Source organism: Amblyomma maculatum, chromosome 8, assembly GCF_055883805.1.
Source record: "Amblyomma maculatum isolate TAMU_Amacu chromosome 8, ASM5588380v1, whole genome shotgun sequence".
In the NCBI taxonomy this organism is placed as follows: domain Eukaryota; kingdom Metazoa; phylum Arthropoda; class Arachnida; order Ixodida; family Ixodidae; genus Amblyomma; species Amblyomma maculatum.
In genome coordinates this window covers 67634968-67695915 of record NC_139351.1, presented here as the reverse complement: position 1 = coordinate 67695915, position 60948 = coordinate 67634968, and the positions used below count along the sequence as shown (strand labels likewise).

Below are 60948 nucleotides of genomic sequence, written 5' to 3'. Positions count from 1 at the left end.
CTTGATCTGAATTTGACCAAATTTCGTGACTAATGAAATTAGACCACGGCCAACTCAGTGGCGACTTGAAATTTAGGTAGGTCATCGTAGTTTGGTCCCTGAACACTCAAAATGGGACTTCGACCAGATTTCACCAGAATTATTGTTCATTTAACACAATTTGGCTAAAGCCAACTAGGTTGGTTTTCCAAATTTAGGTGTGCCGTCACTAAAATCTGGCTCACGGACCCCCAAAATGTGACTGCGTATGAATTCCACGAAAGTTATTGTTCAGTCTAGTTTGACTACATTATCGGAGCTATGGTAAGGGTGAACCCACTCCGCCATAGTTGGAGCACGAACTGTTTGTTTTCTCGCGCTGCGGCGCCTAGGACTAACTATTTAAGGGAGTAATTATTTATTGACATCCACCCAAGCGAGGCCATACGGCTACAAAGGAAAGCTATACAACTTTCCAAATGTGGCCGAAAATAGTGTCCAACCTAATTGTACTGTGGATAACTCACTGCTGCCTTCTACATTTTTTAAAGATTTGGCCCACTAGACTCCATAAATTTGTCTTTGTTCGAATTTGACCAAAATTGATGTCCAACATAACTTTACTAAGGGCTAAATTACTAGTGACTTCCAAATCTAGGTGGCCATGCCGCATAATTTGACATGCTTGCACATACACCGTGCTTGGGGGTTATGGAGCCTGATGAAAAGATAGCTAGAAAGCTTCCTGGGGAAAAGCGATCTCTGCGAGGTATGCACCACAATAGATGCTCGCCTCTACCGACAACGCCATGATTTGCGGCCATTCACAAAGTTAACAAGGTCGCCGCGGAGTTCGTAACTATTTTATCTTACATCATATCCTAGCTACGGGAAATGCAATACTTTTTTTTTTCATCCGAGTTCTGCAGAGGCTTCATACTACCGCAGTTCAGTGTGTGCCACGATTTCGGAACGTTTCTTCCGCGTGCGTACATTAAACATACCGCGTCAGTTTCTGTTACTGTTCCAACGGAGCTTTTAAAAATGAAAAGGCACAACGCGGAATAAAAAAAAAATGAATTCCCTGATGCTGCTTCAGTGCAAACCGAAAATTATTTGTTTCCATCATGTGACCTCCCTCAGCGCCTCGCATATTCGGCGTGAGGGCGGCTCCTCCGGTTGGGTTTCATACCTTGCTCCGATCTGAGTTCTGTGAGCCACAGGATCAAAGCGACCAGTCGAAGACGCAATAAAAGGGTCCCTCAACACTACTGCACCCACCGCCGCTTAGGTGGTGGACGACGGCTGTTGTTGCTGTTGTTGTTGTTCTCCTCTAATTTGATGGCACATACCCACACATGGGGATCGGCCAAGAATTGGGGGCAGAGATATTAAATTTTGAGATGTATAATTACATCGCAAAAAAAAAACATTAAATAGAAATGATTGAGTGAGTGAGTGAGAAGACTTTATTTACACCGACATGGACCTCGGTGCAGGGGCTCAGCCAGGCGGAGAGTCTCCTTGCCGGCTTTCCTGCGCCGTGGCCGCAGAGAAGGTCTTGGAGTAAGCCTCCAACGCCAGGTGTAGGGCGATCTTTTGTTCATCCACATTTGGGCTGCGGATGTAGGACTCCCAGGTAATTTGATCAAGGGGATCAGTTTGTTTAGCTCCCGGAGAATCGGGGCATTGCCAGATTAGGTGATTTGGCTCAGAGGTACGTTGCAGAAATTGCAAGCCTCTGGGTTTCCTATCAACTCATTATGCAGAGTAACATGAGGAAAGAAACGATTGGCCTGAATTTTTCGCCAGGCCCTGCATTCTGAGGGTATTAGGGACCTATCTGGTGGTGGATAGATCTTATGTTTAGTCTGGGAGTCTCAGAGAGCTCCTTGTAGGTAATGAGGGGGTCTTTGTCTCCGGGTAGCGGGGTCTCTATGGCCGCTTGGGTGTATACATCTCGAGCGAGGAGATGGGCAGCCTCATTGCCTGGTAGACCCTCGTGAACTGGAACCCAGGTGACTGAAACCTCCCGGTTTAGCGGGTTAGACTGGCCGCCTGCTTGGAAATTAGGCCTTTGCCGAAGGTCCTAAGAGCCGCCTTATTATCTGAAAGGATAGTTCTGGATTTAGTGCCTGTACATGCTAGCGCTATCACAGCCTCTTCAGCTATTAAAGCGTTACGCGCATTAATAGATCCAATTACTTTCTGGGAGTGGTTCCCATCTGCCACTGCTATGACCGCGGCCCCTTCTAGCCCGCAGGCAGCATCGCAATAGGCTGATTCCTCAGGAGGATCGCTTATTAGTTTGATTTGAATAAATTTTGCTCTATGTTGTCTTCGTTCCTTGTCATGAATCAGGTGCATATTCTTAGGGATCGGTGCAATTTTGAATAGTTTCCGCGTCTCAAGCTCCAGGAGTTCAGCGACATAGGGTGGCTCACCTGACTGAAGCTGCAGTTCTTGGAGTATTTTTCGGCCCACTACAGTGGAGTCGAGCCGCCAAATCTGGGCCTCTCGGACCGCTTTGGCAATCTCTTCGCAGGTATTATGCATTCCCATAGCTAGAAGCTTCTCTGTCGACGAGTTGGGAGGGATGCCTGAAGCCCTTTTGAATGACGTTCTGATCATTTTCTCTAACTTGTCTAATTTACCAGGAGTGAGATTGAGAAAGAAGGTGGCATAGGCTATCCTGCTGATTACAAAGGCACGAAGCAGTTTTATTGGGCAGTGTTCTCTGAGGCCTTTGTTCCTGAAAGAGATTCGCCTGAATATTACCTGGTCGACGTAGGTCTGCAGCGTTTTCAGGATGGTGGTGTTTTTCCTATTCTGCTGTAGGAAATACCCCAGGATCCTAATGGGGCTTGCTAGGGAATAGAGAAGGAAATTTAAATATGAAATGTTGCGGCGCGCGTCTTTCTCTCCATCTTCTTTTTCTTTCTTATCTATTTTCTCTTCTGTTCGCACAAGGCAGCGGAGGTGGCTCAGCTACAGAGCCAGTAGCAGGCCCGTGCATTTTCTTTTCCTTCTTCCTACAGCCGCAAGAACAACAACAAGGAGTAGAACGGTCAGTGAACGTTTAATATTCCCAGGTGGTCGAAATTACTCTGGAGTCTTCTACTATGGCACCCCTTTTTCTCTCTCCTCTTCAACTCTCACATTCCTACCTTTCCCTACGGCGCGGTTCAGGTGTCCACAGAACAAATGTGACAGATACTGCGTCTTTCATTTCCTGTGAACCAATAATTATTATTATTATTAATTATTCCACTTCCTGTGCGGGCTTATGACAACACCATTCTGAACAGCGAAAGTCTGAACCTGACCTTAGGTTAGGTTGGACTTGCACAAACCATAAGGGCATCGCTTACGAAGATGGTAACAACAACAGCGCAGTTGCTGTGCAAACATGTCGCCCTCGCCCATGATGGTGGCAACCGCTGTAACATGTCCCCTTCTCCATAAGAATGCTGGTTCCCAGACTCCCTGCGATAACCTGACCAGATACTGCGCATCGCCAGGAAGGTCTATACCCAGGTTTACGTGGCCCTTCTAACAGAATTTCTACCGCACTTGGGCCTCAGGTAAGCGGGGCAGCTCGTTTAATCTTGCGCCGATCTCTTTCCATATGCGGTAACCTTTGACCTCACTGCGCGAAGAACTGACCGCAGTACCAAACGAGAGATCCCGGGCGTACGATGACGCTGTGTCAATCTTCATTCACCTAACAAAACAAAAAAATGCCCTCCGACACGCCGCTCGTGTGCTGTGTGATGTCAGCAAATTCCCTTTTCCGTGATTTCGTGATTGATTTATTGATTTAAAACTTTTTTGAGTACATGGGAATTCTCAGAGTTGTGGGCGGTCCGCCTATTCCGGCAGCCCAGTGGCCTGCGCCGCAGCGTGGGCTCTGCGAACCAGTCCTCGTTGTTGGTCGGGGTCTTCGCTGTGCAGAATGGCCTCCCACTGTTCCAAATTGGGATTATGAAGTTTATCAATAAAGGAATTTAATTGGCATGCTCACACCATATGAAAAGCCGCAGCTATTTCTCCACAGTGTGGGCACTCTGGTGTGTAAAGTGAGGGGTACCATTGGTGGAGTTTAAATGCTGTAACGAGATATTCCGCGAGATTCCATGAGATTAGTACTTGTCTAGCGTTCCAGCCATCTGCAATGCCCCACTTGAAACTGTGCCAGGGAACGCCACGCTACAGGAGTGATGGTGTACCGTCCAAACACATTTGCCGGAGGACGCGAGTAAGTGTGATGGATTCTGCTCTTTTCCTTTCCTGTAAACCAATTATAATTAATAAATAGCACTGCAACGAACGCTGATCAGAGGCAAACGATGAGAGGCAAATGATAGGAGAGGAAAGTTAGGCTTTCGCCATTCTGCTCTTAAGAGCCATCTAGGAGGCTATCTAATTTTTTATGCCCAGTCCGCTCTTCCTGCCCTTTTGAACAATCCATCTTAAAATCATCTTCAAGGGGATTTGCACGTGCCCTCATTCCCCCGGGACCCCGCCGGGGTGGCGCAGTGGTTACGGCGCTCGACTACTGTTCCCAAGGACGCGGGATCGAATCCCGGCCTCGGCGGCAGCTTTTCGATGGAGGCGAAAAGCAAGGCGCCCGTGTTCTGTGCGATGTCAGTGCACGTTAAAGAACCCCAGGTGGTCGAAATTTCCGGAGTCCTCCACTACGGCGTCTCTCATAGCCTGAGTCACTTTGGGACGTTAAAACCCCACAAACCAAACCAAACCATTCCCCCGGGACATATTCACCCCTCCGTCATAATTTAGTGAGATTGGAGGAGGTCCGCACAGGAGGGTATGAGAACTGGGGCGCCCTCACATCATTGATGATGTTGCGATGGCACTGTGAAGAAGACATAGGGCCCAGCATCTGCCCGAAGTGCTCCACACCGGTTGCAGGCATGGCTATTTTCCCCCTGCTGTAGATTTGTGCAGGAACACCAGCTTCAGCGATATAATTTTTGCAAGCAATACGAGACTAACAGCCACAAATAAGCAAGATTTCCTCAAGTGACGACACGCAGATGCATCATTTTCGTAATATACAACCAACCAAAATTGTGCCTTCTGGCAAGTGCTGTAAATTAAAAAAGAAAGATCCAGAACATCTATCATTTGGTGATGGTGGTGGTGGTAATAACTTTATTAAAACAGAGCAGTTTGGGGCATGCATGCCCCTGGGCCCCCGCACGGCCCCACTACACTCAAACGTTCATGTTTCTGTGGTTCATGACGTCGGCAGCCCAGTCTGTGGCGATCTTCTGCCGAACCGGGTCCTCAGAGTGCAGCAGGGTCTCCCAGTCCTCCCAGGTGGTAAGGTGCTCTAGACCCCGCGGGGGAGGATCCGCCGGGCATTGGAACAGGATGTGGGCGAGGGTGGCGATGGGGTTGTTGCAAAGGGTGCAGGAGGGATTGGTGAGGGTGTGAGCGGAAACAGTTCGTATTCATCAGTTGGTCCTTACACGACCACGTGAATTCTTATCACAGCTTAGATTCTCCGAACATCATGACGACATCAATACCTTGGCTCCTATGTGTAAATGATTCCACTTTCTTCTAAACAACTCTTAAGAAAGGCCGTCTGGTGCACCTGGGCTCTCCGTGTGCGGTAACACCATCATCATCAACAGTGCCACGCGTCATGCTGGGACCCGCACATTCTCCAATGAAGAAGAGGATTCGTTCGGGCGAGCGTATCAGGCTCTTCAGGCTCCCGTCCATTGATTAGAAAAAAAAAAGCCTCTACGAAGGCATTCTACAACGCACTCGCCCGCTTCTCGCACCGAGACATAGCGTGCACCCCCTCAGAAAGCGTGCACTTTGCGGAAAACTGTCATTCACGATCAGCTCCGCTCGGCAGCAGTTTTCCCGTGCAGCCATTACTCGACCCTTGCCGATTACACACCCGTCGAGACCATGTCCCACCGCGCCAGTATCGATGTGGAGGAGGGTCGGCGTGAGCTGCCCCGCGACCTGCTGGTCACTGTGGCTAGCTGCTGGACGGGCTCCCTCTGCATGGGCTGCACGCTAGGCTACTCGTCGCCCGCAAAGTTCAGCCTGGCCCAAACCTTCAAGGACGGACTACACGGCTTCGACATAACCATTAATGACTGGTGAGTGAGGTGTCCGATGAGCGTGTCTCAGCAAGTCTTTGGAAAGGGCAGTACAGGACCGAAACTTTAAAGAACCGCCGCCTGACGACACGTTGCGTTCACGTCTCCTCCCGGAGACGTGAATGAAATGTGCTATGCTTTCAACAAAGATCCTAAAAACGACGCCTTCAACAACGCTGAGCGGAATCCCGTCATCGGCTGCGGGGTCAAGTGGATATTTCACGGATTCTTTGTTTTCGGTACAATGTAGTAAGGTATTCATAAATGAGCCTGTATTTTGTTTCCCTGTAAAATACCTCCAAGGAAGGGTGACCTAAATGCCAACCGTCGCGAAGTTTACCCGAGTGGAGGGTCTGCAATGCTATATAAATCAAGTCCAGAATTTGATCACAGCGCGAATAACGGGTTGGTGTCTCTGCCCGTCACTGAGCAAACAGTGCCAGCAGTCCTAAAAAGCTATATTAACAAAACGTACAAAGATATGTGCGGGGTGGAATTGTAATTGTCGTTTCCTCTTCCCTGAAGACCCTTGTCGCGATTGGGGCATTCAGATATGGCTGACACTTCAGGAGGCCCAGTTGTGTAAAATGGTTCTAAGAATTTAAATCATTTCGGTACCTTTTCACAGTCATTCATTCCATCGTGTGTTCTGAGTTTCTTGAAGAACACTGCGTTTCCTTTACGGTTACTCAGTTCACAAAGCGCGACTGGAGCGAAAGAATCATCTTGTACTGGCATTGTTGTTCGAGTAAAAAACTTTCGATATTAAAGGCAATAACCTAATGCTGGAAAAGCTGAAATATTTTGGTTCTGAACGACATTTTCAATAGTATTCCCGGGGGTATTTTATGAATAGAGTACAGTGCGCTAGGAGTGAGAACAGTTAGAGAAGATTTAGAGCTAAGGCCGGGATTCGATCCCGCGTCCTTGGGCACAGTAGTCGAGCGCCCTAACCCCGGCGCCACTCCGGTGGGGCAGGTAGGAGAGGCGTAATTAAGAATAGCAGTTGAAAGTTTTAGTGATAAGGTGGACCACACCCAACAAAGCACAGTAGTAACTGCGGGGAAATATGAGGGGCCTTTGTTCTGTTGTCGATGTAGGTATAGGTTGCAGATAATGGCAGTCAGAATAGTCTGCACATAGTCCATATGTTGCAGATGCCTGCAAATCACCATATGCTACATTTGGCTTCCACTATAGCCTTAAAAAAACTGTGCGGTAGAGTGGCGGTTGTTATGTGTTGTATTAAATGTATGCGTGCATAATTAAGCGAATTAGGCTATCATGTGCCAAACGCGAAGTTTGATTATCGCCTTCCAAAGGTTCGAAAACGACCTTCGCTTTTGTTATAGAGTGAAAATATCAGCTCTGTGCCACCAGGTACGACCCCCTGCTGACCATTGGCGCCATACTGGGAGCGGCATGCGGCGGCGGAGCGACACAGGCGCTGGGGCGCAAGGCCATGCTCACGGTCATCTCGCTGGGCTTCATGTCGGGATGGACGGTGACGTACATGGCACAGGGCTCCACCTTCCATATCTACTCGGGTCGCCTCCTCACCGGCTACTCTATGGGCCTCATATCGATTCTGTCGCCCGCCTACATAGCCGAGGTGACGCTGCCTCACAACCGCGGGACCATGGTGAGAGAGACCTTGCGCTGGCCTGGCTTATTATGGATGGGAAGTGTAGTTGCGGTGGTAATGACCTTAAATACCATCGCGAGACATCCTTCACATGCCGAGGTCCATTACTAGTTTGCGATTCCATACTGCGGATCTTCACACCGTCTCATTCGACTTAATTGCTTGCCTTAAGGCGCGCATCAGGTTCCCACCAGGACTGGCACACTATAGATAAACTCCAAAAAATAAAAGAAATGGTTCGATTTGGTTTGTGGGGTTTAACGTCCCAAGGCGACTCAGGCTATGAGAGACGCCTTAGTGGAGGACTCCGGAAATTTCGACCTCCTGGGGTTCTTTAACGTGTACTGACATCGCACAGCACACGGGCGCCTTGCTTTTCGCCTCCATCGAAAAGCGGCCGCCGAGGCCGGAATTCGACCCCGCATCCTTGGGAACAGTAGTCGAGCGCCGTAACCACTGCTCCACTCCGGCGGGGTAAAAGAAATGAGAAGACGATATTTGGATAGGGTGGGATGGAACCCCGGTGTGTTAGCATTGCGAGATATATACGCTATGAAGCGACAGCGAATTCAAACTGGAAGACGCGATGGGAAGGCTGCCAAAGTAAAAATAAAACGGAAAAGAACTTGTACGCGCATTACTGCCAACGCAGATTATCTATCGATTACTACAATCACTTTGAAATCGGCACCGCGATTTACGACGGGTGATCCTCCCGCGAATTCTTGTCTCATCCTGCGAACGGGAACGGGGAAATCAGATGTACACTTTTTGACTTTCGTCATTTTATTCGGCTTATGTTGTGTGATGTGCTTATACTTCCTTGTTGCTGGCGGGAAAGACGCACCACCTCCTAAGCCGAGGTCCTCCTAAGCGCTAAGTCACGATGGCTGCTACTCTACAAATGAAACCCCGATATGAAAACCCGCTGCAAGAGTTCGTTGTTTCTATGACAATAACGATCACCGTGCATATTAGCTTGATGTTCGCGTTTATGTAGTCTTACCTGCCGCATATATACCTGGTCTCGCTAAATTTCCCTAAATGTACGGCTGTAGCAGTCCTTGTAGAACACGATTATACCTAGCAACTTATGTGGAGCAATGTTTCAGATGCACGTGCGTGTAACTATTTTAAATAAGTTATAGATGTTGTTAACATAACTGCGTCATTGTTTCAGGTACATTTAGGTTGTGCTAAAAGTAATTCTTGCAGGCCTTAACTGAAGAAATGCTGAGCATCATTTCTACGAATTTGGTACGAACTTAGACAAAACTTAAGGAACAGGGATGCATAGACCATAACAGTTTACAGCGGAGTGTATTTTTCTTTCAATGTTGTACCTCCCTCTCCCCTGTGAATCCACTTTGAAAAACGCTGGTTACGCTCAAAGCAACACTCGGTCGCGTGCAGCCAAAGTTTTCGCTCCACTGTCGGTTCAGCGGTGTTGAATCCACCTAATATTTCTACCCCCCCCCCCCTTCCGTGGATATCTGACGTACACTAACACCGCTCAGCACGCGGACGCCTCTCCGTTTCGCCTCCATCGACACGTAGCAGCTGGCCTCATCATCATCATCATCATCAGACGGATTGTACGAAGGCCTATCCCACATTACTCAAACTAACCCGGTCCTGTGGTAGCTGCATCCATGCGGGTTTTAACCAAGGCGCCTGCGGTGGGGTTCAAACTCGCGTACTCTGGTTCAGTAGCCGGGCATCTTAATCACTGAGCCGCAGCTGCGGAGCAAGTAAACGGGCATATTGCAAACTCTCCGAAACTCGCAAATTTGTGTATAGGAAAGTGAAGGCGAAACATGGTTCATATATCTCGCCGGACATCTAGTCGCGCCGTATGGGAATGGAAGGTGCCAGTCAAACAAACAAAGAGGTAATGCAGTGGAGGGCTGCGAAATAATTTCCATCACCTTAACACTTTTGAAGCGAAAGTTTCATTGGCCGCTATGCAGCGATTTCGCCGTGGACCGATTTCCACCGTGGTTGCACCGCTCTTTCCACTTTCTCTCACATCTCCCTCCCTTCTCTTACGGCGCAGTTCAGGTGGCCACAGAACAAGTGTGAGAAAAAAATACTGCGCCTTCCCTTTGCTATGAATGAATAAAAAAAACTGTTGTTGCGACTGAAGGATGAAGGAAAAGAAAATGCACAGGCCTGCGACTGGCTCAGTAGTTGAGCAACCTCCGCTGCCTCGTGCGGACAGAAGATAAAATAGACAGGAAAGAAAAAGAAGAGGGGAAGAAAGACGCGCGTCGCAAGAGCCGTCGTCCGCCACCGAAATGCTAGCGGGTGTAATGACGGCCTAAAACAGATAAAAATATGGTGGCAGGCTAGCCCCCGCCGCAAGCGGCGGTGACCTACCTGTCCCAGCCCCGTAGGCCAGGAGCAGCCACCACCCCGAATTTAAAAACGGAGAGGCAGCCCTTAGTTGTGTGATGCCCCCTTGAAAAACCTTGAAGGTACCCAAGACATATCAACGCCATTCCTTTCTTATAAACGAATGTACAATATAGAAAAAAAATATGAAAGCATGTACAATATACAAAAAATATGAATCTTGACCTGGTTAGGTGTTGGTGTTCACAGTTCCGCAGTCCACTCAAAAGCATAAGGCTCTTTCCTATCCCCAAAGCCTAACTTAAATAAAAATTACGCAAAAGCCGCGAATTGAAAAGTGGGCGTTAAACGGACTATCGCTATAACCCTAAGCTTTCGCTCTAGCACTAGGTTCAAGCCATGCTTAGACCCCCCTAATGTTTACTTCACCGCAGGGGATCGGTTGTTAAGATGTTCTATTACTGATCGGAGTAACCGGGTTCAAACCTTAGCCCGAGTGGCTGCATTTCGATGGAGGGAAACGGAGAGGCGTCTTTGCGCTGTGTGACTCCAGTGCAATGTAAACATCCCCAGGTGGTCGAAATCACTCCGCAGCCCTCTACTAGGCCACCTCGTTCTCTCTTTCGGCTCTCACTTCCACCGTTCTCGCTTTACCTACGACACAGTTTAGGTGTCCATATAGAAAATGCCACAGATACTGCACATAAACGATTTGCATTTATATTTAAGGACTGATATGCGCACAGATATTGCTGTACCAGGTTTTCAATGTTAAATCGTCAAGCATGCTAAGCAGTGCTTTCGCTGGGTATAATCTTTTTAAGTGGAGCTAAAACCCTAATATGTGGTTATAGCTTAATAAAAAACATTTTTCAAGGCGATGAATGTTTCAATAAAAGCCAATTAATTCACAATACTAAGGAAAATAACACTGGTGTGCAGTCCGCAATGTTGGTCAACGAGGGCAGGAGATTGTTTTATTCTTTAGGCGCCAAGATTTAGGCTAGGGAAAAGCTTATGCCTATTGGAGAACGGATCCATTTAGCCTATTTTCCAGGGGCACCGACACCTACGCATCTCGCAGACACGATGTAATTTGGATAGCATTAGCTGCTTGTATAAAATAAATGTGGCTGTTAGTGTGTTCTTACTGTAATGGGGATAGGGCAGTTTAGAAAGGTAATTGTGGTCGTAATGATAGTGTTGCAACGGCGGAATGTTAAAGAGGTGGTCGTGATTTGCATACCTTAAACATTCGCTAGAAAGGCACCGAAGCAAACAGGGTGCGGAGAAAACTTCTAGAGAACTGCAGAGATCCGCATTACAAAAATGCAAAAGCATGTGCGTTGGATGCTCTATACTCCGTTTCATACATCAAGTGCAACACTGCCAAAGCTAGATCTCTTGTTTGCTCTCCCCGCATCCGCGATGAAAAATAGTGCCTGCTCTGACGAGAGGAAGTTATAGTTGCTTTGTCTGCAAGCTCAATACAGCTTACATTTGGCAACAAATCCATAAAAATAAGCATTTTTTAGGGAGAAAAGGTCGGATTCGGTGAATTTGTATGTTCTGTTTGTCGTTTTCGTTCGTGTCGCGTTTTCGCTGCCCCGCAACCCTGCCAGCTGTGCCTTCCGTGCTGCTCAACGCAGCGACCTCGACTGCCTCTTCGGAGCGGGTTTTTCCTACAAGATTCGTACTGCGAGGATGTCCAGGCGCGCGAAGCAAGCTATTGCAAACGTGTATGCTCGGAATAGAGCCCGTTTCCGCAGAACCCACTCGGCCACAGAACGAGCGCATTGTGATACGCCTCCTTTGTTTTTTGTTTTTCTTGCGGACTAATTGCGTAGCTTTCGCTGCGTTGCACCTGATCTATGAAACGGAGTATAGTAGCTCATCGAGAGTCATGACTTAGTACTTCTGAATGCAATGACTCGACACTAGTCATGTCATGGTCATAATGGATTGACTAAAAAAGTCATGGACTCCATAGTCATGCACATTGAATCTCCGATCTTATTAACTGATGACCAGTGACTATGACTCATGATTAAACTATGACAAATCACAAGCCATGAGTAGGCGTGACATAATAACTTGCCATTACATGCACATTCATGACTACTAATATGATCTTATTGTGACGTCATATCACATGTTACGTTTTGCTTCCATATTTTGCTTCCACGTTTTACGGGCACGTTTTCGCAAACGTAGCCAAGCAAGGGTTTTGCCTTAATAAGAGATGACATTGTTTCGCAGGGCGGAATGCTGCAGTTTGCTATCACCGTAGGCATCCTGTATGCGTACCTGCTGGGCCGGTTTCTGTCGTGGGACTTCCTGGCTCTTGCTTGCATGCTGCCCGCCGTGATGCTCTGCATCGCCTCCATATTCAGCGTCGAGTCCCCTCGTTGGCACCTGCTCAACGGAAGAAAAGTGAGCTCCGCCAGTTTAGTCCAATTAGGGGCAGATAAGGGGGATAGCCACAACTCGATGCGTGTCTCCATACGCCGACGTGACGTCACCTCAATGCGGGCAGTCTTGCACGCAACAGCCGTTTACGGTGGGACGCGCTCATGCTGGTTGCCTGCAGTCGTTTCGGCGTTACAGTAGTCTGTGCTTCCGAACAACTACTTGTGCTTGCAGCCAAGGCTACGGGGACAAAGCTTTCTTCCCTGCATTACATCAAGTAGCCCAGCACGTCTGGCCTCAGCTACAGTTTCGGTTTCAGTTCCGCATTTCAAAGAATAGTTTTCTAGCTGCCAAAGGCACAGAATTACATTCTTTTATACCCCTGCGGGACTAAGTGAACGTAAATTCGCGGTTACCAGATATTCTATGCTACATAAGTTGTCGAAACAAGCGCACTACGAAAGCGTACAGAGACCGGCGCATAGACGCAGCAGAAGCAGCCGATATACGCTTCGCAAGATTTCTGACAGATGGCGCAGCCATCTCATTTGCATGGCATACAGTACTGATTTTAAAATTCACTACACCAACACTGTACTGAATTATATTGTAGTGTAATCGTGATGTGATTATAACGGAAATATATTTTTGTAATGGTATAATATTCTAGAGCACGATTTGAGTAAATTCTTAAGGGACTATATTCTACTGCGCAGTGTGCGGATGTTCTTCGGCTCTGTAGATCTGACTGCATGTAGCCACAAAACGTTGTCCGCAAGCATTCTAACACCATGTCTGCTGGCACCGTGCCTGCTCACAATGCGCGTCACACCGGGTGTATTATTTTTAAAGGAACGTGCATGTACACGAGCAAGGGAGAGCACGAACAGCCCAATAAGGTTGTCCCATTGTACATACATTAAAGGCGAGGATTAAGTTTCACTGTATTTATAAGCGTCCAACCTATTTTCTCAGACAGCTGTCTACAGCGGCGGCGGCTTTTCGGCATAGCGAGCTTCTACGCTGTCGCGTGTTACTGTCTCAGGTTGCAGTCAGTACTACCTAAACTTACAAGGCCTCTGCACATAGAGTTCCTTACACTAACTAGAGGGAAAGCTGAGGGCGCTGCTCTTCAGCCACCATGGGCGCGCTAAGAATCATGGGCCGGTGTGCTACTTGTTGCGGGACAGTCGGTTTTTCTCGGGTACGTGGAGTGGCGTTACTGCAATGTTTCTTTTTCGTCATCATCATCATCTGAAGGTGCGTACATAGACCACGAAATCCATAGTAGCGAAGGCGCAAAAGCAGACGTCGCCAATAAATGGTTTCTGTTTCCCGAAATGCCACTAAAAAACTTCCTTAAGTGATGGCACAACGACAAATATTTTCATAACATTTTTTTATTTTAAAGTTTGTCTATTAAGTGCGAAATATTGGTATTTGTGCTGCTCAAAACTAAGCCAATAGGAGAAAGGGCCATCGCTTATATTGGATAAATCTCACACTGGCATTCTGTTTCTCTCTCTTTTTGTAATTTATAGTCACAATATTGAATGATATGAGATTATTTACGGTAGAACAACGTTTATCTTTGCATTAGTTTTGGCCAAAAGTTGTAGTTCTGCACTCGGTAGCTCACCGGCCCATGATGCTTTGAGCGCCCATGGTGGCTGAACTGGCCGTCTGGAAACCCCATGTAAACGCCCATAGACGGCAGCATAGCTTTCCCTCTAGGTAATAGTAAGAAACTCTATGCCTCTGCACGCCGTTATGGCATCACGCAAGTACAATGGACCTACATGTGTCCCCCTTTGTTATGGAAACATACTGCAAGCCAGTACAAGAGGGGATAGGAGGCAAAAAGACAAAATTGAAAGTGGAGAGAGTATACAATAAAAGGGACAAAAATAGGACTAGAAATGTAACTTCTGAACCTCTGGCTGCCAGTAAGGATACAATTCTTTTGAAATGTCATTCAGTTAAACATCAATTGCTAATATTTCATTCTTTTAATGTGTGAAAGAACTTGCTTATAGCAACTTTTTTTTGTGATTTAGATGCAATCTTCATTGCGCCCTGTATGCCTTGTTCTCCGAGTAGTTTAGTTCAACCCATTTCAGGAGATTTAGTATAACTATTCCTGACAAAAATTTATGAAAGAACGCTTCCTGTCACTGCTTGGAGCTTAGCCTACATCATTTGTTGAAAATAAGCAACACAGAGGGATTTCTCTTCGGCCGTTAAATGAGGCTAAGAACAATATGTCGAAATTGTAACTCTCAGAGTAGTGACAACACCAGACTTACAAGAGGTATGGTTACTTGATTTGGCACACCGCTCGCACAGCGTGACGCAATAACAAACATATCTCGTCTCTAAGCTTATAAAAAGCTATACATAGATTATTTTTTTATTTTCTTTAGAGCAATACCATCTCGCGACCTAAATACAATGGTAATTTTTATTACACGTATAAACGTTTGATCCACTTCAGGGTCATAAGCCTTATCGTCGTTGTTTCTTTCTATTCAGTAGTATAATCACACGACTTTTAGTTCCTGTAAAACATGTACATTTAAGCTGTTTTTATTAGACCTATAGAAAATTTTACGTCCATCATATTCGTAAACCCCAGTTCACCAATTAAGCATGTGTTTGGCTCCCCTGGGCGGGAGCTGTCCACGAAGCCGAAAACTTCACCAGCACAGTGGCGACGCAGATGCTTTAGCTGTCGTTCCTGGGCCGCATCGTTCTTTGGCCTGGCGTTCATGGTACGACCTCAACGGCAACGCAGGCGGAGGCGCTTGAAAGCTTGTACCGGCTCCGGGGAAGCCGCGCCGAGGAAGAGTGCATGGCCATCGAGATGGTGTACGTGACGGCGCCCATTCCGCCTGCACACGTGCTTCTGGCCGTGCACGTCAACTTCCTGCAGCAATTCTCGGGAATCAACATGATCATCTTCTACACGTTCAGCCTGTTCACCGATGCCGGGCTGTCAGTCACAGAAACCGACTCCTCCATTCTCATCGCGTCGCTGCAGGTGATGCGACCTTTTGAGTTGTTATGGTTGTGACTTTCGTAAATCATATGGCGTCGATAACATCTTGTCTTCGACGCGAGAGAAATATGATGAATTCTTTGCGAAGCATGGAAATGTGTAACTATTTCCGCCGCTTGGGACATGTACTGCACTCAACCTTGCACGTATCGGACAAGCGGCTATACTGAAAAAAAAAAAAAAAAAAAAAAACACTTGTTCTGTGCGTTACTCCTCATCAGCCTCTGTCGCAGACATTGTGATTATGAAATACATACGATTTTGTTTCGTTAGAATAAAGCGACTGCTCTACAATCTTCGGGAGGCTTCCAATCATTTTTGAAACATGCAAGGTCTAGAGAATGACATTCTTGATCTACACGTGCTGAGAGGTCTTTTTAAGACTAGTATACGACCCGTCCATCCAGAAGAACTAGTGGAAAAGAACGAAAAATTCGTCGATGCTTCAGCTCAATTGAGAAATTGGTGATCGAGCTGGAAGTAATAAGTGTTATTTTTCAGGCACAGCTCTCATTTCCTGGTGTACAAAAATGGAGGAACATTTCAGAACGGGGACCACTGTGTAACGCCAGATGGAAGGATAACACTGTAATCCTCTTTATAAGACATAGACTAACAGTCTATGTCTTATCTGCGATTCCCCTGTACACACCCTAATTAGATGTATGCTCCTTTTTGTATATTAAAAGTCTCCCCTCGGTTCCTACTTTTCTTTTACGCTGATGACTACCAAGGACGTCTACCCTTATTCCCCTCTCACCAAAGATTTATGCAGCCACTCTCATTCCTGTGGAAACCATTTCCTTGCTGCGCGGTTACCCATGACGTAACTGCCTACTCAAACACGAGATATTTAATATTATCAGTTACGAAACTTCCCAAAAGGCGCTTGTTCTGATTGGTCAAATTTCGGGTGGTCACGGATAATGGCAGTGTTTGTGCTAAATGAAGCAAAATGTGTCCAAGTGGGAAAAGCCAACAAATTGTCTATTCCGCATCGCATCACTTGAGGAGATGCAGTAACGAAAATTCTTACTAGGAACAGCCGTAGAGATAATTAAGTGATAAAAATAAAAGATGCTTTTCACGCTTTTAAAAAGGCGGACACGACACGACTGGGCAGATAGCTTTGTTCACTGCTTCTACATGGCGCTACAATCCACAAATTCCCCAAAAGGGCCGACTAAAACTGGTCATTTTCAGCAGTGTAAGCTTTCTGCAGTGCACTACAAAAAACACATGTTCATGTTAAATTCCTCAGCTACACCCCTACATACCAAAAAGCTCGTCCGTACATAAACTAACTACGTTGATACACCGCAACTACACCGCTAAAGATCACCCGAGGGCATCTACTGTCATCTCATTGAACTCCTACCCCGAACTAGAAAGAACCCCAGTCTCTTTATCCTAAACATTTATAGCCCCCCTAAGGGTAAAGCAGCTCCCCTCATGGCAGCACTACGAAAAGTATTACAGATCAGCACACGTCGCCAGCTGATCGTGGTAGGGGACTTCAACGCCCGGCACGTCAGCTGGGGCTACACATAAGATTGCGGCAAGGGATCCCAAATCTGGGCGCTCCTACAAAACATGGACTTCACTTTGGTCGACCGCAACAACATACATGTATTGGCAACAGTGTACAGCAAATCACCACTCCCGATCTCACACTTGCGGAAAATCTCACATAATGTCAGTGGTAGAACACGCAGACCTCATTGGGCAGCGGCCACTACATTATCCACACTTCCTTTTCGCTCAGCTCCATCATCTCGTACGTCAGAAAGCGCCTCAACATCACAGGCTGGGAGAAGTTCCAAAACTTCCGAAATGATGCCCCAACTCAAACAGATCACATCGCAAACTGGGTCAATAATTTATTCCCCGACATGGTCACGGCCTGTCGGAGATCTCAAAAACCAAACAGTCGGACGTGACCGATAGTCGCCTGCTACATATGTTAGAGGCACACAACGGCTTGCAAATGCGATGGCTGAAAACAAGCAAAACAGAGATATAAAAAGAAAGATCTCAGCCTTGATTAAGGACATGGGGCACTTGCTAGCCTCGGACTTCGGGATATGTGGAAGCTTCTGATGTGTCTTCTGGAGTCTTATACCGTCAAATTCTCTCTACACCACAGCGTAAATCATCTTATCCATGGCTTAAGCATGGATGATGACATTTTAATTCAAATCTTAAAAGCGAAGTTTCTCACGACTACGCCACAAACTCTCCTGCCTTCATTCACGAGCAAGAACAACCCCCGATCTCGACGCAGACATGGTGACATGGATTCTTCTGGCAGCGATGAACAAACTCTGTACTATATCCACTCCGGGACTAGATGGGATAACGAACAAAGTGCTGCGAATGCTCTACGACAACTCTGTCCAAGCCGTCATCGACTTTTTCAACCAGCACTGGGAGGCAAGTACTCCATCTCGGAATGGACACACGCAAAGGTAACCTTCATTCCCAAATGAGGCAAACCACTAGACATAACCCACAGCCGACCAATGTATCTCGCATCATACATCGGCAAACTGCTCGAGCCACATGTATACCCACAATCGCTTCTCACACACGATGCTGGGATTCAGAAGTCACTTATCTACATAGGACACCATGCTTCCAATTTTCGAAGATATTCTACACCTTCAGCATCGAAACCGCACGAGAGCCTTACTGGCTCTGGACCTCACCAAAGCATTTGATAATACACAACATGACTCAATCCTTGATGCTCTCTCCAGCCTAGAAGTTGGAGAATGCACCCACTAATGTATCTGTCTTTCTTCGGGACCGCTACGCGTAACTCAAATACGGTCCTGTATAAACCCACGTGTAACACCTCAAGAGTCAGTCCTCGGCCCTCTACTTTTACCATCACCCTCATCCTCATGGCCCGCAAACTAACCCAAATCCCAAATTTTTCCCACTCCCTCTATGTGTAGGAGATTAACCTATGGACAACCAAGGGAAAGCTACGAAATAGAGGATACTCTTTAAGCAGGTGCGGACGCAGTGGCAACGCACGCAGCGTCCATTGGTCTAGCCCCACCAAATGCGAACTCCTATTGCTCTACCCAAACACCCGCCTTACCAAGAAAAAAGCATAGCGCCATAACAATTACCATAGATGGACCCCAATACCCGAAGTCAACAAACTTCGAGCTCCGGAGATGCTCCTGTAAAACAATGGACTCAAAACAAACTATCCTCAAACTGACTATCAACACCCATCAAACTATCAAATGCTTCAAACTAATAGTGAACAAGCACAGAGGCATGCGGGAGCACGATCTCCGGCTCCTTGTGCAGGTATTCGTCATCAGCCGAATGGTCCATTCCCTCCCATATCTCTATATTAAAAAAGCGACAACGAAGAAAGTGGACGCTCTCATTCATCAAGCGTTCAAAACAGCACTTCACCTCACTAAACGTGCTCCAACAACATGCCTCATAAACATCGGAGTCTACAACGCAATCCGAGAACAAGTGGAATCTGATCGTACCGCTGAAAGTAACAGAAGTTCCTCCACAAAGCCTGGCAGGTTCATCTTCGCAGCCCTAAAATTCCAACCAATCGGTCCATCCTCCGACAACAGCCATCTAGTCCCCCAAAACTCCCGGGACAACCTTACCATACAATCGCAACAAGAATATGTATCCTGCTCACCACAAGGCACGAGCAGAAATTAAGCCAAGGCGTTACACAAAACCCGCGCGACTGATACCGAAGCGGCCTACGTAGACGCGGCCGAATACAGTCACTCAGCGGCATATGCCATCAGTGTACGTTCCTGCAACTTCCATCACACAGTTTCCGCCTCTGTCAAAGCAAAAACGTCGACAGGGGCTGAATACGAGGTAGCCACAGCGCTATTTATTTCCTCTTGCACTGTCACACTCATTTTCAATCGTCCTTCCAAAAGTTCGCAAGAGGGCAGGTACACCCAGTCGCCCACCAAATCTTAACCTCTGGCTCCACAGCTCATCGACCGATTCACATTGTCAATGTACCAGGCCATGCAGGCAACCCCGGCAGCGAGGAATCCAGTTCAACTGCACGAGCGACATCAATCAAGCGGCACATATCGAAGACTGGGGAAGCACGTGGGACACACTTCTCACCTATCATGATATAACTCTTCACTACCGAGAACAAGGACTCTTCTACCCCCCCCCCCCCCCCCCCACACACACACACAGTTTTCTCTCTCAAAACACAATCAAATAATCGGCGACAGCTACAAGTCAAAATCTTTCCCTCCCCAGCTTGGTTGGGCTTGGCACAGCCGGGCCGGTACGCCCCTACATGCTCTCTATGCGGCGCACCTAGAACCACCTTCGATCATATCATATTTCTATGCAAATATTTCCAGCGACCACCCCACTGGGGCTTCGCGGACCAAGAGGGTTGGGAGAGCGTGGTCTCCCGCTCGGACCCAGCCTCGCAGCAGATGCTGGTTTACTGAGCTAAAGTGGTCGCTGCCACGCCCGAACTGACAGACACCAACCCAGATCAAGAACCATCCCAATCCTTGTAATATACCCTGATTCCCTCAATAAATATTTTTACCACTACCACCATATAGTGCCAATGCCATGCAATGCTTGGCGTTTTTGTGCGCAGATGAATCAGCGCAGTGGGGTGCGTTAGAGAAGCGCCGGAGAATTGAGAAACAAACGACCTGTCGTTGTCAAATTATGAGGGGAGTTGTCCATTTTTGATCTCGGCGATGCTTTGCCTACTTTCAACAACGCTGAGCACCGAGAACCACCCACAGTGTTCCTTGTTTTTCACAGGTGTTCGCCACGATGACGTCGGTGGCTATGATGGACATGGTGGGCCGGAGGCGATTGCTGCTCGTCTCGTCGCACTTGTGCGTGTTCTCGCTGGTGGCTATGGGTGCCGTGGCTTACGTCACCACGGACCAAGAGGTCCGCGAGCGAGACATGATTGACCGCTTGCCCGTGCTTCTGGTCGCCTTCTACATGCTAGGTAGGCGGATCATATCGTTGATTATGTCTACGTCGGAAAATTTTGCAAACAGAGTGCATGCACTTGCCGCGTGTGCATTCCGCTAATTTTATCTCCGTCAACGCGTCTGGAGCAGGGACGGCAAAAACAACAAACGTGAACAACATATACATGCTGATTTAAAAAAAAAAACAAAAAAAGGAGGGGGAAGAGTTCTTTTTAACGCCAGACAGGAAGACGTGAAAACGGAGTCACAAAACTTTGCCTATTAGTCTAGGCGAGCAGAGAACAAAACTCAAGTAAAAACAAAACCGAGTGATACCATCCAGACCATTAATAATTGGAACAGCTTGCCAGCCTCCTGCCTACAGTCTCTTGACCTGATAAATGACCATGCTTAGCATAATTTCATGTTCTGCTATTATCATTTTTCATTTCTTGCTGTTTTTGCTCTGTTTTTTTCGCATTTTTATATTACAGATAACTGTAATAATTTGTTTTTAATCCACTCCTGCTTAGGCCTCCCGACCTACAGTATGTAATAAATTTCAGCCCACCCACACATGTTTTGATTGGTTGGTTTGATGGTTTGTGGGGTTTAATGCCCCAAAGCAACTCAGGCTATGAGAGACGCCGTAGTGGAGGACTCTGGTAATTTCGACCACCTGGGGATCTTTAACGTGCACTGACATCGTACAGCACACGGGCGTCTTGCTTTTCGCCTCCACTGAAAAGCTGCCGCCATAGCCTGCGGAAAACTTGCTTTTTTGGAATGTGAGGAACGCGTGCAAGTTTGTGACCCAGATTCGACCCTTCTTGACCAAGCGTTTGCAACAGCTCTCACAGTACAAATTTAGTTTTGTTTGTTTTGTGGGGTTCAACGTCCCAAATTGGGTCAGGCTATGAGAGACGCCGTAGTAGAAGTCTTCGGAAATTTTGACCACTTGGGTTCTTTAACGCGCACTGACTCGCTCAGCACACGAGCGCTTTGCTTTTCGCCTCCATCGAAAAGCGGGCGCCGCAGCTAGGGTTCGATCCCGCATCCTTGGGCACAGTAGTCGAGCGCCCTAACCACTGCAACAGTCCAATGTGTATATGGTGACCCTCGACGTATGTGTTATGGCAGCACACTTCTACAGTTCAGCAAGCGCTGCTGAGTCAACATCTCCTGCGCCCTCACGCCCCTTCCTTTCCCAGTTTCGCTTTAGTAACGTTTTCTAGTATAGTTTCATGGCCCGAAGGGCCCTTCTTTTTTTCACTCTGATGAGCATAAGTGCTGCAACAAAGGAAACATTTTATTGTTACACAACATGTTACGACGTGGTGATAATTATGCGTAGGCGAAAAACACGTGTAGCACTGAAATCAACTCATTATTGGGCCTACTTGCACCCACAAAGGAGCTAAGGAACTCGGTGGCGGGGAAAGTAGCAAAACGCTCGCTGATCGAACTATATGGTCGTAGTACTCTTCGGCGCTCATTTTAAGGTCTTCGAAGAAACATCTAGATAAAACTGCAAAATATGACTCCAGGAAACCCAGATGAGCCAATCATTGCAGCGGACAGAGCGCTTGTGAAATTAGACATGTGGGCTGAATTTAACAAGTTAAAAATAAACGTGAATAAAACTAAGGCTTCCTGTACCGTGCGAAAAATAAGAAAATTATCATTAACACGGATATCAAGCTAAACAACTGAAATATATAGTAAGCGCGTTTAAAACACTTGGGGTCTATTTTAGTGAGAATTTGTCCTGGGTCAATCACATCGACCACCTTATGTCAAACTTGTCTCGCATCGGGATCAAAATCGGGTACTTCGCAGGCACAGTAGTTGGGCATTTTAACCACCGCAGCGAGACTTATGTACGCTTTCCTCACATTATAAGATTTTTACTAATAATAATTGGTTCACAGAAAGGGAAAGGCACAATATCTGTCGCACTTGTTTCTGTGGACACCTGAACCGCGCCGTACGGGAAGGGAGGAAGGTGGGAGTTAAAGTGGAAAGAGAGAAAGAGGAGCCATAGTGGAGTGCTACGGAGTAATTTCGACCCCCTGAGGATCTTTAACGTGCTCTGATATCGCACAGCACACGGACGCCTCTTCGTTTCGCCTCCATCGAAACGCAGTCGCCGCGGTCGGGATCGAGCCCGGGTATCCGGCACAGTAGTCGGGCGTCTTACCACTACACCACCCCGGCGGGGCAAATCGTTTCTTGACTGATGGTAAAAAACTCGTGTGTGCGAGATCTGTTCCGCGAGATTCCGCGAGATGGCATTATTTTACACGAACGCGTGACAAGGAATGCCATGCGACTGAAGCGATGGTGTACCGTCCTGAATCCCACGTGACCACGGCGGGGCAAAAAAAAAAGGTTTCTTAGATGCATTTAAAGAAACTTATCCTCTTCGTCCCTCCATTGTGGTGCATTTGTTGGGGTGCTCGGCTGCTGTGCTGAGGGATGCGGGATCGAATCCCAGCCGCGGCGACCACTTTTCGATGGAGGTCGAAAGCAAGGAGTCCGTGTGCTGCGCGATTTTAGTGCATGTTAAAAACTGCAGGTGGTCTAAATTTCCGGAGCCCTCTAATACGGCGTAGCCAGAGTCGCTGTAGCCATGGCATTCGCTCTAAGGGGTAGCCTGTTGCTGTTGTGGCTGTAGGAAAAAGGAAAAGAAAATGTACGGGCCTGCTACTGCTCTGTAGCTGAGCCACCTCCGCTCCCTCGTGCGAACAGGAGAGAAAATAGAGAAGAAAGAAAAAAAAAGGGAGCGAAAGACGTGCGCCGCAACAACAGCCATCTTCCACGGCGAGGACTCGCGCCCCACATGCCAAGTACGGCCCACACGTCAATGCAGCATACGTGGACGCGGCGGAATATCGGCACACCCAGAGACAAGCGTTCGCACTGGCCGCTGTGAATGGGAACGGTTCCACGTTGGCGGCCGCATCAATCGCATCCACCTCCTCCTAGGCGGCGGAGGAAGCGGCCATAGCCTTAGCTATTGCAAACACGACCGATATTATATTCAGTGATTCTAAAACAGCCATTCGCAATTTCGCGAGGGGTCGCATCACGTCTACCTCCCTCCGCATCCTCCAAAGCACCCCTGCTCCGGTTAAGGATATTGAACTAATCTGGGTCCCGGCCCACTCGTCTAATCCGGGGAACGAGGCGGCTCACGCGCAAGCCCGAGGTTTCGTCGACCGGGCAGTGAGCGCGCCCTCCGACCCGAATTTCACGAAGGACGGGTTAATTTCTTTTCATGACATTACCCATCACTTCAGGCTGGAAAGGCGCACATATCCCCCCCCCCCACACACACACAAATTTTTAACAAAGGCGCAGGAAGTTACCTGGCGCCGACTACAAACACGCTCTCTCCTAGATCCGGCAGTGCTTGCCCTGATGTACCCAGGCCAGTACAATCCAACCTGCAGTAAATGCGGCGAAAGAGCGACATACGATCACATTCTCTGGAACTGCGCAAATGATCCACCTGCGGTGGAATTAATACAGCTCCCTTCTCCCGAGCAGTGGGAAGCCGTGCTGGTCAGCTCGGACCCACAGATTCAACTACGGGCCATCGAGCGGGCTAACAAGGTCGCCGCCAGCCATGGACTAGCGGCCATCTAGTATGTCTCTCCTTAGACCTGCTTGAGCGACGAAATAAATGTTTTCCAATCCAATCCAATCCACCACCGAAGAGTGGTGAGTGCAAAGACGGCCTACAACAGATAAACATTCTGTGGCAGGCTAGCCCCCGTCGCAAGTGGCTGTGACCTACCTGTCCCAGCCCCATCAGGGCCACGGAATACGGGCCCAGGTGGCCACAGAACAAGTGTGAGAAAAAGATACTGCGCCTTTCCTTTCCTAGGAACGAATAAAAAAAATGGCTGAGGCTTAGCTTGGTTAAGCCTGGTCAGATGCGAAGCATATTGATTGCTAAACTCGGCTTTCCATGGTTACACTTGGCTAAACTTTTCTTTCCTTGGTTACACGTGCTTTTACACGGTTTAAACTTGGAATGCACAATGTTTTCCCATCGCATAAAACTAGGTAATAGCATGACTCGTTCATCTCTAATCTTACCGACACGCACAACGAACATGTCGTCCCCCAGGCCAACGATACTCGATTGCCACTACGCGAATATGTACGCAAAGCAAAAGCTCTTAGAACACCGACGTGCTAAAGGAATCAACGATTTTGATTTCTTCGGCAACAACACGGTCGTATGGGAAAGCCTCCCCGTAACCTACCCGTGTCCAGCCGGCTTGACGTGCACCAACGGTCGTTACTGGACCCCCGTCTCTCCTCTGTCGTGACGTCAGCGTATCACGTGGTGTGACGTCACCATACCACGTGGTCCGCATGGCGTGCAACCGCAACCGACGGCGCGAGCTGGACCCCCGTCTCTTCTCTGTCGTGACGTCAGCGTAGCACGTGGTGTGACGTAGCATTCCACATTCTTTGCACGGCGTGTAACCGTCACGAAGGGCTGTGGTTTACCTCTAGCAAAATGCTTCGCATAAAAATGTTGCGACTGATTGATTTGATTGAAAACATCTTTATTTATTCAGTATTCTCAGAACATGTGGGTGGGCCGCCTAGTCCGGCAGTCCATTGGCTGCTGCTGCTGCGCTGGCCCTCCCCACCAGCCAGTGCTGACGGTCAGGATCATCGCTGAGCAGAATAGCCTCCCACTGCTCCTCCGAGGGGTTGGGAATGGGGTCAACTAAGGGATTAAATTGACATGCCCACACCATATGGTAGAGGTTAGCTACCTCTCCACAGTGTGGGCACTGCGGAGAGTATAGTGTAGGGTATCACAGGTGTAATTTAGCTGGTGTTGGGTATGTGTTGGTTTGTAGTCTCCTAAGGATGTTCTAACTTATTGAGGGATTTGTGTGGTGTTGGGTACTCCTTTCTGGCTGTTCTGTATGGCGCGAGATTGTCAGCATACACTGCTAAACCTATCAGGTCACGGCACCCTTTATGGTCATCAGGGGGAGACGCCCGGTATAGAAGAGCTCGGGCATGCCTGTGAGCGGCTTCGTTTCCTCCTGGTAGTTCCAGGTGACCGGGAAACCAGATGATTGATGCTTGGTTGGGTGGGTGCTTAGTTAGCAATGACAACCCTGACTTATGAGTTAATCCGTAATTGAAGTTACGACAGGCGTTTTGGGAATCAGTGAGCACAACGGCGTTGGGGTTAGATGCTACAGCTAATGCAATAGCTGCCTCTTCTGCGTGAGTGGGGTTAGATGTTTTCACCGAGGCGCAGTTCACCATCGACCCCGCAGGCGTTGAGACTACGATAGTCATGACTCCATTGTGTGGTCCTGCTGCGTCCACGTAAAGGGTGTTAGTCTGCTTGTCCCATTTCTTCTGCAGGGCTTCCCCTCTTGCTATCATCCTCTCGATGTTATATGCGGGATGCATATTCCGCGGAATGGGATACACGTTGATGCGTCTTCTCACATTGCGTGGGACCTCTTCCCTTTGGTCAATTGTATAGGGCTGATTAACATGGATCTTCTCGAGCAGTTCTCTGCCGGGTGTTGTAAGTGCGAGCCTATTGAGTTGTGAGAGCCATTGTGCTTCCCACATCTCTTCGAGGGTATTATGTACTCCTAGAGCCATGAGCTTGGCCGTTGGCGTGGAGTTCGGTAGCCCCAGGGCCGCCTTGTAGGCTTTCCTGATGAGTGTCTCCAACTTTTCAATTTCCGACCTGGAGAGGTTAAGGAATGCCGTCCCGTACATTATCCGCGAGATCACAAAAGCTTGCACTAAGCGGATGGTGTCCCTTTCCTTCATGCCATGGTGTTTATTTCGGATACGATGTATCATCCGGAGGATTTGCTCGGTGGATGTTGTAAGCTTCTTCATTGTGGTGGTGTTCTGTCGCCCCTGCGGGATATACTGCCCTAGGATCTTGATCTCCGTGGGTTTCTGTACCGGGTGGCTCTCTATATACACCGAGATGTTCTGTGCTAGGGGTGTCCTCGGGTTCTTCAGAATTAGCAACTCGGACTTTTCCGGCGCACACTGGAGGCCTCTCTCCTGGCGTACCGGGCCACCGTGTCCGCTGCTGCTTGAAGACGCTCCTCGATCTCGGCGTCACTCCCCGAGTTGCACCAGGCAGTGATATCATCCGCATACAATGTGTGTTTGATGCCGGGAATTTCGGAAAGAAGGCCTGATAGATCTTTCATAGCTAAGTTGAACAAGAGGGGTGACAGTACCGCCCCTTGCGGAGTTCCCCTCGGGCCTAGAGTGATGAGATCTGATTTTATTCCACCGAAGTTTATAGTGGCTTGCCTGGCTGATAAGAAGTTTTTGATATAGTTGTAGGTTCTTGCGCCACAGTTGGTATCGGCGAGGCTTTGCAGGATATTTTTATGTAGAACGTTATCGAACGCTCCTTTCAAATCAAGTACCAGGATGGCTCTTGTCTGTGACTTGGGAGGTGTCTCAAAGGTCTTTGTACAAGTACAACAGGGCGTCCTGTGTTGATAGGTGTGGGCGAAAGCCGAATTGAGGGTTAGGTAGGAGGTTGTTATCTTCTAAGTATCTACTCAGTCTCATGTTGATGACCCTCTCTATGAGTTTCCCCAAACACGAGGTCAGCGATATCGGTCTTAGATTATCCAGTTTAAGGGGTTTGTTCGGCTTCGGAATGAACCGAACCTCGGCTGTCTTCCAGGATATTGGTAACGTTCCTGTAGCCCAATGCTGCTCGTTGAAGCATTCCACCAGCGAGGTGATGGTGTCATCGCTGAGGTTAAATAAGAGCTTCGCTGTTATCTGATCTGGACCTGGAGCTGCATTTTTTCTCATGGCCGCGATTTCTGCTTTGATTTCTTCTTTCGTGAGTGGGATGTCCAGCTCGGGATTCGGCAGCCCAGAATACTCCGGCTGTTCCACGACTTGGTCCGTGCACAGATACCTGGTCTTGAGCTTTTCCATCAACTCTGTGTCCGTACCCGGGGTGGCGTGTACGATCTTCGTGAGCCTGTCTTTAGTGGCCGACTTGCTGCTGCTGGGGTCAATTAGGACACGTAGGAGCTTCCAAGTCTTTGACACCCCTAGCTTCCCCTGAATACCATCACAGAGCGAATTCCAGTTCTGTCTGGCTAAGGATATGGCATAGGATTCTGCCTTTTTGTTTATCTCCTCTATTTTTTCTTGAGTTTGCGGTTAAGCCGCTGTCTGCGCCATCTCTTTGTCAATGAGTGCCTCGCTTCCCATAAATGTATAAGGTGCGGATCGACCGCTGGGCAGTCCTCTGTCGTGCAGACCTCTTTTGTAATGACTTTCAAAGTGTGCACCTCATCTTTAACCCATTCCTCTAGGTCGGTAATAGGGTTTGCAAGAGATGTCTGGGCCTTTCTCCACCTGTCCCAGTTCGTAACTCTTGCGATACCTATTTTACGCTTGCACGCATTTGTGCTTATCTCCAGAGAGAGTATGAAGTGATCGCTTCCCAGGTGCTGTTCGGTATTCTTCCAAATGGCGCTTTGTATGTTCTTGGTGAACGTCAGGTCAGGACACGTATCTCTACTGACACTGTTTCCCAGCCTCGTAGGGTAAGTGGGATCGGTGAGGGTCGATAACCCTTCTTGCGTCACTACTTCTTCCAGTTTTCTGCCTTTTGGTGTTGCTGCCGGGTAGCCCCATGAAGGGTGTGGTGCGTTGTAGTCGCCCCCAATCACGCAGGGGGAATGCCCACTAAGGTCAGAAATATCTTTATGAGGGAACCCAATTTTGCGTGCCTGTCTTTAGAAGGGCTGTATACATTCAATACGTGCGTGTTTGCCGCTCCTTTTTGAAGAGGAAGAATAGTTATATAGCAGTGCGCAATATCCGGCTCGAAAGGGTCGTGCAATATGGCAGTGTATAATTTGTGCACTAACGTGGCAGTTAACTGGTCGTGCTGGTAAGTGACATAGTCTTGGAGTTTAATAGGTATTAGGTGGGGTTCTTGAATTAGGATAGCTGCCGGTGGGTCAGACTCCTGAGATATAAGTAGATTTAGAGCAGCCTGCTTTCTCCTGTATCCCCGGCAGTTCCACTGCCAGATCTTTACTCTAGGTTTGGCTGGCATGTTGAATCCGTATCGGATGGCTAGTCCACTTGCATTGTACGAGCGAATTTCGACTTATGTCTTTTATACGCATGTTCCTTCCGAAGTGCAGAAATTGCAGTCTCCGTGTATCGTCGGTTGTTTGCAATCTGCTCTCGAATTTCTTGGAATTGGGCGTTCACGTAAATTGGAAAAGCTTGAAACTCCTCCTTGAAGGACCTCAGTTCTTGGATAATTTGTTGATAGACCTCGCCTAAGGCGGTCTGGGAGCTAGGTACTACCTGCTGTTTTTGGTATAATATATAATAATAATATAATTATTATTATTATATTATTATTAGGTTCACAGGAAGGGAAAGGCGCTCTATCTGTCACACTTGTTTGGACAACTGAACCGCTTACGCTGCCTCTGAGGGGGGGGGGGGGGGGGTGGCCCGGACATTGCCAACACCGTACCAACACTGGGCCCAAGATTTGGGCTGCCTGGGCTGTAGCCCTCCACTACGGCTCCTATTTCTCTCTTTTCGCTTTAACTCCCACCTTCCTTCCCTTATGGCGCGGTTCAGTGGTCCACAGAAACAAGTGTGACAGATTCTGCGCCTTTCCCTTCCTGTGAACCAATTAATATTAGTAGTATTCGCGCCGAACCATCTCCGAGGGGTGGTGAAGGGTGGCAGTTCCCGGCCCTACGGGGCTGGGACGGCAGGTCAACGACGCTTGCGGCGGGGGCTAGCCAGCCACTGATTTTTATCTGTTGCAGGCCGTCACTGCACCCGCCACCGCTTCGGTGGTGGCGGACGACGGCTGTTGTTGCGGCGCGCGTCTTTCTCTCCCACTTCTTTTTTTTTTCTTGTCTGTTTTCTCTTCTGTCCGCGCGAGGCAGCGGAGGTGACTCAGCTATAGAGCCAGTAGCAGGCCCGTGCATTTTATTTTCTTTCTTCCTACAGCTACAACAACAACAATAGCGCAATCGATTTGACAGCGAACGCGTTCTGTCTTCCGCTTCCGGTCCTGTAATTCACGCCGTGCTTTCTGGTCGTTTGTTGTTGTTGTGGCTGTAGGAAGAAAGAAACGAAAATGCACGGGCCTGCTACTGGCTCTGTAGCTGAGACGCCTCCGCTGCCTGATTGATTTATAGGAAAGGCGCGGTAACTGTCTCACTTGTTTTCTGTGGACGCCGCAACTGCGCCGGAAGGGAAGGGAGGAAGGTGGGAGTGAAAGTGGAAAGAGAGAAAGAGGAGCCGTAGTGGAGGGCTGTGGAGTAATTTCGACCACCTGGGGATCTTTAACGTCCTGATTGATTTATTTATAGGAAGAGAAAGGCGCGGTAACTGTCTCAATTGTTTTCTGTGGACACCGCAACCGCGCCGTAAGGGAAGGGAGGAAGGTGGGAGTGAAAGTGGAAAGAAAAAGAGGAGCCGTAGTGAAGGGCTACGGAGTAATTTAGACCGCCTGGGGATCTTTAACGTGAGCTGACATCGCACAGCACACGGACGCCTCTTCGTTTCGCCTCCATCGAAACGCAGCCGCCGAGGTCGGGTTGCGTTTCGATGGAGGCGAAACGAAGAGGCGTCCGTGTGCTGTGCGAGGTCGGGTTGCGTTTCGATGGAGGCGAAACGAAGAGGCGTCCGTGTGCTGTGCGATGTCAGCGCACGTTAAAGATCCGTCCTGATTTATTTTTTAAACTGATTTATTTATAGGAAGAGAAAGGCGCGGTAACTGTCTCACTTGTTTTTTTTCTGTGGACACCGCAACCGCGCCGTAAGGGAAGGGAGGAAGGTGGGAGTGAAAGTGGAAAGAGAGAAAGAGCCGTAGTGGAGGGGAACGGAGTAATTTCGACTACCTGGGGATCTTTAGCGTGCGCTGACATCGCACAGCACACGGACGCCTCTTCATGCACGCAGAAGGGAAAATAGAGAAGAAAGAAAAGGAAGAGTGAGAGAAAGACGCGCGCCGCAACAGCCGTCGTCCAACACCGAAACGGTGGCGGGTGCAATTACGGCCTACAACAGATAAAAAGGCTGTGGCAGGCAAGCCCCTGCCGCAAACGGCGGTGACCCACCTGCCCCAGCCCCATCAGGGGAGTGCCGCCTTTTCTTTGCTGGCCGCATTTCGTCTCGCATTACACACCTTCTACCATAAGCAATATCAACAAGTAATCCTCCTAAGCACCGAATCATGTGGGCTCTGGGGCACGCGTGACTTAACGGAAACAAAGTAGCAGAAAGGTTAGCTTCAGGACACACCAACCGAGAGACCGGGTCCCTCTCAGTTTCGCCCCTAACTCCCACGTATGGCGAAAGGCTCACTAGAATGCGACTGCAGCGCAGAAATTTTCCCCTACTACACCGCCACGTCGAGGAAGCTAGAGACTGGCGTCGCCTCCAGACCAACACGTACACTAACCTACAACGCCTACACTTCATGTTCCTGACCGAGTATTTAGACTCGTGTTCGTGGTATGACGACATCCCGGCTACTTACCACTTCACCGCGGGATGTAGGGGGGGGGGGGGGGGCATACCCCCGCCCATCACAACATACATCTCTGAAAACGAGTGCGAGAACTGTCTCCTCAGCTCCGACCTGGTGGTTCTACAAGGACTGATTCGCCAGGCCGGCGCCACGGCAACTTTCCTTGGCATCCTGTACAGAGGAAGCAACCCATGATAAGACTCCTCATTGCCTTTTCTGCACCCCAATAAAAGTTTTTCAATCAATCAATCAATTATTTAGTCAATCAATCAATCAACTAGTGTCTCTTAAGAGCAGAATAGCGAAAGTCTACTCTTTCATCTCCTATCATTTGCCTCTTATCGGTGTTCGTTGCAGTGCTACATATAATTACAAAAAGGGGAGGCGCAGTATCTGTCACACTTTCTCCGGCAAGTGTTGGTTTCGACGGCCCAGCATCGCTCCTGTCGCGTGGCGTTCCTCGGCGCGCGTTCAAGTGTGGGATTCCAGATTGCAGGAATGCTAGATAAGTGGTGGTGGTAAAAATATTTTATTGAAAATGTTCCGGAGGTTGTAGCGGTGGTTGGAGTCCTCAGTCCAGAACCCCATTGGCGTAGGCTGCTGTGGAGGGTATACTCGGCGAGATAATCTTAGTATTTGAGTGTAGGTTAGCAATGGGGTAGGGGGTTCCACGAGATCCGTATTGGGTTCCACGAGATCCCGGGGGAGAAATGCTCGGGCTGAGGCGTGTGCGCTCTCGTTCCCTGGGATGCCCTGGTCACCTGGTACCCATACTAAGTGTTAATGCGTGGGTTGGTAGCCACGGGTGTAACTATCTTGCAGGATTTTAGTTGCTAGCGGTGCAATCCTGCCCCTGAGGTAATTGCGATATGCTGTCTGTGAATATGTAAGAATGTATTCTGAGGTAGTGTGTGTTGCAGCTAGGACAATCGCCACTTCTTCCGCATCCTGTGTGTTTTGGCTGGGCAATATTAGTCCATCTATTGTTTGATTTTGGTGCACTACCGCAACGGCCGCCATTCCCTGTTCAAGACCCGCAGCATCGACATAGAACACGCCCTCGCGCCCGCCGTAGTGCCTTTTTATAGCTTCCGCTCGTGCTTGTCGTCTTAGCTGGTGAAAATCAGGGTGCATATTCCTCGGCAATGAAGTTCCCCTGAATTGTCCTCTCCATGAGGCTGGGATGTCGCTTTTAGGGTCTAGCTGTCGGGGGCAATTGATGTTCAAGTCGTTCAAGACTTGCCGGCCTGTCAGAGTCGTGGAGAGTCGTACCACCTGCGCCGTGAGGTGTGCCTCTATCAGCTCGTCTACCGTGTTGTGGACGCTCAGTCGTAAACGCCGGTGGGTCGATGTATGAGGGAGGCCCAGGGGCTTCTTGTAGGCTGTTCTGATTATGACGTCGATGTTCTTGATTTCAAACTTCTTGAGACGGAGGTAGGGTGCTGCATAAACGATGCGGTTCACGACGAATGCCTGCACCAGTCGGAGAGTATCTTCGTCCCGCATCCCTGATTTCCGTGTCGTTATTCTGGAGATCATCCTGGCAAGTAGCTCGCTCCCGAGGCGGAGTTTCTGGATGGCGAGGTGGTTGTTGCCCTTGTTATTGATGTACAGACCGAGTATCATGACGGTCTGAACTTCCTTGATGGGTGAGTTGTTAACGTGGATGTCGATTGTGGCCTGATTTTTCTGCTGGCGGAAGACTGGGAGTTCACATTTTTCGGGAGAGCAGGTTAATCCACACGCTCGTGCATAATTCTTAACTGTTGTTAGCGCTGTTTGTAGTTTTTCTTCAATCATTCCCATGCTACCCGTGGTTGTCCAGATGGTTATATCGTCAGCGTACAGGGCGTGTCGTATGCCCTGTATCTGATTTAGAAGAGGTGGAAGATTTCGGAGAGCAATATTGAACAGAAGTGGGGATAATACTGACCCTTACGGAGTGCCTATCATGCCCATCTTCACTGGCGTTGTTTGTTTAGACAAGAACATATCTCGCGGAATATGACAGGTCCTGCGCACGGGATGTCGTTCCATAAGCCTAGAAAAAATTACAGGGTCTCTTAGGTGCTTCTTAAAAGGCGAATAGCGAAAGCCTACCCTTCCTCTTCTATCATTTGCCTCCCATCGTTTGTCTCTTATGGGCGTTCGTTGCAGTGCTACATATAATGATAATTCACAGGGAAGGAAAGGTGCTGTATCTGTCAAACTTTCTCCGACAAGTGTGGGTTTGGATGGTACAGCATCACTCCTTTCGTGATATGACAGGTCTCGCGCACGGGGTTTCGTTCCATGAGTCTAGAAAAAATTAGAGGGCCTCTGAGATGTGTCTTAAGAACAGAATGGCGAAAGCATTGCTACATATATAGTTAGGTTACAGGAAAGGAAAGGCGCAGTCTCTATCGCACTTTCTCCTGGTTTCTGTAGCGTGGCGTTCCTTGGCGCCTGTTAACTGCTGGGTTGCAAATGGCAGGAGCGCTAGACAAGAGCCCATATCGCGGAGTATGATAGATCTCGCGCACCGGATTTCATATATAGTTGCGTTACAGGAAAGGAAAGGCGCAGTATCGCTCACACTTTCTCCTGGCTTCTCTAGCGTGGCGTTCCTTGGCGCCTGTTAACTGCTGGGTTGCAAATGGCAGGGGCGCTAGACAAGAGCCCATATCGTGGAGTATGATAGATCTCGCGCACCGGATTTCATATATAGTTGCGTTACAGGAAAGGAAAGGCGCAGTATCGCTCACACTTTCTCCTGGCTTCTCTAGCGTGGCGTTCCTTGGCGCGTGTTAGCTGCGGGGTTGCAAATGGCAGGGGCGCTAGACAAGAGCCCATATCGTGGAGTATGATAGATCTCGCGCACCGGATTTCATATATAGTTGCGTTACAGGAAAGGAAAGGCGCAGTATCGCTCACACTTTCTCCTGGCTTCTCTAGCGTGGCGTTCCTTGGCGCCTGTTAACTGCTGGGTTGCAAATGGCAGGGGCGCTAGACAAGAGCCCATATCGTGGAGTATGATAGATCTCGCGCACCGGATTTCATATATAGTTGCGTTACAGGAAAGGAAAGGCGCAGTATCGCTCACACTTTCTCCTGGCTTCTCTAGCGTGGCGTTCCTTGGCGCCTGTTAACTGCTGGGTTGCAAATGGCAGGGGCGCTAGACAAGAGCCCATATCGTGGAGTATGATAGATCTCGCGCACCGGATTTCATATATAGTTACGTTACAGGAAAGGAAAGGCGCAGTATCGCTCACACTTTCTCCTGGCTTCTCTAGCGTGGCGTTCCTTGGCGCCTGTTAACTGCTGGGTTGCAAATGGCAGGGGCGCTAGACAAGAGCCCATATCGTGGAGTATGATAGATCTCGCGCACCGGATTTCATATATAGTTGCGTTACAGGAAAGGAAAGGCGCAGTATCGCTCACACTTTCTCCTGGCTTCTCTAGCGTGGCGTTCCTTGGCGCGTGTTAGCTGCGGGGTTGCAAATGGCAGGGGCGCTAGACAAGAGCCCATATCGTGGAGTATGATAGATCTCGCGCACCGGATTTCATATATAGTTGCGTTACAGGAAAGGAAAGGCGCAGTATCGCTCACACTTTCTCCTGGCTTCTCTAGCGTGGCGTTCCTTGGCGCGTGTTAGCTGCGGGGTTGCAAATGGCAGGGGCGCTAGACAAGAGCCCATATCGTGGAGTATGATAGATCTCGCGCACCGGATTTCATATATAGTTGCGTTACAGGAAAGGAAAGGCGCAGTATCGCTCACACTTTCTCCTGGCTTCTCTAGCGTGGCGTTCCTTGGCGCGTGTTAGCTGCGGGGTTGCAAATGGCAGGGGCGCTAGACAAGAGCCCATATCGCGGAGTATGGCAGGTCTCGCGCACCGGATTTCATATATAGTTGCGTTACAGGAAAGGAAAGGCGCAGTATCGCTCACACTTTCTCCTGGCTTCTCTAGCGTGGCGTTCCTTGGCGCCTGTTAACTGCTGGGTTGCAAATGGCAGGGGCGCTAGACAAGAGCCCATATCGTGGAGTATGATAGATCTCGCGCACCGGATTTCATATATAGTTGCGTTACAGGAAAGGAAAGGCGCAGTATCGCTCACACTTTCTCCTGGCTTCTCTAGCGTGGCGTTCCTTGGCGCGTGTTAGCTGCGGGGTTGCAAATGGCAGGGGCGCTAGACAAGAGCCCATATCGCGGAGTATGGCAGGTCTCGCGCACCGGATTTCATATATAGTTGCGTTACAGGAAAGGAAAGGCGCAGTATCGCTCACACTTTCTCCTGGCTTCTCTAGCGTGGCGTTCCTTGGCGCCTGTTAACTGCTGGGTTGCAAATGGCAGGGGCGCTAGACAAGAGCCCATATCGTGGAGTATGATAGATCTCGCGCACCGGATTTCATATATAGTTGCGTTACAGGAAAGGAAAGGCGCAGTATCGCTCACACTTTCTCCTGGCTTCTCTAGCGTGGCGTTCCTTGGCGCGTGTTAGCTGCGGGGTTGCAAATGGCAGGGGCGCTAGACAAGAGCCCATATCGTGGAGTATGATAGATCTCGCGCACCGGATTTCATATATAGTTGCGTTACAGGAAAGGAAAGGCGCAGTATCGCTCACACTTTCTCCTGGCTTCTCTAGCGTGGCGTTCCTTGGCGCGTGTTAGCTGCGGGGTTGCAAATGGCAGGGGCGCTAGACAAGAGCCCATATCGTGGAGTATGATAGATCTCGCGCACCGGATTTCATATATAGTTGCGTTACAGGAAAGGAAAGGCGCAGTATCGCTCACACTTTCTCCTGGCTTCTCTAGCGTGGCGTTCCTTGGCGCGTGTTAGCTGCGGGGTTGCAAATGGCAGGGGCGCTAGACAAGAGCCCATATCGTGGAGTATGATAGATCTCGCGCACCGGATTTCATATATAGTTGCGTTACAGGAAAGGAAAGGCGCAGTATCGCTCACACTTTCTCCTGGCTTCTCTAGCGTGGCGTTCCTTGGCGCGTGTTAGCTGCGGGGTTGCAAATGGCAGGGGCGCTAGACAAGAGCCCATATCGCGGAGTATGGCAGGTCTCGCGCACCGGATTTCATATATAGTTGCGTTACAGGAAAGGAAAGGCGCAGTATCGCTCACACTTTCTCCTGGCTTCTCTAGCGTGGCGTTCCTTGGCGCGTGTTAGCTGCTGGGTTGCAAATGGCAGGGGCGCTAGACAAGAGCCCATATCGCGGAGTATGGCAGGTCTCGCGCACCGGATTTCATATATAGTTGCGTTACAGGAAAGGAAAGGCGCAGTATCGCTCACACTTTCTCCTGGCTTCTCTAGCGTGGCGTTCCTTGGCGCGTGTTAGCTGCTGGGTTGCAAATGGCAGGGGCGCTAGACAAGAGCCCATATCGCGGAGTATGATAGATCTCGCGCACCGGATTTCATATATAGTTGCGTTACAGGAAAGGAAAGGCGCAGTATCGCTCACACTTTCTCCTGGCTTCTCTAGCGTGGCGTTCCTTGGCGCGTGTTAGCTGCGGGGTTGCAAATGGCAGGGGCGCTAGACAAGAGCCCATATCGCGGAGTATGGCAGGTCTCGCGCACCGGATTTCATATATAGTTGCGTTACAGGAAAGGAAAGGCGCAGTATCGCTCACACTTTCTCCTGGCTTCTCTAGCGTGGCATTCCTTGGCGCGTGTTAGCTGCGGGGTTGCAAATGGCAGGGGCGCTAGACAAGAGCCCATATCGTGGAGTATGATAGATCTCGCGCACCGGATTTCATATATAGTTGCGTTACAGGAAAGGAAAGGCGCAGTATCGCTCACACTTTCTCCTGGCTTCTCTAGCGTGGCGTTCCTTGGCGCGTGTTAGCTGCTGGGTTGCAAATGGCAGGGGCGCTAGACAAGAGCCCATATCGCGGAGTATGGCAGGTCTCGCGCACCGGATTTCATATATAGTTGCGTTACAGGAAAGGAAAGGCGCAGTATCGCTCACACTTTCTCCTGGCTTCTCTAGCGTGGCGTTCCTTGGCGCGTGTTAGCTGCGGGGTTGCAAATGGCAGGGGCGCTAGACAAGAGCCCATATCGCGGAGTATGGCAGGTCTCGCGCACCGGATTTCATATATAGTTGCGTTACAGGAAAGGAAAGGCGCAGTATCGCTCACACTTTCTCCTGGCTTCTCTAGCGTGGCGTTCCTTGGCGCGTGTTAGCTGCGGGGTTGCAAATGGCAGGGGCGCTAGACAAGAGCCCATATCGCGGAGTATGATAGATCTCGCGCACCGGATTTCATATATAGTTGCGTTACAGGAAAGGAAAGGCGCAGTATCGCTCACACTTTCTCCTGGCTTCTCTAGCGTGGCGTTCCTTGGCGCGTGTTAGCTGCGGGGTTGCAAATGGCAGGGGCGCTAGACAAGAGCCCATATCGTGGAGTATGATAGATCTCGCGCACCGGATTTCATATATAGTTGCGTTACAGGAAAGGAAAGGCGCAGTATCGCTCACACTTTCTCCTGGCTTCTCTAGCGTGGCGTTCCTTGGCGCGTGTTAGCTGCGGGGTTGCAAATGGCAGGGGCGCTAGACAAGAGCCCATATCGTGGAGTATGATAGATCTCGCGCACCGGATTTCATATATAGTTGCGTTACAGGAAAGGAAAGGCGCAGTATCGCTCACACTTTCTCCTGGCTTCTCTAGCGTGGCGTTCCTTGGCGCGTGTTAGCTGCGGGGTTGCAAATGGCAGGGGCGCTAGACAAGAGCCCATATCGTGGAGTATGATAGATCTCGCGCACCGGATTTCATATATAGTTGCGTTACAGGAAAGGAAAGGCGCAGTATCGCTCACACTTTCTCCTGGCTTCTCTAGCGTGGCATTCCTTGGCGCGTGTTAGCTGCGGGGTTGCAAATGGCAGGGGCGCTAGACAAGAGCCCATATCGTGGAGTATGATAGATCTCGCGCACCGGATTTCATATATAGTTGCGTTACAGGAAAGGAAAGGCGCAGTATCGCTCACACTTTCTCCTGGCTTCTCTAGCGTGGCATTCCTTGGCGCGTGTTAGCTGCGGGGTTGCAAATGGCAGGGGCGCTAGACAAGAGACCATATCGCGGAGTATGATAGATCTCGCGCACCGGATTTCATATATAGTTGCGTTACAGGAAAGGAAAGGCGCAGTATCGCTCACACTTTCTCCTGGCTTCTCTAGCGTGGCATTCCTTGGCGCGTGTTAGCTGCGGGGTTGCAAATGGCAGGGGCGCTAGACAAGAGCCCATATCGTGGAGTATGATAGATCTCGCGCACCGGATTTCATATATAGTTGCGTTACAGGAAAGGAAAGGCGCAGTATCGCTCACACTTTCTCCTGGCTTCTCTAGCGTGGCGTTCCTTGGCGCGTGTTAGCTGCGGGGTTGCAAATGGCAGGGGCGCTAGACAAGAGCCCATATCGTGGAGTATGATAGATCTCGCGCACCGGATTTCATATATAGTTGCGTTACAGGAAAGGAAAGGCGCAGTATCGCTCACACTTTCTCCTGGCTTCTCTAGCGTGGCATTCCTTGGCGCGTGTTAGCTGCGGGGTTGCAAATGGCAGGAGCGCTAGACAAGAGCCCATATCGCGGAGTATGGCAGGTCTCGCGCACCGGATTTCATATATAGTTGCGTTACAGGAAAGGAAAGGCGCAGTATCGCTCACACTTTCTCCTGGCTTCTCTAGCGTGGCATTCCTTGGCGCGTGTTAGCTGCGGGGTTGCAAATGGCAGGGACGCTAGACAAGAGCCCATATCGCGGAGTATGGCAGGTCTCGCGCACCGGATTTCATATATAGTTGCGTTACAGGAAAGGAAAGGCGCAGTATCGCTCACACTTTCTCCTGGCTTCTCTAGCGTGGCGTTCCTTGGCGCGTGTTAACTGCTGGGTTGCAAATGGCAGGGGCGCTAGACAAGAGCCCATATCGTGGAGTATGATAGATCTCGCGCACCGGATTTCATATATAGTTGCGTTACAGGAAAGGAAAGGCGCAGTATCGCTCACACTTTCTCCTGGCTTCTCTAGCGTGGCGTTCCTTGGCGCGTGTTAGCTGCGGGGTTGCAAATGGCAGGGGCGCTAGACAAGAGCCCATATCGTGGAGTATGATAGATCTCGCGCACCGGATTTCATATATAGTTGCGTTACAGGAAAGGAAAGGCGCAGTATCGCTCACACTTTCTCCTGGCTTCTCTAGCGTGGCATTCCTTGGCGCGTGTTAGCTGCGGGGTTGCAAATGGCAGGGGCGCTAGACAAGAGCCCATATCGCGGAGTATGGCAGGTCTCGCGCACCGGATTTCATATATAGTTGCGTTACAGGAAAGGAAAGGCGCAGTATCGCTCACACTTTCTCCTGGCTTCTCTAGCGTGGCATTCCTTGGCGCGTGTTAGCTGCGGGGTTGCAAATGGCAGGAGCGCTAGACAAGAGCCCATATCGCGGAGTATGGCAGGTCTCGCGCACCGGATTTCATATATAGTTGCGTTACAGGAAAGGAAAGGCGCAGTATCGCTCACACTTTCTCCTGGCTTCTCTAGCGTGGCATTCCTTGGCGCGTGTTAGCTGCGGGGTTGCAAATGGCAGGGACGCTAGACAAGAGCCCATATCGCGGAGTATGGCAGGTCTCGCGCACCGGATTTCATATATAGTTGCGTTACAGGAAAGGAAAGGCGCAGTATCGCTCACACTTTCTCCTGGCTTCTCTAGCGTGGCGTTCCTTGGCGCGTGTTAACTGCTGGGTTGCAAATGGCAGGGGCGCTAGACAAGAGCCCATATCGCGGAGTATGGCAGGTCTCGCGCACCGGATTTCATATATAGTTGCGTTACAGGAAAGGAAAGGCGCAGTATCGCTCACACTTTCTCCTGGCTTCTCTAGCGTGGCGTTCCTTGGCGCGTGTTAACTGCTGGGTTGCAAATGGCAGGGGCGCTAGACAAGAGCCCATATCGTGGAGTATGATAGATCTCGCGCACCGGATTTCATATATAGTTGCGTTACAGGAAAGGAAAGGCGCAGTATCGCTCACACTTTCTCCTGGCTTCTCTAGCGTGGCGTTCCTTGGCGCGTGTTAACTGCTGGGTTGCAAATGGCAGGGGCGCTAGACAAGAGCCCATATCGCGGAGTATGGCAGGTCTCGCGCACCGGATTTCATATATAGTTGCGTTACAGGAAAGGAAAGGCGCAGTATCGCTCACACTTTCTCCTGGCTTCTCTAGCGTGGCATTCCTTGGCGCGTGTTAGCTGCGGGGTTGCAAATGGCAGGGGCGCTAGACAAGAGCCCATATCGCGGAGTATGGCAGGTCTCGCGCACCGGATTTCATATATAGTTGCGTTACAGGAAAGGAAAGGCGCAGTATCGCTCACACTTTCTCCTGGCTTCTCTAGCGTGGCGTTCCTTGGCGCGTGTTAACTGCTGGGTTGCAAATGGCAGGGGCGCTAGACAAGAGCCCATATCGCGGAGTATGGCAGGTCTCGCGCACCGGATTTCATATATAGTTGCGTTACAGGAAAGGAAAGGCGCAGTATCGCTCACACTTTCTCCTGGCTTCTCTAGCGTGGCGTTCCTTGGCGCGTGTTAGCTGCGGGGTTGCAAATGGCAGGGGCGCTAGACAAGAGCCCATATCGTGGAGTATGATAGATCTCGCGCACCGGATTTCATATATAGTTGCGTTACAGGAAAGGAAAGGCGCAGTATCGCTCACACTTTCTCCTGGCTTCTCTAGCGTGGCGTTCCTTGGCGCGTGTTAGCTGCGGGGTTGCAAATGGCAGGGGCGCTAGACAAGAGCCCATATCGCGGAGTATGATAGATCTCGCGCACCGGATTTCATATATAGTTGCGTTACAGGAAAGGAAAGGCGCAGTATCGCTCACACTTTCTCCTGGCTTCTCTAGCGTGGCGTTCCTTGGCGCGTGTTAACTGATGGGTTGCAAATGGCAGGGGCGCTAGACAAGAGCCCATATCGCGGAGTATGGCAGGTCTCGCACACCGGATTTCCTATATAGTTGCGTTACAGGAAAGGAAAGGCGCAGTATCGCTCACACTTTCTCCTGGCTTCTCTAGCGTGGCGTTCCTTGGCGCGTGTTAACTGCTGGGTTGCAAATGGCAGGGGCGCTAGACAAGAGCCCATATCGTGGAGTATGATAGATCTCGCGCACCGGATTTCATATATAGTTGCGTTACAGGAAAGGAAAGGCGCAGTATCGCTCAAACTTTCTCCTGGCTTCTCTAGCGTGGCGTTCCTTGGCGCGTGTTAACTGCTGGGTTGCAAATGGCAGGGGCGCTAGACAAGAGCCCATATCGCGGAGTATGGCAGGTCTCGCGCACCGGATTTCATATATAGTTGCGTTACAGGAAAGGAAAGGCGCAGTATCGCTCACACTTTCTCCTGGCTTCTCTAGCGTGGCGTTCCTTGGCGCGTGTTAACTGATGGGTTGCAAATGGCAGGGGCGCTAGACAAGAGCCCATATCGTGGAGTATGATAGATCTCGCGCACCGGATTTCATATATAGTTGCGTTACAGGAAAGGAAAGGCGCAGTATCGCTCACACTTTCTCCTGGCTTCTCTAGCGTGGCGTTCCTTGGCGCGTGTTAACTGATGGGTTGCAAATGGCAGGGGCGCTAGACAAGAGCCCATATCGCGGAGTATGGCAGGTCTCGCGCACCGGATTTTATATATAGTTGCATTACAGGAAAGGAAAGGCGCAGTATCGCTCACACTTTCTCCTGGCTTCTCTAGCGTGGCGTTCCTTGGCGCCTGTTAACTGCTGGGTTGCAAATGGCAGGGGCGCTAGACAAGAGCCCTTATCGCGGAGTATGGCAGGTCTCGCGCACCGGATTTCATATATAGTTGCGTTACAGGAAAGGAAAGGCGCAGTATCGCTCACACTTTCTCCTGGCTTCTCTAGCGTGGCGCTCCTTGGCGCGTGTTAGCTGCGGGGTTGCAAATGGCAGGGGCGCTAGACAAGAGCCCATATCGTGGAGTATGATAGATCTCGCGCACCGGATTTCATATATAGTTGCGTTACAGGAAAGGAAAGGCGCAGTATCGCTCACACTTTCTCCTGGCTTCTCTAGCGTGGCGTTCCTTGGCGCCTGTTAACTGCTGGGTTGCAAATGGCAGGGGCGCTAGACAAGAGCCCATATCGCGGAGTATGGCAGGTCTCGCGCACCGGATTTCATATATAGTTGCGTTACAGGAAAGGAAAGGCGCAGTATCGCTCACACTTTCTCCTGGCTTCTCTAGCGTGGCGTTCCTTGGCGCGTGTTAACTGCTGGGTTGCAAATGGCAGGGGCGCTAGACAAGAGCCCATATCGCGGAGTATGGCAGGTCTCGCGCACCGGATTTCATATATAGTTGCGTTACAGGAAAGGAAAGGCGCAGTATCGCTCACACTTTCTCCTGGCTTCTCTAGCGTGGCGTTCCTTGGCGCCTGTTAACTGCTGGGTTGCAAATGGCAGGGGCGCTAGACAAGAGCCCATATCGCGGAGTATGGCAGGTCTCGCGCACCGGATTTCATATATAGTTGCGTTACAGGAAAGGAAAGGCGCAGTATCGCTCACACTTTCTCCTGGCTTCTCTAGCGTGGCGTTCCTTGGCGCCTGTTAACTGCTGGGTTGCAAATGGCAGGGGCGCTAGACAAGAGCCCATATCGCGGAGTATGGCAGGTCTCGCGCACCGGATTTCATATATAGTTGCGTTACAGGAAAGGAAAGGCGCAGTATCGCTCACACTTTCTCCTGGCTTCTCTAGCGTGGCGCTCCTTGGCGCGTGTTAGCTGCGGGGTTGCAAATGGCAGGGGCGCTAGACAAGAGCCCATATCGTGGAGTATGATAGATCTCGCGCACCGGATTTCATATATAGTTGCGTTACAGGAAAGGAAAGGCGCAGTATCGCTCACACTTTCTCCTGGCTTCTCTAGCGTGGCGTTCCTTGGCGCCTGTTAACTGCTGGGTTGCAAATGGCAGGGGCGCTAGACAAGAGCCCATATCGCGGAGTATGGCAGGTCTCGCGCACCGGATTTCATATATAGTTGCGTTACAGGAAAGGAAAGGCGCAGTATCGCTCACACTTTCTCCTGGCTTCTCTAGCGTGGCGTTCCTTGGCGCGTGTTAACTGCTGGGTTGCAAATGGCAGGGGCGCTAGACAAGAGCCCATATCGCGGAGTATGGCAGGTCTCGCGCACCGGATTTCATATATAGTTGCGTTACAGGAAAGGAAAGGCGCAGTATCGCTCACACTTTCTCCTGGCTTCTCTAGCGTGGCGTTCCTTGGCGCCTGTTAACTGCTGGGTTGCAAATGGCAGGGGCGCTAGACAAGAGCCCATATCGCGGAGTATGGCAGGTCTCGCGCACCGGATTTCATATATAGTTGCGTTACAGGAAAGGAAAGGCGCAGTATCGCTCACACTTTCTCCTGGCTTCTCTAGCGTGGCGTTCCTTGGCGCCTGTTAACTGCTGGGTTGCAAATGGCAGGGGCGCTAGACAAGAGCCCATATCGCGGAGTATGGCAGGTCTCGCGCACCGGATTTCATATATAGTTGCGTTACAGGAAAGGAAAGGCGCAGTATCGCTCACACTTTCTCCTGGCTTCTCTAGCGTGGCGTTCCTTGGCGCGTGTTAGCTGCGGGGTTGCAAATGGCAGGGGCGTTAGACAAGAGCCCATATCGTGGAGTATGATAGATCTCGCGCACCGGATTTCATATATAGTTGCGTTACAGGAAAGGAAAGGCGCAGTATCGCTCACACTTTCTCCTGGCTTCTCTAGCGTGGCGTTCCTTGGCGCGTGTTAGCTGCGGGGTTGCAAATGGCTGGGGCGTTAGACAAGAGCCCATATCGTGGAGTATGATAGATCTCGCGCACCGGATTTCATATATAGTTGCGTTACAGGAAAGGAAAGGCGCAGTATCGCTCACACTTTCTCCTGGCTTCTCTAGCGTGGCGTTCCTTGGCGCGTGTTAGCTGCGGGGTTGCAAATGGCAGGGGCGTTAGACAAGAGCCCATATCGTGGAGTATGATAGATCTCGCGCACCGGATTTCATATATAGTTGCGTTACAGGAAAGGAAAGGCGCAGTATCGCTCACACTTTCTCCTGGCTTCTCTAGCGTGGCGTTCCTTGGCGCCTGTTAACTGCTGGGTTGCAAATGGCAGGGGCGCTAGACAAGAGCCCATATCGCGGAGTATGATAGATCTCGCGCACCGGATTTCATATATAGTTGCGTTACAGGAAAGGAAAGGCGCAGTATCGCTCACACTTTCTCCTGGCTTCTCTAGCGTGGCGTTCCTTGGCGCGTGTTAGCTGCGGGGTTGCAAATGGCAGGGGCGCTAGACAAGAGCCCATATCGCGGAGTATGATAGATATCGCGCACCGGATTTCATATATAGTTGCGTTACAGGAAAGGAAAGGCGCAGTATCGCTCACACTTTCTCCTGGCTTCTCTAGCGTGGCGTTCCTTGGCGCGTGTTAGCTGCGGGGTTGCAAATGGCAGGGGCGCTAGACAAGAGCCCATATCGCGGACTATGGCAGGTCTCGCGCACCGGATTTCGTCCCCTTAAGCCTGGAACGGTTTTCGCCTTAAAAAAAAGGCTTTAAATATCGAAATATAAAAGAACCGTTGTGGCCACCTATAATACGGTCTGTGTAAAGCTGGAATGGAGTGGTGCGATGCTATGAAAGATTTCTTTTTTTTTACACATATCATGCCAAAAAACATGCTGAAAATTACAAATTCATAGAGAGTTTCTGCTAAATTTCAAAGCAGTATTTTGAGCCGTGAAGCATTTTTTACCCTGTCGCATTGTGTTTGCTAATGCACATCTTTTCTTTCTTAATGGTGCGATTTACACAAAATTGTTTGTTAGGGCGTTCCATGTCTATAACAATCTCTGTGCGTACGTTCAGTCTTTCTGTACGTAGCGAAGGTTCTGTTATGCATGACGTAATGCTTATTTTGGCATGTTGTTATTGTTGTGGCTGTAAGAAGAAAGAAAAGAAAATGCACGGGCCTGCTACTGGCTCTGAAGCTGAGCCACCTCCGCTTCCTTGATTGATTGATTGATTGATTGATTTAGAGGAAGGGAAAGGAGCAGTAACTGTCTCACTTGTTTTCTGCGGACACCTCGGCCGCGCCGTGGGAGAGGGGAGGGAGGTGGGAGTGAAAGTGGAAAGAGAAAGAGGAGCCGTGGTGGAGGTCTGCGGAGTGATTTCGACCGCCTGGGTATCTGTGACGTGCGTTGACATCGCACAACACACGGACGCCTCTTCGTTTCACCTCCATAGAAACGCAGCCGCCGAGGTCGGGTTCGAACCCGGGTACTCCGGCACAGTGGTCGGGCGTCTTACCACTGCACCAGTCCTCCGCTGCTTCGTTGATGTTTAAGGCGAAAGCCATGGAACGAAATCCCGTGCTCGAGATCTATGAACGCGTGTTGGATCTGTGCGCGAGATTTCGCGAGATGTGATATCGTCTAGCGTTCCTGCCATCTGCAATCCCACACTTGAACGCGCGCCAAGGAGCGCCACGCGACAGCAGCGATGGTGCACCTTCCAAGCTCACACTTGCCTGGGCAAGTGTGACGGGTACTGAGTCTTTCTTTTCCTGTAAACCAATTATAATTACTCTCTCATGGCGCAGAAGAAGCAAGCCAACGCTTAGCACCATTGCAGGTCCGAGAGCGCGTGGGTCCTCTTTTTTAAACATCGTCGTCTTGGGATGTCACCTAATGACACCTGGTGGCAATATTTGCCCCTCTCAAAAAAAAAAAAAAAAAAAACACTGGTGAGAGTGAAGCTTGCTAGTCTGGCTAAGAGAGAAAACAAATCAGCTCCAAAGAAATCACTCCAAAGAAAAAACTCAAAATGCAAACTCTGGCCGTCAATTTGTAAAGTAGGGCTGGAAGGTGGCTGATCCTGGCCCTGATGGGGCTGGGACAGATAGGTCACAACCGCTTGCAACGGGGGCTAGCCTGCCACCAAATTTTTATCTGTTGTAGGCCGTCATTGCACTCGCCACTTCTTCGGTGGTGGCAGACGGCTGTTGTTGTGGCGCTCGTCTTTCTCTCCCTCTTATTTTTCTTCTCTATTTTCTCTCCTGTCCGCACGAGACAGCGGAGGTGGGTCAGCTACAGAGCCAGTAGCAACCGGCACGCGCCTGGGTTCGTCATCGGATTAAAACTCCAGACAAGGCATCGCTGGCCTTGCCGTCATGATCTTGCCGTCACGATCTTGCCTTCTTTTAGAAGTAGTGGAGGTTTGCTGCCTCGCTGGAGCTACGTTCCGGTCGCCGTTTGGCAACTGCCACCATTGTATATTTCACAATATGTTTATTTTGATAAACGCGCTGCTAAACGCTTCTGCACTGGAAGTCGTCGACTGACTGCAGCATCGTATAGTTGCCGATAATGGTTTGTATTTCCTCTGAGTCAGTTAATATCCAATAGACTAAGCAGCGTTTTGCCGAATCTGGCCAATTTGGGACACATGGAAAAGTGGGAGGTAAAATGCTCCTAACCGGTACGGAGAAAATGCTTTCTGTTCCACCTTCGCGATCCGACTGAGTTTGAAAGGGGTTGAAATTTTCGAATTTTCTTTTTGGAAATTGCTGACTTTTTTTAGGTTATTATTATAGAAAACAACTTTGGGGCGGGGTTCTTTGCAGCAAATATATATTCTCGAATAAGGAATTACCGGCTTTTTGGCGAATTAATATGGCAGTCCTCTGTTGGTTCAAAGCTATTATATTAGCTCTTTTTAACGCGAACTGTTTATTTACCATTAATTAAAATGATGACAGATCTTGGAGCAGTGCTTACAGAATAAATTTCAGCCGTCAGTTAAATTGGTTATTTGCATGGTTTTCACGCTGTATTGATCCAGGGGGTGGGGCATCACGTGGTCTGCTTTTTTTACGGCAGCTATAGAACTTCTCAATCGTCTCGGTAACCAGTACATATTTTCCGTAATGCCCATTCGTGGTTTCGCGTCTGTGTTCTCCATGCAGCTCGTAAGCCTACTTGATCGGTCAACAACTCTGAATTTCATTGTTCATTTCATTTCATTTATTGTACCCTCAGGGCTTTCGCATTACAGAGGGGGTGGGAGTAGTAAAACTAAACAAAATCAAGTACAAGAGGAAGCGTGACACAAAACGATTCTATTGAAAAACGCTCAAAACGAAATTCAACAAAAAGGAATATAGTCTACATGAGTCAACGAAAAACAACCAAACATAAACATCCAAAATAAATTCGTGAAACAACTTGGGAATAATCAGATTCCAACAGTGCGATTAATGCGGCTCTGAAACGCGCAGGGTCGATGATGCAAGTAACTTCCTGTAGAAGATGGTTCCAGTCATTGCATGTTTTAGGAAGGAAGGAATTAAAGCAGGTCATTGTCTTACAGTGGGGAACAGCAACGTTTTGAATGTGGTCGATGCGAGGCGAGATGAAAGATGGCTCTTGTATACAGGTAGTCTTCAACTGCGCGTTGTGGTAATATAGCTTGTGGAAAAGACAAATGCGTGAAAGTTTACGGCGAGTAGACAGTGGTTGAAGCTTGAGGTTAGATTTCATACACGTAACACTTGCTGCCCGATGATAATTTTCAACTATGAAACGGGCGCTTGGATTCTGCAATGCCTCTAGTTCATTTATTATTGTGATATTACTGGGGTCCCAAATTGAGGATGCATACTCGAGTTGCGGACGGATAAGTGGGGTGTACAGTAACATTTTCAATGAAGGTGGTGATGAAGAGAAATTTTTGCGGGCATACCCAAGCATGCGGTTAGCCTTCGAAGTGATGTGCTTGATGTGAAAATTCAAAAAAAAAAAAAAGATTATAAGATATGTTAATGCCAAGGTATTTATAGGATGATACCTATTCGAGACGAGTACTGCTAAGCAAGTAGCCTGGATCTGTTTGTTGGTTACGAGTGACACGCATTCATTTGCATTTAGATGTGTTTAATTCCATCTTCCATGATTGGCACCAGTCATATATTTTGTTGAAATCAGTTTGTAGGCATGCAATGTCATTCGTGTTATTAATTACTCTGTAAATTACGCAGTCGTTGGCAAACAAGCAGATATTACATGAGATAATAATATGCAAGTCATTTATGTAGATCAAAAATAATAATGGCCCAAGAGCCGATCCTCGTGGCACGCCTGAATGCACAAGGGCTGATTGTGAGTCGTGATTTTTTACTCAGACGAACTTAGTGCGGTTACTAAGTGGTGGTTGGTTAATTACCAACTCGCATTGCGCAATAAGCTAGCTACGGTTGGTTGGTTGGCTTGTGTGGTTTAACGGCCCAAAGCGGCTCAGGCTATGAAAGACGAAGTAGTGGAGGGCAGTGGAAATTTCGAACACCTGGGGTTCTTTACCGTGCACTGACATCGTACAGCACACGGGCGCCTTACTTTTCGCCTCCATCGAAAAGCGGCCACCGAGGCCGGGATTCGATCCCGCATCCTTGGCAACAGTACTCGAGCGCCGTAACCACTGCGCAACACCGGCTGAGCTCAGCTGGCTATGCTTTCCATGTCAGAAATACCGAGATTTCTTGGTTAAATCGTACATGAAAAACGGAATTCGGCTTACTTTTTTGTCTGTTATGCTTTCAACCTAGATGTCCGAACCTTAATCATAAACCTTGTGATAACTAAGAAGGCTAATGATTGTTGCTCATAATGATTATCGATATTTTTACTATTTTCGTAGTCGGTCAGCCGTTCTTAATAGTCTCATCTTATTTTTCATTTTATTTTTGCAGCAAGGTGTCATCACATTCTTTTATTAACCTATCTCTAGTGAAATGTATTTATTTTTTCCTTTGCGAAGAAATTCAGATAAAAGTCATCACACAAAATAACTGCGCGGAAATGGGTGTTATTCGCACGCAGCTAATCTTCCCTGCTATTGATATCCCAGCGCTGTTCTCGTTGCGAGAAGTCGACACGTTCGTACAACTAGTGAAGCACAATACAATGCGTTCGGCATCCTTTATTTTCTATATTACAAATACGGGAAAAAATTACATGAAGTGAAATTTCAGCGCTGCCAGCAAATTACACAGCACATCGGATCGGTATAGCTTGTACATATAATTCCAGCCGTATCCACTCCATTATGTAGAAAACAGAGCACAAACCGCCAGATCAAATTACTGCCACGAGGAAAACAAATAATTACGAGGGACTTTAGCGACTAAAGTAGTGAAAGACGAAAGCCTGAGTGCCGCATTCTGCTACGCATCTGGCACAATTAGTAATCACTGAATTATTAGTCAAAAGGTAATTAAATATTTACATATTAGTTAAATAATTACTTATCTAATTAGGTATCAGTCAGTGAGTATATTGATTCATAATTAGTCATTAATTATAATTTATCATTTATTGATATATGGCTATATATGGCACTCATTCGCGCATACTGTGGTGGGGCTCTGTGATTGCTCCAGGTCTCTATGGCGTTATCCCGCCTCGGCCAATCAGAGCCGCCGCAAAAGCGGAACACGTTTTGTCCAAGACAGCATGAGCCATTAAATACTTTCGCATTAAAACACACACATTCTTTTTCATGTTCAGTCGAGTCGCAGAGAGTCTGCGTCCCAATCATTGACCGCTGAACGCAACTATCACGTAAGCCCCAACATGCCTTCACGAGGGCAAAAAAATGGTTGAGGCTTAGCTTGGTTAAGCCTGGTCAGATGCGAAGCATATTGATTGCTAAACTCGGCTTTCCATGATTACACTTGGCTAAACTTTTCTTTCCTTGGTTACACGTGCTTTTACACGGTTTAAACTTGGAATGCACTATGTTTTCCCATCGCATGAAACTAGGTAATAGCATGACTCGTTCATCTCTAATCTAACTGTGTTATCGACACGCACAACGAACATGTCGTCCCCCAGGCCACTGATACTCGATTGCCACTACGCGAATATGTACGCAAAGCAAAAGCTGTTAGAACACCGACGTGCACGGCGTGCAACCGCAGCCGACGGCGCGAGCTGGACTCCCGTCTCTCCTCTGTCGTGACGTCAGCGTATCACGTGGTGTGACGTAGCATCCCACATTCTTTGCACGCCGTGTAACCGTCACGAAGGGCTGTGGTTTACCTCTAGCAATATGCTTCGCATAAAAGGCAGCGATGGGTGGTACAAAAGGTGTCCCCACCCTGAAAGCGGAAGCTAAGGCGCCCAGGCGCCCTACTTGCGATCACAGCCGATACATCTCTGCTCTCTTTTGCAACGTATACATCTGTGCTCGCGACTGTGAGATAAGCAATGCCAGGAGACCAGGGCCGGCTTGCACGATAAAGTCCGAGCTAAGTATGGACATAAACGTTGTCTTCAGTAAGGCGGTTCGTGTTCCGAAAGCCGAAAGCTCCGGTTCGGCTCGTGTTCACTAGAGTGGCTTCCCTAAACGCCTTCAGTAACCACTTGGGCATTTTTCTTCGTAACGCAACCTTAAGCCGCAAAAAGCAGACACGTATTTTACACAACGCAAGATTGGCGGAACGTTTACATCTTACACCGGGGACAGGGCATTCCAGTATTTTTCTATTTCTCTACATAGGTGTCTGGCGTCGTGAACGTGCAGGCGACTTATTCAAATGTCAGGACTGAAGCCCAGTCTTGACTCCAGTCTTAAGCGGCCATGCCAGCGGCCTATATATTTAGCTTCCAGTTAAGTCTGGACTTTGCTAAGAAAGATCATTTCGTGCAAACGGGTCCAGGTATAGCAGCTTTTTAAGCGTGTGCCGTACTATGTTATTAGATACATTTAGCTTCCGTTTGTCTCACCGTGGCGGTGTGGTGGTTAGGCGCTCGACTACTGTGCCCAAGGATGCGGGATCAGATTCTGACCGCGGCGGCCGCTTCTCGATGGAGGCGAAAAGCAAAGCACCCGCGTGCTATACGTTATCGGTGCATGTTAAAGAACCCCAGGAGGTCAAAAATTTCGAGAGCCCCGTACTGCGGCGTCTCGAATAGCCTACGTTGCTTTGGGACGTTAAACCACTGAAACCAAACAAAAGTATTGCTTTCGTGTACCGTGTTACCGTTTGCTCTACCGGAGTAATGAGAGCCCTTTCATCGGCTTTGGGCATGGGATGTTGAGTATGGTAACGATTATCACCCCCTTGTTTCAAAGGGGAGGCTGTTTCATCCGTCCGTTAGATCTATCAATCCGTCTGTCCCGTCCGTCCGTCCGTCCGTCCGTCCGTCCATCCATCCATCCATCCATCCATCCATCCATCCATCCATCCATCCATCCATCCATCCATCCATCCATCCATCCATCCATCCATCCATCCATCCATCAATTCATTCATTCATTCATTCATTCATTCATTCATTCATTCATTCATTCATTCAGTACAGTGTACTAGATAAACAAAGATATTCTATAGTACACTGCATCGGCCAATCGGCCCTAGCTCGGTGAGCATGCGCTTAGCTGGCGGGCACATAGCGCCATCTGGCCTCCTCAGAGGAAACTGCCGCGCGTCGGGACCAATCAGTACGCGGGTCACGTGAGGGCGCCCCTTTTAGGATTTATGAATGAATGAATGAATGAATGAATGAATGAATGAATGAATGAATGAATGAATGAATGAATGAATGAATAAGTCAACGCGTGCTCAGTGGCTGGCTGCTTGGTGGGCTCACGTTCTCCCGGTAGTCCGGTAACGCCGGTTGTAAAAACGATTGAGGTCACTGCGGCCACCCGCACTGAAGAAATGCGTAAGCAGATCACTTTGGACATCGACATTACCCCGTTTGAATATTTAGAAGTCTAATTGATTTAATTGCCTCTAACTCATGACTACACATTCGTTAAATTCTTTCGCTGATGACATTTTTAACATCGTTTACACACTTTCTAATCACTTTCGCTCCTTTACTCGGCTCTTTCATGTCCACACACATCTATTTCCGGCTTTATGATATCACATCCGAAGTCCACATATTCCGACGTCCTTATAGGCCACGTGACCGGAAGTGAGGTACCATGTGATCACTTTGGACGTCGGCGTCGACATTAGCTATTTCTACGTTTAATCGATTTATTTGGCTCTAATGAATTAAGTGATGACTCCACATTCACCAAATTTCTTCACATTTTTGCATCCTCTGTCGACGACAATCGTTCCGTTTTCCTTTGTACCCTCACTTCGATACAACCCTGCCGACAAAACTCTGGTGACAGACTCCTCAAGCAGACAGTTAGTGCTTAGGCATTATTACGGTACACGGCATGTCAGATGTGTCTATGCTCCTTCGGGCGCTGCGCAGGCTTCTCGATCGGACTGGGTCCGGTGGTGTGGCTGCTTAGCGCCGAGTTGGTGCCCCTGCGTGGCAGCGGCTCCCTGCTCTCCTTGGTGTGCGCCACCAACTGGACGTGCGCGGCTGGTGTGACCATCTTCTTCGACCAGGTGCGCGACACGCTGCAATTGTCCGGCCTGGGCTTCTTTTTTGGCGGCGTCACGTTCATCGGCTCGCTGCTCGTCACTTTTCTGCTACCAGAGACGGGCAGGGTCACCCTCGAGGAGCTACTCCAGGGGAACCTCTTCCTGCCCGAACCGGAGCCGCAAATGCGACACAAGGCCAAGTAGAGGCCCCCGTTAAGCGAGCGTAGTGTTTTATAAGAACTGTCCCTACATATATAGTAAAACAGTATATAGTTACTCTTTGTGATAGTCCCTTTTCTGTAGCTACCTGCACAAATATACCTTAATGCATGCATTGCCTATTGGGATTGTTATTGTTGTTCACAGATGCCAATAAAGCTTCTACAGTGTTTAAATGTGGTCGGGCCACACTACTATAGCCCGATTATTTATTTGCCCTGTATTTGCATCCTTATCATAAGTAAACATACTCAAATGTGAAGGTTCTGGCCATGAAATAATGTTCCAAAAATAAGTATGCCGGATGGAAATGAGTGAGCACCATGGGAATGGATTAGGTAAGGCAGGGGTTTGTTCACGAATACTTAGGAGTAGGGTTATTGGTTGTCATCGTTTCTGTTTATGATCGATATGGCAGACATTCGAGGCCACACTAGTTAGAATCCAGTTCGCGACGAATGATCTCGGAACAGCGGGCAAGGAGTAAGTTATATCCTGACGATTTCGTACTGCGTAGTCAAGCAAATCTGCAGTGATAGTCTCATTAGTTACTTTGTGTCAGTCACCGATATAGTTTGCTATTCAATCCTTCCTGAATTATTAACAAAAAATTAATTATCTGACTGCACCGCCGTGGACCTAACAGCCCCTGGAATTGTTTGTGCTGCGAGGGCATCATCCCCTTCGCCTCGGCGCCATAGAGGGCTAGCCTCGTGGAGGGCGCGGTGTGTTCGTTACTAGTAAAGTCCCTTGATAATTTGAAAGTAGCGACACTCTCCTCCGCGCCGCGCTTTCCTCCTCGATTCTCCTCGCGCGGCGGCGGCGAGCGCTGCGCACGACACGCTTTTTCCCCCTGACGCCCGCCGGCCGGCCGCAGCAATGAGTGAAGCGCGAGCTTTTGGGCCAGGTCTGCGCTCCAGGAGTGCACAAAATTTTTGAAAAATTGCGAGAAAAGCATTGAGAATGCCGATAGTAAAGTTCATGAATTGATTGGTTTCTTCTTAGAACTGTTTGAATGGGGAATACTGATAAACAAAGCTTTCAGGCGAGTTCTGTGCTACAGACACTTTTTAAGTCTCATGATAAGGTTTTACTTTGTGCACTTAATCTAGTACTGCCTCTGACTTTGCGTTTGTTTTTTTTAGAGCGTGAAATCTGTCACCGCGGTAAAACTTCAGATAACGATCCAGGCTGGTGCTTTGAACTTCAAGATTAGAGAAGATTAAAGCAGGACTTAGTCTATTTCGCTACTGTCAAGCTATCTCTCTAAGCATAGTATATGTCACGTGATCAACCATGAGATTGGATTATTGGTTAATTGTACATGTATTTCAATCAATTACTGGGCCAAATTAATTTATATTTAGTAAATTGCAATTAAAATCTAAATTTTAGCTGCAACACCGAACCGTATACTGTTGGAAAGCTTAGGCCAAGTGTAATGGCACTGTGCTAGTTAGCTATCCGCGATAATCTGCGTTCATTAGTTAATTTTGTATAAAATCAAATTTTGAGCTGTTCCTTGCTGCTTCGAGGCAAGGAACAGGTTTGCCACGGCAGTCTTGATATGATGCTGATGGAGGAATTAAATAATTTTATGAGTACGTGGCCCCTCACTGACTTCGCGTGTGGTTAAAAGACAGCAGGGTACACTGGGAGAAGTGGTGGGCCCTGTTGCCGATACACTGAAGTTCTGGGGCAAGCATGCTGTGGTCTCATGCGCTGTGTAAAAGAGCTTGATTTCATTGAACGCAACAATCAAATAAAAAAATTACAAGGTGCACATAAGTCTTCAACGTGCGGAAATGAGAAAGCGTATAACTGCCAATTCATTAACTATCGCTATCCTATCTATCACTATATCTACTAATGCCAGAGACCTATCGTAACTGTCACTATCCGCAACGAACACTGTCACCTCACTATCCGGGCCTATTACTATAATTTACTATTATTATCCGTAACAGTCACCATCATTACCTATCACTATTCATAACCATCACTATTTAATCTGATGCCGTCCCATGACCCATTGAAATACTTCAATTTTCATTGACTTACGTTGTCAGTCATATCTCTGTTATCTCATAATATCTGACGAGACAACTATACATTGACTTTTAATTCTTATACTTTCTTGTTTTCTCATAAATGGAGGTGGGAAAAGAGCAAGCCACAGAAATAACTGACTACTATCAGCGCGAGGTTCATGTCTCTGTCGAGGAGGCTTCCTTTACTTCAGGACAGGTCGGTGAGAGAAAATTGATGGAACTGCGTTTGGTCTGTTTTTTTTTTTCGAGTTCGTGTAATATTGGCGGCTCAAACTGGTCTTCAGTGAAATGTAGCTAGAACATAGAGCGATGAGATAATTACTCAGGCTAGGTGAAAAAAAAAATCTTGCATACAATTGAAATGAGTAATATGTTACAGTGTTAAGAATTGTTGCTCGCAAAATGTTCCCCTATTTTTACATAATAACTATAATCATCATTGATTGTTTAGGTTTCGTAAATACAGAAAATTGATGCAATGATTCCGGCTGATTTGACATCGATGGGATAACTTTTCTCGCAATAAATGAATACGCGGAATCGCGCTTTTAGAGCTCCAGCTTTCAAAGCGAAGGTAACCTGCCAACGCCTTGAAGTCATGGTCAAAGAGAAGTGTGTGATCATATGAACACCTCCTGCACATTTGCCGTATCCCTGATAAAACGAACGCATATTTTTTAACCCACGCGTGCGTCGAAGCATGGCAAGACACATTCAAAAATTGAAAAAAAAAAATTGCCATACGACCTAACTAGTGCAGATTACCCGCAATACCTCGGGTTTACTTGCCAAAGAGTTTTTCAGGGCCAGCATTCATTGCTCCCGAGTAACCGACGCACACTACAAGTAAAAGCTGGAAAGGCTAGCTCCTCTACAAGCCCGAATTTTGATTTTTAGTGAAGGAGGCCAGGGATCCTAGCATAATCGCGACAAATGCAATCGAGAGACTGTAATTTTCCAGTTATTTCTGACAGCAAAAAGCAAATCATAGCGCCCTGTTTCTGACTGTACAGAAGTCGAAGCGTGTTAAATGATGGAGCCTTGGAGCCTCGCAGAATATTCAGCATGCTGCAGAGAACAACCTTATTTTTATACAATGAACATGCTGCCGCCGCAAAAATATTGAGCAGCAAGCAGGAATAAAAAACGCAGCGTCAGGTGACGCGTTATTACGGGGAGTGAGAAAGGCACTCGACGTCGCAAACAACTCTGTTGTTTCTAGGAATAAACGTCTTTCGACTAATCTTGTGAATCCATTGACTCGTGCGCAAGCCGTCACGCTTGCCTTGAGATATCATGAATACCGCATAACCATCTTCAGGTCGCTTGCTGCAGTTGTACGCGCAACAGCACGGCATAGAGCTTGCACGCTGCAATAAAAGCACAGCGCGCAATATTCGCTCGCAGAGACTAGGGGAAAAATGGCGCGAAGGAAAAAGAAAACACAAGGAAAACGCCGGACGCGCGTCGGTTTCCAATGGCAACGGCAGGGAGACCAATCGTCGCTCAGGAAATCGGGCGGAGAGCCGGCCTTCAGCGAAGGGGCGCGCAAGGGGCGAGGAGGAGGCGAGGAGGTAGCGCGGCGGCGGCAAAGTTCAATCGTTGGCGTAACTTTCAAAGTATCAAGGGGCTTTAGTTACTAGAAAACACGTCTTACTCTGACACTGACACGTTTTTGAGGACCGCGAGGAGCTGTCAGCTTCCCCTCTCCCCGCATTGGAACTCGCAGGTAGTCGGCTCGGTTACTCAGGAGAATTCTTTGTCTGGAACCCGCGGCTGGCTCATGTAATCGCGAATCGCGGTATTCCAAGCACGCCGCCAACAATAGAGAGATTTAGCTTACCGTGATCCGCGATCCGCCACCGCGACCCTCTACCGCGAGTGGGCGGAGCACACAAGCTGATTGGTCGCCACGCGGCAGGTCTATGTGCCGACATCAAGTATGTGGCGCCATCTTTTGGCGCCAAGGGGATCTGGGCATGCGCAGTGGAACGCGCTGTGGCGGACCATCGTAGCGGATCGCGGATCATGGTAAGCTGAATCTCTCTAATTATCGAGTTTTCCGCCAGAAGCCGAAGAGAACGACTGCTCGGTGAGCCCTAAACGGCCTAAAGCACGGAACTATCATTTGTTTTCGGTCGTATAGTCAGAATAAAGAGCATTTTAACCGGCCTTCAATCGGTCCACAACCTTTACCTCACAAAACCAATTTTACAGGGACCGGAAAGCAAGGCGTCAGGCACCCGTGTACGGTGAGACAGAATGAGCATTAACAACACTTGTAGATATAAATTTCCATCTTTACGGCGTCCCTAATAGCCTCAGTCGCTTCGGTACCAGAAGCCCTATGAAGCAGCCAAACCTAACCACTAAACAAAATCGCATCAGTGACTCAGTGCTTAAGGTTCTCGGCAAATGAGTCTGTATACCCGGGTTCGAACCCGATCAGGGCAGTTGCGCTTCGATAGCGGCGAAACGCAGACATCCGTGTTCGTCGCGATATCAGTGCACATTAAAATAATAATGCGAGGGATCTGTGCAGTCTCTGTTTCATACGAGCATGCACCTTCGCGGCACGCGTTATATTTATTGATCGGAGGGTCATGTTCTATCGAGAGATAGAATATCGGCCCAACAGCCGGGTCTCGCGCACTAGGAACAAGCGTCTTTATCTTTTCCGGATTCTTGCACGGGGTTCGCGCTAGTCTGTCGCATTACAATAACACTACGGTGAAGGAGCAACCATCCTGACGACTCAAGACGAACAGCTAACGTTGGGACATGGACGATTCCGCGGCCACGACGACGCAAATACGATGAGGAGGTAAATGGTTCGATGAGGTAATTGACGAGTTAAGTCTGCTGAATAATGCGGTAGGCACCAGTATCCTGGAAAAGAAATTTCGGGGAGAGGCCGGGGGTGGAATAAGACCCAGAGTGAAACAAGAGAGTCTAGTGGGTAGGAAGAAGCTATAATAGAGCTTTCGCGGCTGACTTTCTGTCGTTCTTGTGTGTATGTGGCCCATGCACTTCTCAACTGGCGGCATTCTTCGGTATGTTTAACAGCCTCGTAAAGTGACGTCGATTCTGAATTGGCCATGTGATGGGGGGAACCATGTCCATGGTGCAGGTAGGGTTCCGTTAACAAGACGAAAGGCGGAGAGCACCGTGGTAGCTTTAAATAGTGCTATTTTAGGCGCAGATCACAAATGGAGGAATTTCGCCCCAGTTAGAAGGGTGGTGGTCCGCATACATAGCAAGCGTATCAGGCAGGGTAGGATTAAAGTTCTTATTTAACTGTTCATCGGAAGATTTTAAAGCGAAGCTGTACGAAGAATGGCGCGGCACTTCTTAAGCACTGTTCGACGACGTCCGCTCAGCAATTTTTAGGAGCCCCATGTTGTAGGATGAACGACGCAGCATCACCCACAGAGGACGATGGAAACGCTGAAGATTCCACATAGTGAGGTAGTCGATTGCGACGATGACATGCCCAGGCACCTCAAACTGTTGGCCCATCATTGGTACTGTGTTGGCAATGTCCGGCCCAATATAGGACCAGCGAAAGGCCAACACAATGCCAATATTGGGCTATGGTTTGTGTCGCCTGGGTAACGATGCCCCGCAGGAGTTGTCGGAAGGGGACCATATAGATTCATCGCTATGTCGTCAAATGCGTGACAAGGGCTGGGGAGTGGTTACAAAGGCGGTGCCTTCCGGTGTTGCAAGCTGGGCGAGAGCGTGCATGCTGGCCCACAAAGTGGTACATCCTACGCGAGTAATACCAGAGACGCAATCAGGCGTATGTTTTCAATACTCCAGCATGATCTCTCTGCATAAACAGTGGGGCATGTTTCTGAACGTAGGTATAGTGACCTAGGTGCCGAGGAATAATGAGGAGCCATTTCTGCCCTTCAGACAGGTAGTTGCGATGGTACAGGTCACTCCGAGTGACAAGATGGTAAGCTTGGCGTTGTAGTCCTCAAGAAGCAGAACGGTGGGAACTAGATAGGAAGCGCTGAGAGATGCAATCTAAGGTTCTTTTTGTTGAGAAAGCATTGCGGGGATGTCAAAGGAAGAAGACTCGAAGGCGGTGACAGGTGGTCAAAGCGGCTCACTCTGAATAGGCGAACGGTAAATGGCGCCAGCCTCAGAATGCTTGCGGTCGGAGCGGTAAGCGACTTTAATGTTGTACTCCAGTAGATGATAGCCACCATAGGGCATGATGGTCCGTCGCGATGTAAAACGGGCGACCGTATATGTAAGGCCAAAATTTTCCAATCCACCATATGATGGCAAAGCATTCTTTTTTGGTTACTGAATAATTGGGCTCGGTCTTTGTCAGTGTGCGACTCACAGAAGCCAGCACGTATTCATCGCTGTCTGTTTTCCGCTGAACGAGTACAGCGCCCAGGCCGACTCCACTGGCTGCAGTACAGATTTCGGTCGGGGCGGCAGTGTCAAAATGACGTTGAATAAGAGATAACACGAGAAGGTGGCGTAGTGTGGTGAAGGCGTTTTATCATGCTGGTGTCGCACGTCAAGACAGTGGCGCTGGTAGCGATGAGTGTTGTTAGATGAGCGGTGATTCACACAGTTGCGAATAAAGCACCAAACATACGAGCATAAGCCAGTAAAGCTACGGAGTTCATTCAGCGAGGAAGCTTTAGAAATTCTGCAATGGTGCAACGTTTTGCGCGGTCAGGAAGAACACAAGCCTTGGAGAGGATGTGGACCAATACACTGAGTTGATTCGCATCGAAGCAGCACTTCGAATTTACTTGAAGGCCAGCATCAGTCAGGCAAGTCAGGATGCATTCCAGGCATTGAATGTGAATAGACAAGTCCTTAGAAAACCCTATACCATCATCGAAGTATACTCGGGAACAGTTTGTCTTGACATTTGGCCGCAAAGGTAAGATGGCGGGGTGTCTTTAAACGTGTCACTCCCCCATCTAGTTCGACCACGCGGCTTTCGGTCTGCATAGACGTTGCAGATCATTTCCTTCGTATACTCTTGAACTTGATTCGAGTCTTCTCTGGTGAAAACGCTTCCAACCCTTGCAGAGTGGGCGACCAAAACAACCGGAACGACCCAAACAGGCGGCTGTCGCCATCTTGTCTGCAAAGTCGGGGCTTCTCGAAACCCCGCAACAGACATCAGACCAGAAAACCAAGTGAAATCAAGAAAAATGTTTTAGGCATAACAGCTTCATTTTAGAAAATTGGTTCCGTGATAAAAAAAATATACCGTAAATAACTAGCGCTATGATTTCAATCCGTACCGGGCACGTACCGGGTACTCTGGCACAGCATAGTCGGGACACGTGGGCGGGACCACTGCATTACTGAGACGGGGCATTAGCTCAGCAACTGTCTGAGGATTTTGTAGCGAGAGCTACAGTACGCCACTCAGCCGAGAATTTCGCCGTTTGGGAGAGGCTACTAGTGCGCATGGGTGAAAACCGGAGAGGAGCAACAGGGGCGGCGCGCATGACGTCAGAGCTCGTGGTCGCATGCTCACGCAGCAGAGGCACCCGATCAGAGAAGCGTCTTGCGAAGCAAAGACGCCAAGATACAAAGCATCAGACACTTGAACAAAGCGAAATGTCAAGATGCAGAGCGTAGTAATATTAATAAATTAGTTCATAGGAAAGGTTAGGCACAACATCTGTCACACTTGCAGTGTGGGCACCTCATCTAGGTGGTGTTGCCCTGGCCAGCGCTGTAAGAGAAGGGAGGAAGGTGGGAAAGAAAGTGCAAAGAGAGAAAGAAGAGACGTAGTGGAGGACTACAGAGTAATTTCGACCACGTCAGGATCTTTAACGTGCGCTGCCATCGCACAGCAGACGGATGCCTCTCAGTTTCGCCTCCATCGGGACGCAGCCTCCGGCAAAGCGTAAAAGCCGACGCATAGCAGCAGGAAAGAGAGAATTAGCTTAAGAAGGCGAAGAGAGCAGCGTAGACGCCCGACCAGAGACAAGAATGGATTGCCAAAGGGAGATGCCAGATGCGGAGCGTAAGAGACTGCGTATAGCCGCCGAGATGGAACCTATGGGAAAGTTCAGTCAACGGGAACCAACAGAAGAGGATGTGAATGTACGTCATGTGACTTATATAACACCATTCAAGTTT

The 60948-nt window shown here is 48.9% G+C and overlaps 1 protein-coding gene across 1 annotated transcript; it reads left to right on the top strand.

Annotated features, from left to right (window-relative positions):
• The first annotated feature begins 5928 nt into the window (after positions 1–5928).
• LOC146181372 (facilitated trehalose transporter Tret1-like) lies at positions 5929–52747 on the top strand. Its single transcript, XM_084575774.1, has 6 exons — positions 5929–6125; positions 7506–7767; positions 12385–12558; positions 15329–15574; positions 20408–20603; positions 52428–52747. Exons 1-6 carry the CDS (start codon positions 5929–5931, stop codon positions 52745–52747), a joined length of 1395 nt encoding a protein of 464 aa, XP_084431900.1.
• The last annotated feature ends 8201 nt before the right edge of the window (positions 52748–60948 follow it).

Bases quoted from the DNA above. Each gene is read 5' to 3' on its own strand.
- LOC146181372 (XM_084575774.1), top strand. From the start codon at position 5,929: ATGTCCCACCGCGCCAGTATCGATGTGGAGGAGGGTCGGCGTGAGCTG. The intron at 12,559-15,328 runs GTGAGCTCCGCC...ACGGCAACGCAG, and splicing joins ACCTGCTCAACGGAAGAAAA to GCGGAGGCGCTTGAAAGCTT. The intron at 20,604-52,427 runs GTAGGCGGATCA...GGCGCTGCGCAG, and splicing joins GGTCGCCTTCTACATGCTAG to GCTTCTCGATCGGACTGGGT.